General features: G+C 35.3%; 2 protein-coding genes across 2 annotated transcripts; one reads left to right on the top strand and one right to left on the bottom strand.

Annotated features, from left to right (window-relative positions):
* The first annotated feature begins 1,328 nt into the window (after positions 1-1,328).
* On the top strand, positions 1,329-20,405 carry LOC128553762 (uncharacterized). Its single transcript, XM_053534939.1, has 7 exons — positions 1,329-1,497; positions 3,386-3,628; positions 8,552-8,673; positions 12,414-12,574; positions 15,132-15,253; positions 15,731-16,328; positions 16,773-20,405. The coding sequence occupies exons 3-7, from the start codon at positions 8,651-8,653 to the stop codon at positions 17,039-17,041; spliced, it is 1,173 nt and encodes a 390-aa protein (XP_053390914.1). The 5' UTR covers positions 1,329-1,497; positions 3,386-3,628; positions 8,552-8,650; the 3' UTR covers positions 17,042-20,405.
* A 16,516-nt stretch (positions 20,406-36,921) lies between these two features.
* LOC128553763 (senecionine N-oxygenase-like) lies at positions 36,922-58,624 on the bottom strand. Its single transcript, XM_053534940.1, has 4 exons — positions 58,465-58,624; positions 42,461-42,625; positions 38,781-38,912; positions 36,922-37,559 (listed from the first exon to the last, which is right to left on the bottom strand). Exons 1-4 carry the CDS (start codon positions 58,622-58,624, stop codon positions 36,922-36,924), a joined length of 1,095 nt encoding a protein of 364 aa, XP_053390915.1.
* Between the last annotated feature and the right edge of the window lie 3,448 nt (positions 58,625-62,072).

The following is a 62,072-nucleotide window of genomic DNA, read 5'->3' as shown; positions in this document are numbered from 1 at the left end:
TTAAAACAAACTAAAAGCTTTACAAATAGTATACTTGAATATTAAATGAAAGGAAATTAATACATGTAACACCTACCGTCAGTCTGTGTAAAGAACTCTGAAAACCTGAATTGTCTGAAAACCGGACATTGACTTATTGTTGTTGGCAGGAGACAATTTTCCGACTGTTAACTGTGAAAGTAAGACAGCAGTCATCCTTATCAGTATAAACAACTTTTCGGCGCGGCCGTATTCAGCTCGGCTTATGCAAGCTCTTGACAGCAAATAAAAATGTTGTTTGAACGACAAGTTATTTATAGATTAGGAAATTAACTTTGTAAGGCATCTTTTGATTGGATGATATCGCATTAAAAAGGTCAGTGAAATACCATCATGTTTTTAGGCTTTCATAAGAAGTGCTATTTTTATATTACGTAAGCAGCCAGTCAACATCAACACAATTGCTTCTGACTGAGAGCTGGTATCGTTGGTGTGTAGAGTAGTTATCGCTTTTACATCGATGAAACACTGTTACTTTTTCTAGAGCCATTGCACACCATCATTAATTTAATTTGCCTAATGGTACACGGCACTACTGTTTTCGTAGGAATATTACTTTCTTCATATTCAAATTAAAATGAAATAACAATTGTATTTTTGGAAAATGAGGTTTATTAAACTAATCTCTTTGGAACTATAAGTTGTGCCAAATGTTGTAAATAATACACATGATTGTTTCTTACCTGACAGTGTCAAAAATGCAATTTTTACTACGGGGTACTTGGTTGATAAGTTTGAAAATGACGTTACTGATATTAAATCTCAGTTTAATGGGTAAATGAATAAAAATAGCTTTTTATCATTAAAGTATACACAGAACTCCGTGTTTTATGGATTGATCTTAAATATGCCGAGATAGTTCTTCTATGTATATATAATTCGGCCGAAAGTACTCCGTTTGACACATTACATAGTCCTTACAGAAGAAATAGCATTTTCAAGTTTAACTGAACTGCTATTACTGATATAAATTGAATTTTTAATTGTGTTATTTAAAGGTAGTTTGTTGGTGGTATTGTAAATTGAAACTAAATTTTCACTATTTCTTTTTTTAAGACTAGTCACAGCAACTTTTTTTTGAGAACATTTCAAAGTAATTTTAGATATCGCTATGTTTATTATTTGGTGGATTTAATTAATAAATGAATCGGCATGTTAATAGATAGTAAGGCGTAGTTAAGATATAGATGTATCTCAGTCTGTTTATTCAATGACCGATTCAAAAGTAACATATAATTTACACTTTAATTGCAGCATAGTTAACTAACTCATATGAATATATAACATTATGAACTCGTACTTATAGTTTCTTTTCGTTTTAAACCAAAAAAATATATACTTTGCATTTCAGAATACATTGACTACTGGTTGAATTCTAAACATGAGTTTTGTAGTTACGAAGGAGAAAGTGGACCTCCTATAATTTTGGTTGGCACTTTTGCAGATCAGTTAAAAGAGGTATGTTAAGTTGATAAAACCCATTGATTTATATGCACTGGGTCATCGTATTGTCCAGGATCGACGCATATTTTCGAATATACAACACACTCTTTTACAGCATTGCGTACACCATATAATTCCACTTGTTACAATTTTTATTTATACATGTACATAAAATGCGAATATTTTGGACAAACTATCCTACAAAAAGCTAGAATGTAAATGTTTGCCGCATACATAGGGAATACGTAAAAAAACATAATTATAATAAACATAGTTAATCGTGATGAACACCTCAGGTACTTAGTCACAGGAAAATGTTTTATAGGCTATATCTGAGTATATATACATTTTGTAAAGCAAATTTGTAACTAGAGTTATGTTTTAAACGTTTTAGATTTCCTAAAAACTGTATTATATTGAGGTAAATGTAGGTATTATTTCGTAAAAAAAATATGGACACAGCATTTAGAATTGATAAACCGTCTAATATTTTCACCATGCACGATTTTGTAGGGATCTCGTTGAGAGTCTATGCATCAACAGTTATAATAATTGTACGTAATTGCTTTTAAATGTACTGTTGTTAATTAAGTATACGCACCGTATATACGCATCATTTCAGTGTTTCGTTCCTGATACCGTGATTGTCTCATATGTTTCTGCTTTAAATAAAATAGCATGCTTTTAAACAATAGGTACCCACACTTTCTTCTAGTAATGTTAAAAATATGATATACTCCCCGAGCCAAATGAACAAGATCCCATGCAATTTATTAGAAATTGTCATGGAAACTTGGAACTTGCAAACAAAGCTTGTTCTAATATTTTCTCAACAAAAGTCGTAAAAGATAAAAGCGTATAATCTAACAAAGCCCATTTTATTTTCCTATTAAATAAAGAAGACTGAAACTGTGTGTTATTTTACAACAAATTCATTTTTGTACGTCACAATTATTACGTCATAACGACAAACGTTGTAGTTGCGCACTAGAAAAGAAAGTCAAACAAAACAAACAAGTAATGTTGGTGGATGTTGTCTAGGATGTATATTGTAATCCTTGTTTTCGTTTTAGAATCGAAAATAATATACCTGAAACTTATTTTATCTTGAATAAAATCATTGTTGTTCAGATGCGTATTATTCTGACACTCGAACTGCGCCCTTGTGATATAATCATTTTGCATCTGAACTCCAAACAATGATATTATGCAAATCACTGTTTAGAATATATTATTTTTTATTAACATGAGTAAATGTAACAGTTTTGTGGATGGGTTTACTTACATTTCTTTCATGTATAAATCTTCGGACTTTCATTATACGGTATTTGTAATGATGTAGAAAACGCATGGTTATTTTAGAAAATGTTAAAGATAGGGAAGATGTTTGTTTCAGGCTATGTAAATTTGAACTCTGTTACCAAGTGAACAGCATGTGCATCATTTTCACATGTATAAACGTAAATCTGATTTTCACGAGTGAAAATTAATTAGATCTTAAATGTGAAAAAAAGCAAGTCTTCTGCATCTTAAATTGTTTTAGCAGTATTGAACCAGTTTGGTACGCTTACTCTCAAAATTATCATGTTAGTGCATCATTATGACGTCATAGTGTTATATTTCTATTAAATTATAATATAACAGTCCGTAGATTTATATGTTCATGTATTAATTAGATTAAACACGGGTAATAATAACAATGATAGTATGAATAATATTAATAACGACGTTTTTTTTATAAAATTAACTAAGCATGGCAAAAACAATTGTATTTGATGCCTTTTCTATTCTTTCTGTATTATTTTCATTTCAGTCATATATGGTCGCAACTGGAAATCATTGATATTGCATCGGTATCATTTTCCCAAATGCGAAAGTAAAGAAATGTCTTTGTCTATTTAAGGACATCTCTCCAGATGATGCTTGGAGTTCGTTGAGAGAATTCCTGGTTGACAAGGCAGCAAGTTGTCATTTGACCACAGAGAACTTTTTAATAGACAACTCTGTTGAAGATGAGAATATTCAGTCCCTAAAGAAACATATATTCAATGAAGCTTCCAAACAGGCCTACTGGGGAGAGGATATCCCAGCGAAATGGGTCACATTAGAAGACGTTCTGATAGGAATCAAGGAGGAAAACCTAAAGGTTGTTCATTATATTATTGTAAAATCGTAAAACTATTTTAGTTATCAGTCCCCTACCTGTCGAAAACCAGTTTTGCAGACTATATGATACTGTGCTATTCCGTCCGTCTGTCCGTCCGTCCAATCTGGTTAAAAATCACCTCCAATTAACGCTACGCGGCTATTGGGACTAACGTTGACCAATCAGAGCCTTGCTTTCAACATTTTGAAAGTGAAAGTAGAAGTTTAAAACAATCTGTGTTTAACTTGAGATTTCAGTTTTCGATATGTGATTATCACGTACGGGTTTATAAATTCTAATAAGAAAGCTTATAGAAACACACGAGAATTAGTTGTTTTTCTTTTTCTTTTCCATTCAAAATTGAAAAGCGTTTGTAAGGGGTACCGGAGGTAAACTGCCTTAATTATGAAGCTTTATATTTAACCATCGGTAACTACGTGTTCTTATGTGGTGTATTGGTCAAGAAGGCAGGAAAATATTTATTGCCGCGGCGGCCCGTGTTCGATTCCGGCCTCGGGCTTGATTTTTTCTTGATTTCACATTTTTTTTAAAGATACTTTAGAAACAAAATCCCATGTTCTTATGTTCATAATATAATGAAACTTTTATTCTACAGAATAATTATTTTAGCTAAAGTCTGAGTCTAGTCCCTTTTAGCCAAACGCTTGTTGAAAAGAGTCGTCTGATTGGTTCAAATAAAAATAGATTGGTGGAAATAAAAATAGCGATATTGGAAATCAAATTTTAAAGAAAGATCTGTCATCAGATCTGTCTTTTAGGAAGATCGAGAACTTTAGTCAGATTGTCCGTCTGTCCGTTTGTCCGTCAGTCATTCCGTCCGTCCGTCAACAACTTGTCCGGTCCATAACTCTGCCATTCATCAACGGATTTAAATTTAACTTGGCACAAAATGTTCTCCATGATAAGACGACATGTCACGCACAATACCAGGACCCTTAGCTCAAAGGTCAATGTCAAACTTGGAGGTCAATTGGCAACAGCACTTTTTTCCTGTCCAGTCTGTAACTTAACAATCCATGAATGGATTTTACTATTACTTAGTACAAATGTACCCTATAATAAGCCGATGTGTCATGCACAACTTTCAGACCCTAGCTTAAAGGTCACACTTGGCAGTCAAATGTTAACATGACATGAACAGGGTGTGTTGCGTGTCCGGTCCAGAATTCTTTCATCTGTCAAGGGATTACAATACTACTTGCCGTAAATGTTTTCCATAATGGGACGACGTGTCATGCGCAAACCCAGAACCCTAGCTCAAAGGTAAAGGTCACACTTGGAGATCAAAGGTCGATAGATTTTTAGCTCGACTATACGAAGTATAAGGAGAGCTATCCTATTCGCCCCGGCGTCGGCGTCGGCGTCTTTCCGCGTCCCCACCTTGGTTAAAATTTTGGTGCACTTTCTCTTTTTTCAACTTATCTCTGTAATTACTTGATGGATTTGATTCAAACTTGAAATACTTATTCCTCATCATCATCCACATCATCTGACACAAGGGTCACAACTCTGGCACCAATATTGCATGAATTATCCCCCCTTTTCACTTAGATTTTCAGGTTAAAGTTTTGATGCACTTTCACTCTATCTCTGTTATTACTGAATGGATTTGATTCAAACTTAAAATAGTTGTTCAACATCATCACCCACATCATATGACACAAGGTGCATAACTCTGGCCTCATTTTTTCATGAATTATTCCCCCTTTTTACTTAGAATTTCAGGTTAAAGTTTTGGTGCACTTTCACTCTACCTCTGTTATTACCGAATGGATTTGATTCAAACTTAAAATAGTTTTTCAGCATCTTCACCCACATCATATGACACAAGATGCATAACTCTTGCACAATTTTTCATGAATTATTCCCCTTTTTACTTGGAATTTCAGGTTAAAGTTTTATGCACTTTCACTCTATCTCTGTTATTACTGAATGGATCTGATTCAAACTTAAACAATTGTTCAGCATCATTACCCTTATCATATGACACAAGGTGCATATCTCTGGGACCAATTTTTCATGAATTATTTCCCCTTTTTACTTAGAATTTTAGGTTAAAGTTTTGATGCACTTTTACTCCGTCTCTGTTATTACTGAATGGATTTGATTCAAACTTAAAATAGTTGTTCAGCATTATCACCCACACCATATGATGCAAGGTGCATAACTAGGCACTAATTTTTCATTAATTATTCCCCCTTTTTACTTAGAATTTTAGGTTAAAGTTTTGATGCACTTTCGCTCTGTCTCTGTTATTACTGAATGGATTTGATTCAAACTTAAAATAGTTGTTCAACATCATCACCCACACTATATGACACAAGCTGCATAACTCTGGCACCAATATTTAATGAATTATGCCCCTTTTTGCTTAGGATATACTTATATAGTGTTTTGATACATTTTATCTTTACCTCTCTTATTACTTTAAGTTGATATTTTTGACATAGACTCAGGCTATTGTGCAATATCTTCATCCACAATTGGAGTCATTAAACACTCCAGTGACAGCTCTAGTTTCCTCAGATGTGCCCAGTTTCACTATCCAGCATCGAAATAGTCGAGCACGCTGTCTCCTGTGACAGCTCTTGTTTTCTGTCCAGTCCGTAACTTTGTCATTAAAAGCAGAATTCAAATATTAGCTGGCACAGATATTTTCCTGGATGAGACGACATGTCATGCGCAAAACCCGGACCCTTAGCTAAAAGGTCAAGGTCACACTTGGAGCTTAAACGCCAACAGGGTTTTTTTCTGTCTGGTCTGTAACTCAACAATCCGAAAAGAGATTTTAATATTACTTGGCGCCAATGTACCCCGTAATAAGACAACATTTCATGCGCAATTCCCAGACCCCTAGCTCTATTAAGGGATTTTACTCGGCACAAAAGCTTGCCTTGATCTTTTCCTTCCAGTCTGTAAAATATTTTAATATAAGCTCATGTGACATAAAACTATGGACCAAGTTAAATTTTCTTCAGAATTACTTCCCTTCAATATGATGATTCTTTATTTTTTTCTCAGTTTTACCTCAAATTTCAATATAAAATGTTATCAACGTTGAAATTAAGACTTTTTTATTATGTCCCCGAAGGTGGGCATATTAAAATCGCACTGTCCGTCCGTCCGTGCGTCCAGATTCTTGTCCGGGCTGTAACTCTGCCATCCATAAAGGGATTTTGAAATAACTTGGCATAAATGTTCACCATAATGAGTCGACGTGTCATGCGCAAGACCCAGACCCCTAGCTCCAAGGTCAGTGTCACACTTTGAGGTCAAAGGTTAGCAGGTTCTGTTTCGTGTCCGGTCCATAACTCTGCCATCCATGAAGGGATTTTGAAATAACTTGGCATAAATGTGACGATGTGTTGTGGAGCAAGATCCAGACCCCTTGCTCCAAGGTCACGGTCACACTTAGAAGTCAAAGGTTAACAGGTGTCCGGTTCATAACTCTGCCATTCATCAAGGGATTTTGAAATTACTTGGCATAAATGTTCCCCATAATAAGATGATATGTCATGCGCAAGATCCAGACCCCCTAGCTCTAAGGTCAAGGTCACACTTAGAGGTTAAAGGTTAACATGGTTTGTTTCTTGTCCGATCCATAACTCTGCCATCAATGAAGGGATTTTAAAATTACTTGGCATAAATGTTCTCTATAATCAGATGACTTGTCATGCGTAAGACCCAGAACCCTAGCTCTAAGGTCAATGTCACACTTAGAAGTTAAAGGTTAACATGGTTTTCTTCTTGTCTGGTCCATAACTCTGCCATTTATCAAGGGATTTGAAAATAATTTGACACAACTTTTAACCATATTGAGAAGGTGTGTTGCGCTTATGACCCGGGTCTCTCAGGTCAAGGTCACAAAATGATTCATACCTAAACTATTCTGGCATATTTTGCGCAGACAACTGTAGCATTCTTGAGCCCGCCTCGGGGGCACTAATAGTGACAGCTCTTGTATTTATAGATGTTTGAAGCAATCAACAACTGTACATTTTTGTACATGCAAATTTTAATCCAAATGTTGTGTTATAACATATCGTTTATATAGTACAATATTGTTTATACATCAGTGCCAGATATCAGATCATTATGTTATACTGCAGTAGAGAAAATAAGTTGTCTTCCTGTAGAGGACTTTGTATTGCATGACAATACTTCATTCACTTGTTTGTCATCCGCTTCAAATTATTTGGTAAAACAGGACAACGTTATTCACTTTGTTACCACAATGGTATATATTTTAAACGTCACATGCTGTTAAAGGAAGATAAAAGCACTAGATCTTAGAGTAAACATACATTTGTAAATGTATTAGTCACCTTCCTGTCCCAAGACTTGTTACGGGGACTGTATTTTGAAACGCGTTGTAAATGCATACTTTTTTTTGAGATTCTGTCAAAACTTACTGATAATAATTTTAGACCTGTTTATACTATGTCATACATTTCATTTTAATCTTAAAATTTTCATGCAGGTAAATGAAAAAGATTTATCGATCTGCTTTACAGACAAAATTGGATGAACTTCCCTAATGAGCTTCCGGTCTAGAGGACACGGCCATGTACACATGTAAAGCGAAATGTAAACAAAACCAGAATGCAAAATTTTCACAGTTAAACAATAAAACTCGAAATGATGAATGAAAGTCATCTTAGAAATGGTCATTCAGCGGTACACATTTGTATGGTTTATTTAATTCACATTGCACATTTATGCTGCATGTACACATTCTAGCTAAGACATGTAGTTAAACGACGATTGACACACATTTTCATATCGGCCAATCAGAATAATTTTGTTATCTAGACTGGAACATTATTAGGAAAACTTCTAAAGTCGTATTCAATCGTAATAACCTATGAAAACTTTCCAATTCAAATTACAACTACGTTTCAGGTATTACACAAAGACAGACTGAAAGAACTGAATAAGACATTGCCTGCACCTATTGAAACTGACGAGGAACTAGAATTATACTTGCAGTTTCATCATGAAATGGGGAACATCCTATATTTCAGGTTGCCAGTTATGTACATGAGTTTGTTTTATTAAGTGTTCGTAATGAGACTGGAATATGCATCTATTGATACTTGATATAATTGAGAGATCGCACAGGATATAATGTTTCCCTTTCCCCAAAACAGTGTTGTTCATGTTATAGGTAGTGTTTGATTTCCCGCATGATTCGTGTATTTTCAATTCATAGATAAAATTTGAATGTATTGTTGTAATTTCTATTTATCTAATTTATGTTATCCGAAGAATGTGCCGCTTTTCTGTCTCCTGGCAAATGTCTGGGCCTGTTTGATGACTAAATGATATCTGAAATAAGTGGTTGATATTATTAGAAAGCAATGCATTAGCGTTTTTTAACTAGCTCTATGGTGTTCTGAGTAGGCACATACCAGGTAACAGGAACTGTGGCTGGGAAGTAAAGTACTGGTTTAATGAAGATAAATGTTACGATTATGTGCGTTTGGTAACGGTTGGAAAGAACTTCTTGATGTTGTTGCTTTTCTTAGCATTCAAAATCATTTATTTATAGCTTGATGAATTATGTTTTATTTTCTTTATTTCCAAGATTTAGTACCTTTTTATCTTGTCAAAGGTTATCAAAATCAATTCTATATAAGCAGAAATGGTAATTAAATTGCCGAAGTCTAAATGACAGTACTTTTAACTTCTTACATGAATTCCAGTGTAGTCAGCTAGAAGTCGTTAATCTGATAACGTTTTTGAACACATGAGAACATTATTTGACGATATTTAGTGTTTAATGAGCATATTTAAATTTTAATGTGTCACGGTTGTATATCGAGAATTAACAGTTTTGATGTCGTTTTGTATCACAGTTCCTTTGAACACATAGAACGCAGCCAATCAAAATTGGTTTGAGTCCCATCGTGATAGGTCATAAAATAGTCAACACCTCTCATACCATCTTAGTCTATTAGAAAAGGCACGACTCTTATTGGACTTATTACACAAGTTATAACCCGACTGTTCTGAGACACACAGCATGTTTGGTTTTCAACCATTCCCGCTTTCCTCTTTAAATGTGCCTGACGGAAAGTTATTTGCATATTACATTTTGCTTTTATACACATTTTTTTGTTTTAATGCCATGCATTCTATTGCTATTTCGTGTGCTATGGATTCAATGCACGATGATAACTTTTATTTACATTGTCCTGTGACTTAAGAGTAATGAGTGAGGCTTGGTACGCACCATAAACGCGACTATGCAACACATTTCATTGTGTCGTCCTGTTCGCGCCAACAAGAGACTGTCAAACATTTTACTTCGTCTTTGCATTACTGACGAGCACACTAACTTGAAACAACAAAACATTAAATTTTCATTTCATCTTGGTGCATGCAAGTTGTTACTGGTGCCAGCATGAAATATAATAATTTTATGCCGTTCTATTGCGCCCTATATTTCGTTATGTAGCGTTGTTAGTTTCGTTTTTTATCGCGTTGGCGTGCGCGCCACAACGACACACAACACTTTAATATTTCGTTATTGCGCGATGACTCGCACGTCAAAACGACACAAAGGAGTGTGCTACATAACCCGCGGACAAGCCAACACGACATTACGAAAGTCACCATAGTCAAAATGACGCGAAACTGAAATGTATTACAGATCAAAATTTGAAAATTTTAAGGCAGCTTTATATAAGCCATCAATTCTCATGGGACGACATTTTCTGTGGCCAGTAGTCCCCTGAGGTCTGGAAGTAACATACATGTATAACATTCTAGAATCCTAAGCCCGCCCGCTTAGCTCAGTAGGTAAGAGCGTTGGTCTACGGATCGCGGGGTCGTGAGTTCGATCCTCGGGCGGGGCGTATGTTCTCCGTGACTATTTGATAAACGACATTGTGTCTGAAATCATTTGTCCTCCACCTCTGATTCATGTGGGGAAGTTGGCAGTTACTTGCGGAGAACAGGTTTGTACTGGTACAGAATCCAGGAACACTGGTTAGGTTAACTGCCTGCCGTTACATGACTGAAATACTGTTGAAAAACGGCGTTAAACTCAAAACAAACAAACAAATAAACAAGTTCCCAGTCAGTAACTCGAAGGCGATTGAACCTACGACCATCAGACTTACACAGAGTGATTGTATTTGGTCAGTTGACATTTATTGATATTTTGGTCAGCAGGTCGAAGGCCATTGAATCGATGGCTGAAAACCGTTTCTAAACTATAACTCAAAATTTTGGGACCATTTGGACCAACGACCATTTAGCCAATAGAATGATTGCATACGGTTATTTATGTAATAAGTCCCATACTGTCTTGTATGTTAATAGGCCGTAAGCTAATGTCAATGTGACATTTTGGCTTAAATATGTTACCGATAGATAACTTCAGAAAGCTTCATGTTACGAGTTCCTGTTTTAAGTCAAGGGCACGCTGACCTTATTTTTGATACGTTTTTTCCAGTCAGTGGCAGGAGAAATGCATGTGGTCAGTAGATTAACCCTATTCTTGAAGTATTTTTATGCTCCCCGAGTGGGGAAGAATAAAGCCGCCGCTTCGTCCGTCCGTCCATCCCTCTTGTCCGGGGTATTTCTTGGCAACCACTGTCTGGAGTTTAGCGCAAGATCACAGGAAATTTTAACACCCAAGAGGAGATGGCATGTTGTCTTCATATTCCGTTCGAATGATTTGTCACTGAGTTATTGCCCTTTGAGTATTCAACATTAGTGTACTCTAGCACCATTTCTTGTCCGGAGTATTCCTCAGCAACCACTGGCTGGAATTCAGCGAAACGTCATAGTAAGTCTTAAGAGGAGATGCGCATAGTATCTTCGTGTTCCGAACGGATGATTTTTCACTGATGTTTACCCTTTGATAATTCAACGTTAGTATATTACAGTACCATTTCTGGCCCGGAGTATTCCTCAGCAACTTCTTGCTGGAATTCGGTGAAACAGTGCATCGGAGGGTTCACTCTGAAGAGGAAATGTGCATATGGTTTTCATGTTCCGGTTGGATGATTTTTCAATAAGTTATTGCCCCAGGATTATTCAAAAGTAGTACACTTCTCCATCCTTCCTTGTCCGGAGTATTCCCAACAACCATTGGTTGGAATTCAACGAAACGTCATAGGAAGTTTCACTCCTAAGAGGAGATGCGCATATTATCTTCATGTTCCAGCCAGATGATTTTATTGCGTAACTGTCCTTCGATTATTTATAGGACAATTTTTGTCTGGAGTATTTCTCAGCAATTATTGGTTGGAATTCAGTAAAAATGCAAAGGAAGCGTTACTCCCAAACCCGATCGGATGACTTTTCACTGAGTTATTGCCCTTTGATTATTCAATATTAGTAAACTATAGCGCCACCTTTGTCCAGAGTTTACCTCAGCAACCACTGATTGATATTCAGTGAAACGTTATAGAAAGCTTTATCCCAAGAGGAGATGCGAGGTTTTGATTTGCAATAATCATACTTCGAGGAGGATCCATCGGTTTTACCGATATTTTCTAGTTGCCTTTATTTATGAAGATTGCCTGTTGTAAGCAGATTATCACTGGTGTTTTGTGGGCCATTTGATGAAAGAATGGATGTTAGGTATAAACTTCAATAGGCTATCACTTAAGGCCTACATGTTTATAATCAGCTTTAGTTAAATTTTCTGCCGTAGACAGGTTATCTTTAGATTGATATATACTTTCATACTACACACTTTGTATCAACTTTGACAGTACCAACATAGTGCCCTATGTTTATGTTGCAGCAAAGATGACTTGACAAATTACATCCTTCTAGATCCACAATGGTTAATTGATGCCTTTAAGAGTGTGATTACTGCAAAATTATTTTGCATAAGTCGGACAAATATACAGAAAGAATGGATGGAGTTCGAGCGAACAGCTATGTTAAAACCTGTATTGATTGGTACGATTTTAAATCTTACATATTATTGTTTGACCAACGTTTTCGAATCAGCCTTTTGGAAATTCATCAATATACATGTGTTGTTGGTATTGTTTTGATTCTCTCTTGTGTCATCGTTGGAGAGAAATGTTGATAGGAAAACCATTGAAATACAACTTTGGAACTTAAGTGTTTTTACTTACTTAAAAATCACTACTATGTTTTCATGATAGCTTGAATGTGCATCATCAGACAAGACTTTCAGGTGTAATAGGTTATCATCTACAAGGGTTTTAAAGACAGTTTACTTATTTGTATATAATTAAAGTAACTATTTTCTTATCGGACACGTGGTGCAATTCGTACAGAGGTAATTCTTTTAAACGTGATTTCATACATGAATATACGAGGTACAGTCAAAATGTTCCAGGACTGCTATCATAATATGAATATTTCACATAGCAGATTAATGAAAAGTGTATCATTTTAAAGAGAAAGCTCATAAAATTCAGAAAAATTAACATTATTACTGCATTTGTATTGAACTTTATATATGTCAAATTTAGAAAGATCGGACGTCAAGAATGCTTTTTATAGGGTCAGTGCGGGAACTCTTTGACTGTACCTCGTAGATGTGCTTCGTCATGGCTGGGATATTTTTTTCACTCATTTTAGCTTATTCAGTGTAGAACTTAATCCGTGTCAAAGTCATCCAAAACAACATTAGCGTATCACTGTTTCACCGCTTTTTCCATATTTCCTTTTGAAAAGGATTCGAATCCCAGTGTACAGTCTCAAATATATGCCTAGAATATGTTTGTTAATTCTAAACAAAAATAGTCTATAAATTGATTAAAAAGAAGTCACAATTTATATGGATAATACCATTTATATATAAGTTCACTTTCAGACGGCGAAATATGTTCTGCTATTTAATTGACATAACTGACACTATTATATTAATAAATATAAAAGAAACCTAAATGTTGAACACGGATAAACTTTTTGCACCTATGAATTCTTAATTTTAGTATTTTTGTTTTTAAGTAAAATATGTACCTGACCACTATCAATCATCGGCTGGATGCATATTCTTAGGAATGATCAGCGATGATTGTGCATCAAAAATCAAGCTTAGCTTTGTAAAAAAAAACTAGTATGCGGCCCGTTGTCGTCGATTTAATTTCGTGAAAATAGTTACTTTATCATGTTTTAAACTTTTTATTTTAGAACGTTCGTTCAAATGTAATTTTATGATATGAGGATTTGCTTGATTTTACCAGAAATATTTATCGACGCTCATTGATTACAACATGTCAGACGGTTCCTCCCCTCTTTACATGTATAATTAGCACGAAAATAGTATATCGGATCCTATAATATATCTGCTACAACATTACTATTTTTTACACTAATTAATTTAAGGTGAATCCTGAAACAAGTTCTACCAATTTAGACATCAGTCTCCACATCTCATTCATGCGAGATTACGAGTTTGAGAGAAGAGCCTGTTCTATCCGCATAATGCTGAACATATTAAGGGAGCAACTGGTACCATTTTTCATATCACTGGTACGCGACCGGGGATCGAATCCGCAACTTACCGCACCAGAGGCGGACGCTCTACCATTAAACAAAATTACTTCACTGAATGTGGAATCGTGTGTCAAGATAGCACAGTGGTAGAGCGTCCGCCTCCGGATCGAGAGCTGCGGAGTTTGATCCCCAAAGGAGACAAAGACAGAGAGACAGAGACAGAGAGGTCACAGTTAGGCAGAGTAGGTGGTCCAGCGAAGAAACTTTATTCCTGAAAGATAGATCTTCGGATGACGATAAAGCATTGCAGCTGTTCCGACGCAGATAACTTATTCTTGAGAGTACAATTAAGCACAGCTGCTGGTCCAACGCAAAGAATTTATTCCTTGGCGAGACCTTTTAATCACATTTCTTCACTCCACAACCGAATTTTCGGACTTTATCGTAGCTTTTCATATAAAATTCCTATCGTAATACCGTCCCGCCAAGGCGGGCCGAAATAATGTTTGTGTGTTCTTTAAGACGCAACAGCGGAGGAATTTCCGAAATCGTTTTGTCAGATAGGAACAAGTTTAGCATCAATATGAATTCGAAGTAAATAATGAAACAGGTGTAAAATGAAGATAAATATATTATCAATATAATAAAAAATAAGAAGAAAAGGAAACACAAAGGAAAACGGATAGGAATAACAAATAACATTTAATCTGTAAAAATCGTTTTGAGGACACAAACATAAAATTCGAGTTGATCATATGCTGTGGCTGCATTATCAACATTTTACCCAGCTGAGCAATTCTGACGTCAACATCTTGGTCTCTTAAAATAAATGAAAATACAACTGTTTAATACATGCCAAAATATTGTACAAGTAATATGAATCGTTGTTTGATCAGCTATCATGAAATGGACACGTCCTCGCGTTATTTAGCGCGGTTATCACGTTATCTATGGACTGTAGTTGCTGTACCAGTAACTTTCTATATAGACTCTAGTTAAGAAACCGTACTCTCAGTAATATGTTCCGTGTTTCTTACATCAGATGCAGTCTGGGAAAAGCTCGAAAACAGCGGTTACAAAAATTATAGAGACCTGTTACTGACTTACATGGAAATTCTAGGATTGGTGGCTAGACCAGTACAACAAGAGGACCATTCAGCGGAGGTAAATAAAAATAAATGAAAATCCATGTAAGACATGTTTTCAATTTTAAATGTGGTATAGAAAATTCTCTACATTCCTCTTTTTCCAGTATTGCAAATTGATATTTGTAACATGTTCATGTGTAGTGATGTTTACATCCGTTACCAGTATAAAATTGACAAAACAACAAAACATATGTTAGAATGAATCTACAACACTATACCCCTCTCCTCAAAAGAATTATTTATATACTCTCTCAGTTTCTTTTATCCTGTGATAGTGTTTTATAGTATCCTATCCACGTTTCCGCATATCCCGAGGTATTATGAATATTCACTTAGTTTTGAATTACTAACAAGTAACATATGATCGTTCAAAAGTGGGTGCATCAGTGTTCTGTGGATACACATCTAGTTATTCTTAGAAAAATGTTAATAATTTTCGGTGCAGTAATATACTACATAGCTCTGATCTATTTATGTTTCTCTTTTATCAAAGGTCGAAGACTGGTATTTTGTTCCATGCATGCTGAAAGAGCCTCCTCCAGAGAAAGAAACCTGTTATTGTGATTCTCCAGATTGCAAGTATACAAGTAAACTCTGCTATACGACGGCTGAAGAGCCTGGAAGAAGATTCTTGCCAGCTACAATGTTCAACAAACTGCTTGCTGCATGTCTACGAAAATGGCCATTATCAAAACAAAACGGAAAATCCATGATTTTCTGTGGAGGCGCTATTTTCAAGCTGAAAGCGAATCATTTCCTCTATATTTTCTTCTACGAGCATGTGATACAGATTTGGATAACACGGTGCAGTTCGGATGGACAGTTTCCAAATATTTCACTCTGTACTGAAACCAAAGAGAACATCGAAGATATATTGAAAACAAACATCAGAATGCACAGTAAGATTATAGCGTTTGTAAAATGTCCAAGAGCTGTTCTTTACTCAAACGAAAACATGCAACCACTTGAACCTACGGAAAATAATTCTACAGAGGAAATCGTTTGCTATTGCCAGAATAACAAACATGTTGTTCAGTATGGTGATCTGACGAAATTTTGGTCATGTGTTCAAGATTCAAATCACTCATCAGGTAAGTTCAGGTTTGATACACAAGATTGAGGCAAATAAAATGTACAAGTCGTGTTTAACCAACTATGAACACACATGTACCGTTTATGTGTCTGTATCCTCTTGTCGGTTAAGGATTGCCAAACTGTATGTTTTAGTCGGGACAACCGCTTAGAGGTCATATCTTCATAGAATACTTCCTTTCAAATCATTTTCATTGGGTTAGCGATATATAAATGATTATGCATAAATTATTATTCTCGCCTGGGGTAGTATTACATCACAAACAAATATAATTCTAGGGTAACACTGAATCGACACTAACTTTATAATGTATTTGATTTTTTAATTAATTCTTATTTTCAAGTAAAGTAAATAGATGCTAATACTATTTGTGTCTAGACTGTGATTTAGTTGTTCAGTTACATTTATTTCTGTGTTATACTTCTGCCATCTTAATTGTTAGAATTTGAAAGCGACCAGACCAGTCTCACTGAAAAGGACTTTAGTAAAATCGCAAGTAGGATTGGCAAGGAATACTTACAACTTGGACGGAAATTAGGCCTTGGAGAAGCCAAACTGGATCACATTCAATTAGATAAATTGACTACACAGGACAGAATAGTAGCAATGCTCTGCGAATGGAAGAAACAGATGGCAGACAAGGCATCAGCTTGTGAGTTGAGACGGGCGCTCGCAGCTATAGGTAAAGATGCTTCAGCAGTTCTTCGATGATTGACATGCATTTATGTTTCAGGGAATTAGACTAATCTAGGCAATTTGCGTCGATGGTTTTATGTAGATAGTACACAGTGTATTTCATGACTTACACCATCTATCTTTGTTGTTCCATTGTAATATGGATATATTAATGCGATGAAAATCCAAAATTCATCTGATATATGAAATATTTCACATTTGCCAAAATACAGTGTACAACAGCATTTATAATTATTGAATAATTTATTTGAATACATACTTCAAACGGAAGCGATTATTGTGCAGTGTAAAATGTAAAATGTAAATGCAATATATGTTGTCATTCTCATTTTAGGAAAATGGATATCAGTTGTAAATTATCAAAAAATAAAACTAGATGTAGAATACGTAGGGCTTAAATGTGATAGATGTTTGAAGCGTGACAAGCTTCAATAACGGCGGCTGTTAGAATTACATAACAGTGTAGTCTTGCCATGAGCAACTTTGGTAAAATGTCACTTATCTCTCATGACTGCCTATGTAAACAATCATTTTCAGTCTAGCGTTATGTCTTCTGTAAAATTGCACATTTAAGGTCAAAAGGCTGTATATAAAGCTCCATCAACGTAAACGTGACTTGTAAATGTTTTCATTTGTAGAAATTAAAAACACTTGTAATGTCTGCTTCAATACAATTTTTGTTTGTGTTTTATTTTTGTTTGATTTTTTTGCAGTATTTAAAAATGATTCATATGTAAAATGTGGGTAGCTGTACTTAGAATTAAAGAATTACATTGTATCTAATTTAGCATGTTCTCTGCTAACAAGAAAAGCGTTCCTATTTAAAGTATCGAGGAATTCTCAACAAAACTGCTTTACACTTTATATCTAAATAATTTATAAATTTTAAGCAAGATTACGTTTTATCATTTTATCCCGGCCGCATGGGATGAGGCTGTCATTTGTACAGTATCCTTGTATTTCTGTTTATCTTGTATGCTTTAATGCTATATGTAAGATTCGTTAATTTACGAAATGATAAATTATATTTTGAAAGTTTACGTTTTGGTCAATTTTCATTTGTTAATAGTTACGTATTCATGAATTTAAAGTCTTTGTGCAGAGTCATCATTCCAAGTTTCAGTTCTTATTATATAAAAAATGAGAGATAATCTGCGTTGTTTTCAGCTTTTCGTAGCCCAAAATATGTTATGCACGGTAGATTAGAAAATATTTCGAGTTATCTTTTTTCCATGTACTTTTTGCCATTTGAATATCGGAAGTATACGATTTGTTTTAGTATTATTCATTGGTTTAATTTAAATTTGTACAATAGCTAATAGTACTTATTTTGATCTGCAGTGTTGTTAAGTTCAACGTTTCAATTTATGTCATGCCATATAAAGTGAAAGTGAATTTTGTGTCCATACTTGATAATTACTCCTCAGAAATGTTATGATTATACAAATCCATTTCACTCTCTTCATCTTAAGAGTGTGACAACCAGTGTGATCTGATCTGCAATTACCATTTGACTATCATTGACAAGGTCAGAATTTGTTTCATATACGGAATGAAAGACAGTTATATACGTTGTTTAAGTACGATAGAGAGGTTTGAATTATTCAGTGCGGCGTATATCTGATAATTTTAAACACACTTCTATATATTATTTCAATTATAAGAATCAAATTCGATTGTGGCAGAAATATTCCTATAAGTATGTCGAATATTCGTACGAGTTAGCTTGTTTTGTCATACTAGGAAACAAATTAGAGTACATATTTTAAAAACATCATTAGGATTATGTTTCGTAGCATATTTTACAGTGTGCGAAAACCTGTATCACAAGATGTATACACATAGCGTGAACGACAAACCGACAAATAAGTTTTAACTAATATTCATTAGTTTTTTCTGATTTGATGCATTTAATATTTGACATTGTTAGTTTGTACAACTTGCATTTGATACGTTTTTCAGGGGACGTGAGGGGCGTTGCACGTTCCATAACCGCTTATGAACAGACTCAATCAAACCGATTGCCACTATCTTGCTGTGTTGCATTCTATGTTTCCAAGGGGTCTTCCTGTAGATTTTATTTATTATCACAACAGCAGTCTTTAAGAGCCCAGGCGGCCGTAAAAGGTCTCCCCATACTTCGATTTAATGTTAAATTTTCTGGTCCTTTTGGAAAATGGAGTCCCTTTAATATATATATACATGTATATTATAAAAAGGCCTCTTCTGGGAGAGGGGGAGGGGGGGGGGGCGCTGTTGCACTTTCCATTACCTCTCGTGAACAGACTCAATTAAACCGTGTATGCAATTATTTGCTTGGTTGCATTCAGTGCTTCAAAGGGATTTTCTTTTAGATTTTGATATCATTCTTTCATTTAATCAAGTATTTTTGAACACATAGCAATGTTACGTTCAGTAATAAAATCTGTGAAAATATCATTTGGAAGCTTAGAACGCAACCAAGTAAAATAATAGCACACTCTGGTTGAATGAGTCAGTCGGGAGGGATGATGAAATGTGCAACACCTTTCAAAACACCTAGCACCGGCTTAAGCGATTTTTATAATAAAATTTAATGTTCTCCATGAACCCAGTGGACCAGGAAATACAACAACACTGAGTTCAAGTACTGGGAGACTTTTTTAAAGCCGCCAAGTTTATATCATAAGCGATGCAAGGAGTCAAAAATATTCAAGGGAAATAGAAAATTAATCGACTTCTTTTCATGAACCACTTGGACAATCTTCGTCAAACTTATTTAAAGGTGTTTCTAATTTTAGCTGTAGTGGTCACTAAATGCGCCAAACTCCCCCATTTTTTGGAGAGGGCCTTATAGTAACATTACATGTCAAGATTGATGAAGAACCACCAGGCGGTTAATGACAAGAGGTCCTTTAATGGTATTTCTGTTTTTAGGAATAATGATCCCTAAAAGGGCAGGGTAGCCCGATTTGAATATAATTGGGAAAGACCTTATAATGATGTCACACATCAAGTTTGATGAAAAGCTATAAAACGTTTTATGAAATGAAATAATTTTAAGGTATTCCTATTTTCAGCTTCAGTTCCTACTTAAAGGGACCAATTGCCCCCTTTTTAACAAATTTTGGAGGACCTTATAATGATGTGATAAGGCCAAAAAAAAATGTGTGTTTCCAGTCTCCTTGAAAAAAAATTAAGGTAGGTAGGTAGGGATTTTTTTTTTTTTTTTTGGTATCGAAGGACAGAACACCGAACAAAATTCTCAATTTTTAACTAACGCAATATGATGTAGACACCGAGGGAGACTTTTTTTAAAGGAAAAGTAAACATGCTGTGTGTTTCTGCTTGCAAAATCCTATAGAATTATCTGGAAATAAAGACAATTTGAAACTTGGAACATGTTGTCTGGGACCTTTGCTGAATTCCATTTCAAATACAATATCCTGATATCAGGAGGTGTTTTGTAGGGGAAAGGGCCTCTTGATGTTGCTGTGGCACTATTAAAACTGAACTCGACAATTGGCAGCCAGAAAAATATTGATCACTAGGTGGCGTTTGACATTTGCATGTACCATGGTGTCAGATGAACAGACTGAATAAAACCTGGTCCGCAATATTTTAATGTGACTACATTCTTTGGTTCCAGACGATTGTCTTTGTGTCCTGACTATATTTAAGCAATTATTAATACTTAACAGCCAAAATACTATAAAATAAACCAGATACCAAAAATGATTTCAAAATATAATGCCAGAAAACTATAATTTCAAATGTTATACATGTGTATTAAGAATTCATACACTATAAAGGCAATGCTTTATAAAAGAACAGCTGTTGCATATTATCTAACATTTTCATTAAAATGGTTATGTCTATATCTGTATGCTAGGTGGGTGAAAAATAAATACCAGACAGAAAATTAAAATCTGTTATATTCAAAATCTGTTTTATAGAAGGACTTGAATTGAAACATGTCTTGTCAAGTTTTAATACATGCATCTATAAGTGTTTGTATAATTTTCAGCTTGAAAAACCAGAATTTTGCTATATATATGGAATCAATTGACAACTGGTCTTTAACCAATATAAAAATGGTTATTTACTTTAAAAGTTCTAAACCGTTTAAAAATTTTACCCATCTAGAAGAAGAGATATAGGCATAGCCACTAATAAAATGAAGTAAAAATGCACATAATTCTCTTTATACAGTTACATACTCTTGTATAATATTATTACAGAGCAGATAAATCATGGTGTCTTGTTTAAAGTGGCATTATGCGCATCTTACTGTTTTTGGTGACTGTTTTTATAAAAGCAATTTTCAGTTGCTGTGCATTTAAATATTTTACATAAAGGATAATGGCGCATAAGTATTTAAGTTGATGCTTTAGAAACAAAGAAATGGGACCAATAAAATAATAGTTCCTTTCTTCGCAGTGATCTCCCTTATGTTGTTGCAGTTGGTGGTAGAGATTTCTGCAGTGAAAGGGAAGCAACTCTTGCATACAGTTTGTTTTCCTTAAAAACAGTGGCCCACTGAAAATAAGAAAAATAATATTTGGAAAGTTATTATTTTGTACTGGTAGCAGGAAGTGTTTGGTATATTGGGTTAAAAGCTATTATTTCCTCTACCCTGTTATACAGATAATCTATTTCAGCTGGATTTTTACTTGAAAAAATGCGCATAATTCCACTTTAATTGTATTACAAACACAAAACGTCCTAGCAACAATGTCACGAAACAAACTAAACTGTCTCTAGATCACAAACTTTAACTATATTGCCAAAACATTGGTATTATGCATTCAATCACTTTTTACTTTACCATACGGTCGCATGGTAATAGCAGTGCATGCATACTTATGCATGTTTCACAAACTGGCAAAACGTTCTTGAACCGCTTTTTTAAATCTTGACAAATCTTAGATTTTTCAACATTTCAGAAGTCTGCGGGATCAATTTTCACATGCGTCAGGCTTTTGGGGTGCAGTGATATACAAATCCTCTGGTGTATTATTAAAGACAACAATATTTTACACCAAGATTTACAACGAAATTTGTACCTTCAACAAGGGTCTTTCAACATTTTGAGTGACCCTGCTTCAATTTTGTAACCTCTTGTTTCTTGACCACTTCTGCCTGGCGTGGGGAGGTCTTGGGACACTTCGACCACGAAATCATGTGACATGATATTGTTTGAATATGTAAGACAGGACAGTGCTCGAAAATGTTCTTAAAACTTTTAGTTCTTTCACCGAACCTTTCTTGCATGGCTTAAAATCTAGAGCCAAAATATGACCGTGCAGGGGCGCTGCCATTTTGATACCTGTATAATAACCATTACAGTATTGTACCGTACCTGATCCGTGTACAATAACCGTTACCGTACCGTACTTTTCTCTACGACTGCTGTAGCGCCTCTCGGCGTGTGCGACCATAGAAACAAATTTTGATTCTTTTTTCTCAAAACCAATAAAAAAGTTTCAGGTCGGGGGAAAATGGTTCAGGTCGGTCGGGAGACTGGAAACACACCTATTTTTTTTTTTTTTGCCTAAAGATACGTCAAAGGAATCATGACAAGAAGTTTCTTGTTATATCCTCCCTCGCTACGCTCGTCCGAAAATAAAACATTTCTTGATTATACAGTGAATAAGAAAAGAAAACAACACTGATGACGGTTTCAAAGAATGAGGTTCGTGACTTGTCTTTATTTTATGACAACAGTGGTAGGAATTCATACAACTATATTAATATAGAATAAATATTTAGTATAAAACAACTATTGGAATGCGTGTATGAAATGTCATCATATATAGATATTATAGAATACTAAGAACAAGTGAATGAAGTATTGCCATGAAATACAAAGTTCCCTGCTGAAAGGCACCGAATTTTCTGTACTACAGTATAACATAATGATCTGATATCTGTCAATGATGTATAGACAATATTGTACTAGATATATCTATGTATACAATATGTTATAACACAACACTTGGATTAAAATTTGCATAATTATACAAAAATCTACAATTGTTGATTGTTTCATAACATCTATAAATGTAAAAAAGTATTTAATTTCAAAATATGAGAAAAAATGTAAGAAAACATATAAAAGGGAAGTAATTCTGAAGAAAATAGACCAACATTTTTTTTAATTGGTTCCATATGACACATGAGCTTATATAAAACTATTTTATAGACTGGACAGGAAAAGATCAATGTTGACCCCGGACCTTCGGGTGTGACCTTGACCTTTGACCAAGGGATCTGGGTATTGCAAATGACACATTGTCTCATTATGGTGAACATTTGTGTCAAGTAATTTTAAAATCCCTTAACTGATGACAGAGTTATGGACCAGAAAATTGGCCTCTAATAGTGACCTTGACTTTTGAGTTAGGGATAAGGGTTGCGTAAGACAAGTTGTCACATTATGGAAAACATTTGTGCTAAGTAATATTAAAATCCCTTCATGGATGAAAGATAATTGATCATACCTTTGAATTAGGGCCCGGGTGTTGCGCATGACACATATTGTCTTATCATGGTGTACATTTGTGCCAAGTAATATTAAAATCCCTTTAAGGATTGTTGAGTTATAGACCGGACACGAAAAAAGCTCTGTTGACCTTTGATCTCCAAGTGTGACCTTGACCTTTAAACTAGGGTTCTGGGTGTTGCGCATGACACGTCGTCTCATCATGGGGAACATTTATGCCGAGTGATATGGTAAACCCTTGATGGATGATAGAGTTATTGACTGGACACGAAACAGACCTTGTTCATGCCATGTTAACATATGGGGTACATTTTTGCCAAGTAATATTAAAATCCCTTCATGGATGGCAGAGTTATGGACCGGTCAGGAAAAAGCTCTGTTGATCTTTGACCTCCAATTTGAGATCTTGACCTTTGAGCTAGGGATACGGGTTTTGCGCATGACACATCGTTTCATCATTGGGAACATTTGTGCCAAGTAATGTTACAATCCCTTGTTGAATGACAGAGTTATGGACCGGACACGGAATAGACCCTTCATGGATCGCAGAGGTATGGACCGGACAGGAAAAAAGCCCTGTAGATCTTTGACCTCCAATTGTGACCTTGACCTTTGAGCCAGGGGTCCGGGTTTTGCGCATGGCACGTCGTCTCATCATGGGGTATATTTGTGCCAAGTAATATTAAAATCCCTTGATGAATGGCAGAGTTATGGACCGGACACGAAATTGCGGACGGACGGAATGACAGAAAGACGAAAAGCGCAATACTATAGTCCCCGAAACTGGTTTTCAACCAGTAGGGGACTAATAACCACATATATGAAATTCAGTGAAAAATTATGGTTCACAAGCTCTTTCGTTCGCCATTATATTTGAGAGGACCTTAAAATAATGCTTCAGATCAAGTTTGATAAAAATTCATTGAGTGGTTCATAAGAAAAAGGTATTTATTTCAGGTCTAGTGGCCCCTTAAAGGGATAAATTGTCCCATTATGAAGGAGAAAAGGTTATAATAATGATACAGACAAATTTGATGAAGATCTATCTAGCGTTTCATGAGAAGAAGTCGTTTAAAGTGTTTTGTTTTTTTCAATTTTTAGCTCTAGCGACCCCTGAAAAGGGGTCAAGCGGAACTGTTTGAATAAACTTTAGATAGGCCCTTGCAAGGATGCTACATACCAAGTTTGGTGTAATTCTGACTGGCACATTGAGAGAAGAAGATGCTTATGTAAATTGTGGATGACGGGCTATGGACGGTGTACGCCGGACCATCACCTATGTTAAAAACTCAAGCTGAACATTTGGTTCAGGTTAGCTGAAAAAAAAATTTTAACGATACCTTCTCATGAAGCACTTTATGGATTTTAAGTAATATCCTTGCATAGAGATTTCTCAGATTTGTTCAAGTGTTTCTTTTTGTTCAAATGGTTATCCTTGACCACTTTTAGGGGCCGCTTGAACTGAATGTAAGCACCTTTAAACAACTTCTCATGAACCATTACATGGATCTTCATCAAAATGTGACTTTAATATCCTTGTATAGACCTCTCTCAACTTTGTTCCAATGAGTTGCATTGTCCCCAGGTAGGGACAGCCGGCGCTAGAAATAGAATATATGTCTCCTATTTCAAGTTTATTCTGGTGATTCCGGTAATACCTTTTAGGTGCCGCCAGAAATTAAAATAGAAACAATATTTAAATAACTTTAGATTGTCAACCATTTGGTTGATATGCACCAAACTATATATGTAACATTCTTTTATAATCTTCTCTCAGATTCCTTCAAATCGTTCAGAGCTCAAAATTAAAGAAATAATCTCACACCAACTGCCTCGTCTGAAGCACTTGATTGACTAAACCTATCTGCAAACACCTTGGCTTGGACCTTTTCAAAGTTTGTTCAGTTGGTTATGCATTTTTGGGCCGTCACAGCAAAAAACAAACGGGAACATTAAAAAACTTGTAATGAAATGCGTGAGAAGCAAGGTCCAGATGTCAAGGTCCTCCCCAGCTGAGCGACTTTGGCTCATCTAGTCCGCTCATGGCCGAAAATAAGCTCCCACAGCCTGAAAATAAATTCATCGGCTGTAATGCGTCATCATTTTGAAAACAACAGGCGCCTGTGATTGGATGTTTACAGCTAGTGTACTGAGTTAACTTCCTCATAACTCTACATGAAAATAGATTGACTGTGTTGCAATAATGTATACATGTAATTTCATATTTTATCCACACGTAAACTGCAATATGTAGTTAAACTGTTGTTAAATTGTAGCTCTGATATAAACAGAAAATAAAATCATATCTGATTGAATAATGCATTTTCCGCACAATTCCGAGCTGACATGGGCATTATTATTTTGCAGAGCGAAAAAGTCCTTAAAAACCAACAAAACAACACTGAATCCTTGCTTTGATCTTTTTTTAAATACAAAAACAGCCACAAGAAAAAATATTCATACATTTATCTACATATAGATAGGTTACAGCACACTCGCTTCAAGGTCAATGTCACACTTAAGGGTCAAAGGTCATATGACTTTGTTTCGTGTATATATTGCTCTGCATTGCGGTGCTCTTATTACATAGTGACAGGGTGAGCTTTTGTGATCGCCCTTCGTCCGTAGTCTGTCCGTCTGTCCACAATATCCTTGTGAACACGATGGAGACCACATTTTGTAATTGATTTTAATCAAACTTGTACACAACTTGTATTGGCATAATATCTCGGTTCCTTTCGAAAACTTGCCGGATCCCTCATGGGTTCCAGAGTTATGGCCCCTTAAAGGGACAAAATTTGCTGTTTTTGGCTTGTGAACACGATAGGGACCACATTTTGCAATCGACTTTAATCAAACTTGCACACAACTTGTATTGGCATAATATCTGGGTTCCTTTCGAAAACTGGCCAGATCCCATCATGGGTTCTAGAGTTATGGCCCCTTATTTTGGCGTTTGCAGCCATACAGAGACTTCATTTATGGTTTGATTTGATACAAACTTGCAAATTATCTTCAACAACAATAAATCTTGGATTCCATGATGAATCTGTCAGATCCAATCATAGGTTCCGGAGTTACGGCCCCTGATTGATCCATGAAAGAGCACAAATTTGGTAATTTTTACCTTCTAAACACGATAGAAGTGACATTTTATATTTGATTTTATCCACACTTACATACAACTTAAGTCATAATAAGATCTCGGTTCCTTTCAAAAACCGGCTAGATTCGATCATGGGCTCTAGTGTTACTGCCCCTGAAAGGGGCAAAATTTTCTATTTTGGCCATTTCAGGCATTAAGAGGTTTCATTTATTCTTTGATTTGATACAAACTTGCACAGAATGATTATCTTGATGACCTCTAGGCCTGGATCGAAAACTGGGTCATGTCGGTTCAAAAACTAGGTCATCAGGTCAAATCAAAGGAAAAGCTTGTAAACAACCTAGAGGCCACATTTATGACCCTATCTTCATGAAACCTGGTCAGAATGTTTATCTTGATGATTTCTAGGCCAAGTTTGAAACTGGGTCATATGGGTTCAGAAACTAGGTCATCAGGTCAAATCAAAGGAAAAGCTTGTTAACACTCTTCAGGCCACATTTTATGACCCCATCTTCATGAAACTTGGTCAGAATATTTATCTTGATGAGTCCTAGGCCAAGTTTGAAACTGGGTCATATGGGGTCAAAAACTAGGTCACCCAGTCAAATCAAAGGAAAAGCTTGTTAACACTCTTGTTCATTTGATGTGCATGAAACGTGGTCAAAATGCTTGTCTGCATGAAATATCGTTTGAATTTTTATCTGGGTCATGTGGGATCAAAAACTAGGTCACCAGGTCAAATAAAAAATAAGTTTGTTTACATCCTAGGGGGCACATTTTTGATTCTATCTTCATAAAATTTGGTCAGAATGTTTGTTATCATGAAGTCTTGGACGATTTCAAATCTGGGTCACGTGGGGTCAAAAACTAGGTCACTAGATCAAATCATAGGAAAAGCCTGTATACACTGTAGAGGCTACTTTTTTGCTCCAATCTTCCTGAAACTTTGTCAGAGTGTTTGTTTTCATGACATTTTGGACAAGGTCGAATCTGGGTCATGTGGGATAAAAACTAGGTCACTAGGTCAAATCAAAGAAAATGCTTGTTTACACACAAGCGGCCACGTTTTTTTGGTCCAATCTTAATGAAAATTGGTCAGAATGTTTGTCTCCATGAAATCACTAGGTAAAACATGTTTACACTGTTATGGTGTGTTACACAGGTGAGCGACATAGGGCCATCTTGGCCCTCTTGTTTTTTTTGGCAGATCCCTTCAATATTTTTTTTGAATTACTTCCCTTTTATTTTACTATAAATAGCTTATTTTGTAACTTTTTTTATTATTGCCCGTAGGGAAAATCCGAGACCACTTTTCTGTGGTACAACATGGATGGTACCTCCAATTTTAGGTATATTTTGATATATTTGTACCTGGTAAGGATTTTTTGTGGACTTAGAATTTTTTTTTTAATTTCTTCACTTTGTTGTTCCTGTCCTTTGGGCTTCAACAGTCAAGTTCTTTAAATTTTGCTCCCATCCTCTGATATAACCCTTCGGGCGTATATTGCCCCGCTTGGCGGAGCTCTTGTTTTCTAAATGTACTAGGATTATCTCCTTAACATCATTTACTATGTCCAAAAAACTCTGTTATGTGGCTAGCCACATAACGGAATTTAGCCACTCGAGTATCTGAAATGCTCACCAGTAGCCACATAAGGACCTATTTGTGAGAACGTCCGGAGCCATATCTAGGAAGTGGTTTGGAACATTTAAATAAAACTTCATATACATGTTCACCACTATAGGGTAATGCAGCCCCTCAAGTTTCAGTCAGATCAGACTGCCCAAGTAACACCAGAGTTATGGCCCTTAGTAGTTTCTAGTGTTAACTATATAGGGTACTATAAATATGGCAATTTCCGCTTCATAACTTGTGACATATTTGACCTAGAACTATGAAACTTAAATTGAATTTAGATCACCACAATACGGTAGCGCACACACAAATTCATCAGGATCACTTCAGTAACTTCAGAGTTATTGTCCTTTAACCCTTACCCTGCTAAATTTCTATAATAAACTTGTCGACCTTTCAATTTGGACAGTACCATTAACTGTTAAAAGGGGTGCTTACCATAAAGATACTGACTGAATGGCAAACAGTGCAGATCATGATCAGTCTGCACATCTGTGCAGACTGATCATGATCTACACTGGTCGCTAAGGCAGACTCAGTTGTGTCCAGCATGATTAGGGTTAATTGTTTAAAAATCCACATATTTGTACATGACAAACTAACCAATTTGTTGTACCCTTCCCCCACCTCGCTCTTCTTTCATTGTTTTCCATGAACATTTATTATCAACATGTGAAGTTGTGCACCCACACCCGGTCACCCCCACCACCCTGGTCACACCCCCTCCCCATCCCCACTCCCTCACCCCACAATGTTTTTTTTCCATTTTTTTTTCTTTTTTTTTAAACCTTAAACCTTCCATGAATATTTATCAACATGCAAAATTGTACCCTTCCCCCACCTCGCTCTTCAACCCAGTCACCCCCACCACCCCGATCATGCACCCCCAACAGTTGTCTTTTTCATTTTTATTTTCCATCAATATTTATTATCAACATGTGAAGTATTGTACCCTCACATGGTCACCCCACCCCCCCCCCCACCCACCAGAAGGATTTTTTTTCATTCCTTTTTTTTCTTAATTTTTCAAACATTCCATGAATATTTATGAACATGTGATTTTGTAACTTCCCCTACCCCCACCTCACGCCACATTCCAGATTTCTTACTTTATCTGCTCCCTTAAGGACATCTGTCCTTTTAAGTTCAAATGTTAAACAGCGACACTTGGTGCCTCCGAAGGGAAACACGTATACTTTTACAGTTTTCCATCTCTACTTAACTTTTTGCCGGACATATTTCTTTGCCATTCCTCACCACAAGCCCATTCGGCGGGGGATACCAATTCATCGAATTTGCTAGTTTTTTTCTTTCATTGACAAGGCTTTTTGCGTTTCTAAGAGGTTTCTTTTATAGGACATATGATTAGATCAGTAATTATTTTTTGTATTAAATAAAACATTATGAACATTCAGTATAATGTTTCGTTTCGATAAATGTGTCAGGGTTATGGTTGTTGGTCACTATGCACAGGATAAAACATCACTTACAAGAAGGCTTTTCGGACATACTATCAAAGGAGTTAAAAGCACAAATGGGATTTCTTCTCATGAACCGCTTGCTGGATCTTTGTCAAACTTTTATATGTAGCATCATTACAAGGTCCTCTCCCAAATTTGTTTAAATGGGGTGGTTGGCCCCTTTATGGGGCTGCTAGAGCGAAAATTAGACATACCTTTAAATAACTTCTCATGAACGGCTTGATGGATTTCCATTAAACTTATTCTGTAGCATCATTGTTAGGTCCGTTACAAGATTTTTTCAAATTGGGGCACCTGATCCATTTTAGGGGCTACTAGACTACAGATAGAAATCCCTTTAAACAACTTCATCTCATGAACGGCAAGGTTGATGTTCGCCAAACTTGATCTGTAGCAACATTGTTAGGTCCTCTTCCAAGCTTATTCAGATTTGGGCAAAGGGATCCTTTTAGGGACTACTAGAGGTAAAAATGTAAATACCTTTAAACAACTTCACTCGAACCGCTGGATTCAGTTATCCAGGGTCATTATGATCCTGTTCTTTTTTTTGGTGCTATTTTGGAATTTTTGGTGCTATTTTGGTGTTTTTTTACGAATCATTGATTTTGCCACTCACTGTTATATTTGTTAAGAAAATGAAAAGTTAACACAACGTGAGTCAACACTTAACTGTTTGCACATAATTTGTCTACCTTGAAGTTGCTGCTTTCCCCCAAAAGACAAGTTTAAAGTTATGCCAAGTAACAGTTTTAAGTAATTTTGTTTTAAATCATATTTCATAACTAAATCATATCTAATTTAGCTGGTCTATTACTGTAACAATGTCTTGGGATTTCTTACATTAACTTACAACAATAATGGTGTAAATTAATGTTGTATTTATCTCAAAACATTTCTTGAAACGGATGTTACTGTTTTTGTCTTATGACAGCCAAAACTTGCCAGTTTTGAAGAGTAAGGACATCCTTCGCTTTAGCAAACTCTCGCCACCAGCAAACTCTCGCCACCAAAATCAAAATCTTCCGATGTTTTCAGATCTTATTATTCGGATTTAGAGAAGATATTGACGAATCGAGCTTCAAAGAAGTGACATATACTGATTGTTTATTTCTGTCGTTGGACACTTTGGTTGCGAATCAATTTGGTCTATGTAGTGGGCAGACTTCAAAGGATGGTTATTGTTCTGTTCGTGTGCAGTATTATTAACGCAACGCAAGGAATACTAAAACAAACGAGAGAATATATATCGCGAGTAAGTCGAGCTACGTCGAATGACATGCTATACGTCAGTTTAGCCTTCATAGATTACATGTTATAGAAGATGGCGATTAAATGAGAATTGTTTAAGGTGTCAGAAGGTCAAAGGTCAATGTCACAATGACAGACAAACATTGTGTAGGTTTTATATCAGGAGACAGCTCGGGCCTACAACCCTTCATGATTCTCAAAGGTCAGTTGATGACCCGTATTGTTTTTGGGATGATTAAGTCAAAGGTCAAGGTCACAGCATACTTGACATTGATAAAACCACCCATTTACCTCCGACAGGTCATCGTGGGCTTATATGTGTTTTACAAACGGCATTTGTTCGAGTTTATTAGCTTATGCAGTGGACCATATGTCACCGAGATTCAAATATATATGTAACACTGTTAAAATTCCAAGCATCAGCTGTTAGTACATATTCCAAATAATAGTACTATATTAATATTAGAACTGTTACATCACAATAAATTCATATTCGTATATTATGTATAGCGCGAGATGAATGAGGCTGGTGATCAATTAAAATAATTACAATAGTGATTTCTAATCTCAAAAGCTTTATGTACGTACATCGCTACGCTCTTCTGTTAACATTGTCGGAAGTCATTATTTCAGTAAATCTTGGTATATTTATGTAGCTTTCCGTATTAGTTTATAGCAATCACCTGTAATTTAGGAATGCATTTTAATCAGTTTCATAAAGCAATATTTCTTATTTCCCCCCCCCCCCCCCCCCCCCCCACCACACACACACACACACATACACGCCATGTCCTGTCCATGTAATAAACTGGAAAAAGGTCAGTGAAACCCAAAAAGAGGGTTATATAAATCGGTTAAAAGAAAATGAAACTCTCCTTTCGTTGTTAGACTCTGAAATAAAGTCGAAAAACGATATTGACTTATATTACAAAAGTGTTGTTGAAACTTTTAACGATATCAATAAAATTTGCTTTCCAAAAACTAAATTCAAACACTTTTTGAAGCCTTATTGGGACAATGACCTTAAGGAAGCTAACAAGCTCTGTAAACTAAAACGGTGGTCTTGGATTCTAGCTGGGGGTTATAGATACGGTAATGAGTTCACAGAGTATAAAGCCGCTAAAAGCATTTTCGATATTTGCATAGAATGAAAGTTAGCAATTTTATTGCAAAAACTCATGAAGAGATTGATAAATCTGCTGAAGTTGATAGTGCTTACTTTTGGAGATTAATAAAAAAAATAGGAAAACTGTCAAACACAACTTCCGGTAGCGAATTAATCTTTGACAGTTGTGTTTATAGGGACCCCAAAGATATAAATAAACAGTGGGCTAGTTATTATGAGAATTTATACTCACCTTCCGAATCCGATACATTTGTTCAGCAATATCGAGATTCTATAGAGGCTGATCTTGATGTGATTAATGACACGGTTGTTCGGCAGGATGTTGACATGTCAACATTAATACCCATAACGCAGTGTGAAGTAGCAACTGCATGTTGTCAAGCCAAAACAAATAAAGCGTGTGGCTTTGATATGTGTTACTATGAAAATTTCAAATATGGTGGCGAATTAGCTCACAAATTACTCACAACCCTTTTCAATGGTATGTTCAGGTTTGCGTATACTCCTGCTGACATGAAAAAAGGGAGTCATTACTGTTTTACATAAGGGAGGTAACAAATCTAAAAATAATCCAAACAATTACAGAGCTATAACAATATCCTCGGTAGTTCTTAAACTATATGAATCTGTACTTTTGGCCCGTATTGAGCAAGATAAGCAATATTCTGTTATAAACCCTTTGCAATTTGGCTTTCGAAAAGGTATAGGCTGTCTCATGACTTCATTGCTGTTCCGTGAATGTGTGAGCTATACTAATGAAAACAACAGCTCACTCTTTACCTGCTTTTTAGATGTAAAACAAGCGTTTGACAGAGTGTCTCATGAGATACTTATGGTCAAATTGTTCAAATTAGGTCTAGACATTAATTTGTACAAGTCCATATATAACTTGTAAGAAGGCTTGACTAGTTGTGTCCGCTCAGGTGGCTATATTTCTCGATGGTTCTCGGTTTTACAGGGCACCCGACAGGGTGGGGTCCTTAGTCCTTTTTTGTACTTGGTCTTTATCAATGACCTTCTAAATAAGATACAAAGTTGTCCATACGGCATGGTCATGTATAACATCAATTGTTCATGTCCAACATCCGCCGACGATATGGTATTACTTAGTTTCTCCAGACGTGGCTTGACACAGCTCATGAAAATATGCTACGAATATAGCATTAATAATAGATATTTTTTACAATGCCAGTAAATCTGCAGTTATTGAAACACAAAGTAAAAAGATGTATGACAATTGGTCAATTGGTTTAAGCACTGTAATACAAACGTCTCAATATTTACATTTATGCGTACTCTTTGATAAAATGTAAAGGACAACGTCAAAGAAAGCTGTCATAAGCTTAAAGGAACATTTTTAAACAGTTTACATTGTGGAGTTTACGAAGGTGGAATACACCCTACTTCCTCCAAACGCGTTTATTATAAAGTTGTTATTCCAAAAGCTCTGTACGGGTGTGAGCTGTGGTCATGTCTAACTAAGAATGACTTATATAAGTTAGAAGTTGCCCACAGATTTTGTGTAAAATTTATGCAAGGGCTTCCTAGAGCTACTAATACTCACGTGTCATTGCATTTGCTAGGGTTTTTAGGTTAAAGGTCAGTAAATCAAATCCTTCTTTGTTTCATATAAAAAACGACAACTTCAGGTCGTCTTTATGTATCTTTAGAAAACATCACTTTTTCCTACACCTATTTTTCATGAAAGTTCTATCAAAAATAAACGAAAAAAAAATGAAAAGAAAATAGGGGGTTGAATAGTTCCTAGTGAAATGCCAGTCAGTTGTGGTCTGCTTCCCAAAATTGGCGCATATTTGCTCTCGTCCGCGCAATAAACCCCTACTTCCGGTTTCGATCTGCAAAACTTGCCATGTGGGGTGTATGAACATGAAAACCGTCTCATTTCATGCAGAATGTATTCTAGCAGTGAAAAAGTGTGATTAAAGCACTCGTTCTACACGAATTTGCGCAAAAAATGGGAAAATTAGGATCTATTTATTATGGACTTCTTTCGACTACACCACGGAAGCACATTTTCGACCGAATTACTGACCTTATTCCTTTTACCTATAGAGGCTGAAATTAATAAGAGAAAATTAATTTTTCTAAGCCAGTTATGTCTTTTGTATCCAGATTCTACCATTAAAATCGTATTTGTAAGTCGACTGATAGCATTTTTTAATAATCCCTGTTCTATTGCAGGAAACATTCCCGATATTGTACGTATATGTAGAAAATACAACTTGTTGTCGGTACTGGAGAGATTTAAGTTAACGGGTTATTTCCCTTCAGTATATACTTGGAAAACAATGGTTAAAAGTAACATCAAAATTGTCTTCCAGACTCAATTTCTTCAGCATATCCAATCAAGGGATTCACTTAGAAACTTTATTATAGTGCATGACATTACAAAACGCAATATTTGCCTACAACGGAGTTTATCTTATAGTGACCGCTCTTTGTACAGATATATGCAAACGTCTGTCAGAATTATAGGTGCAATATTCTCAAATCCTTACAGTGTTAAGTGTCGTAAATGTAATAGAGTGACCGACAATTTGTCTCAGCATACAGTGTTATTTTGTTGTATGAACTCCATGAAAAGGGAAATATTGTGGACAAAAATATTGAATCAATATGGTATTACAACATTTAGTGCACTCATGCAAATGCAACCTAATGAGCAATTAGTTCATCTTATTTCTGGTATGCCACAGCATTTCGTTTCGGCAAGTTTTTGGGTCAGTGGTGTAAGTTTCCCCGACACATTTTGCAAACTTATGCAAGTTGATATTTGCCTACTGTCATTGAATTTGTTCTGTAATATGCTTATGTCATTGTATATATTGTAAATACTCAGAGTGCTTAATGTATTTATGGTATATTGATATATGTATAGCCTTAATTGTTGCATGTATTCTACTTTGAATAATAACTTTATGTTAACTGTATATAAACGCATGTACTCTTCCTGTGTGGAGGTAATAAAGAATTCTATCTATTCTATCTATCTTTTTGTTATTCGTATTTGTATGAATATTCTTGCGGAACTATGAGAAATATGGAAAATTGATGTGACCACTGAATCAGAAAGGAGAGATTGAAGAAGATGCACTTTTTACGTCATTGTATAAACATGTGCAAATATTTTGAAAACTTTCACGAATGCACATGGGCTCATAATGTCTTTATTTATAATGTGAATGAAACATTTTGCTGTGAACATGGAATATATCAATTTCTTGTTAGATCCTTTTTAGGTAATTGTTTTCTCAAATAGTTATTAAAGGTTTTTATCTTTAATTATCATAGTAGAAATTATTTTTGAATCCGTTGTTTATAATTACCTCCCTTTATGGCTTGAAAAAAATGTAATTATGTATAGCATTGCGTATATACATAAGATTTTGCTACGATTTTGCAAACTGAATGTCTTGCAATTAGTCGAATGTTACTCTCTTTACATCTTGTAACTTCATACTGTAGAATAATTAATAACCTTTTTGCCAATTTGAAATAAAAGTTAAACTTAATGGACTATTATTATCTTTTAAAACTGTGCTTAATATCCGAAATGAGAATTCCTTTTTTAGAATACTAGTAATCTTTGAATCCTGCAGAGACAAAGAAAGCTGTAGAAAAAACTTTTACATACAATGCGTACATTATATAAAGAAGTACCTCTACCTTACGTATTTAGCGATGCTTTTTATATTTTCGCCCTGGTCATTTAAACGTACGAGACACATATGATATTCCTAGAATGTATCCATTAAAGCCAAGCAGCAGCCAGGAAGGCAATTAGTAACCATTATTTAACTAGTTGGCGGCTCAACAACCAGTCACATCGGAACGGTTCACACGGGATTCGGACCTTCGGCCTCCCGTTTCCGAAGCAGATGTGTTAACCACTAAACCACGGTGTACGCATTTGTTTAAGGACATATGTGAGAAAAATCTGTACAAATTTGTCTCTATCTGTACTTCAGTATCCCCTCTTTCTGTGCTTAAAGTTTATCACAGAATTTCGCCTAGGCCGGTGCTAGGTGGAGTGGTTGTGTGTGAGCGATGTTACCTCTCATTAACCGACTCAATAAAAATCAAGTCTGCTATTATTTTGCTTGGTTGCGTTCTATGCTTCAAAAGGATCTTACAGATTTTATTATCTGTTTAGTGTTAACTTGTATCACATTTTCTGGTATCACTGGCTCTTTTCTATTAAGCTGTTGGACGTCTACCCAAACTTTCTAAATGATTATACAAAATAAAGATTAGGCTGGTAGTTTTATTTAATAAGAAAGTAATATTGAAATTCTCTTTGCTTAATTGCATAGCTTATCTTAACCAATATACAGGTGTAGCAATACATGTCCTTGTACAAGTACAAGATAAAATCGCTGAAGAACCTTAAAGATAACTGTCGACGCTCTCATCCATACATTTAATCCAGGGAGTATGATGGACAGGCGGGACTTTACCAGTACCCATTGCCGGATAACAAATATCTTTGTATGCGCAAACATCCTTTACTCGTTCTTCAAAATTCTTTGAGAGGATTGCATACGCTTTATCAATACATTCTGTCGGATACTCCTCAGCCACGTCATTAGCGATATGGTGGTAAAAATCCCTTTGAAATTTCAGAATATCAAGGCGCTCTTTGATGGCCTTCACCTTTTTCTGCCATTCTCTAACGTTTTCTTCCATCGCTTCCCTGGATGCTGGTTCTCCGGCGAGTTGTCCCAGGATGTACCTGATTATCCATATAGCTTGGGCATCCATTATACCAAAGTTGAAATAGACTTCATAAATTGTCATATGAAACATATGCCTCCATTTATCCAAGTAGTGCCTTTGTACATATTATCTGGGAAAAGATCAGATTTTCCTTGCATGTCGAAATGAAGGTCTCCTTTTAGGAAGGGATAATTATATCGATATCCCGTGCAGTATATAAACGTGTCAAAGTAGTGCTCTGTTTCGTCTTTAAAGACGACTGTGTGATCTTTGACTTCTTCGACTATTGGCTTTTCTTCTATTCCTTTTGGCCATTTTAGATTCATTAGATTCATCGGTTCGTTCCTGTAACTGCAAATTACGTGTTTTGCGTCGTACTTGATCAGTTGAAGAGCGATCTCACTGGCCGAAGACCTGCCACCAATAATTAAAACGGTCTGATTCTTGAATTCTTTTGCCTCCTTGAATTCATGAGAATGCAGAATCCGGTCTTGAAATGTTTCTATTCCAGGGAAATCTGGCATGTTTGGGTAACTAAAGGTACCAGTCGCGACGATCACATGTGAGAAACATTCTTTGAAATGTTTGTTTCCAGGAAGGTCTCTAACCCACACGACAAAATCGTCTGATTTCTCTTGGTATTCAACACTTGTAACAACATGTTCGTAATGAACGAAAGGAGAAAGATCCCCACACTTCCCATTTCTCATGCGACCTTTAACAGAAAGTAAGATATCTTAGTATTAATGTTACCTCTAATAATCAATTTTCGGAGTGTTAAAAGTACAAGTTTAATATTTTGAGGTGAAACTTAATTTCATCTGAAACAAGCACTTTGGAAGATATCATTTTTGATAGTTAATGTACAAATATCATTTAAGGTCACCTAAGCACAAAAGTGCTCAATAATAAGAGCTACCTTGTCAGTCGTCGTGTGCTGTATGTCTTTGTTAACACTCTAGCGGTCACAGTTTTCGTCAGAATAGTTACCTTTAATGAAGTTTTGATAAGTTTGTTACTGGGTTATCTGGGGTAAAATAAATTAGGTCACTAGGTCATATAATAGATCACTTTCTCAATACATATATTTTCTTCTTGATCTTCATAAAACTTTTGTCAGAATATTAGTCTCTATGAAATGGTTTTGAAATTGGTTTGTGTATTTAGAAATTAGGTCACTGAGTTAAGCTAGTTTAAATCTAGGAAGAAACTATGTTTCCTGAGGTCAAAACGTAGGCCATTCCGTCAAATAATAGAAAAAAACTATATAATAGAAACCATATTTTCTATCTACTCTTTTTAAAACTTTGTCAGAATGTGTGTCTGTATGAAATCTTTGTCAAGTGAGAAACTGGGTTTTTAGAGGTAAAACACTAGGTCACATGGTCAAATTATTGAAACACTTCGCAAACACCCAAGAGGTAACATTTTCTACCTGATCATCTCGAAACATGGTCAGAATAGTTGTCGGTATAAACTATGACATTTTCTGTAGCTGGTCATTTTTAGTCTAAAACTGGGTCACTAGGTTAAATCTTAGAAAAACCTTTACTCCAGATGCCACATCTTCATGAAACCTATTCTGATTTTTTGTTGTAGTAATAAAATCTGAAATATAAAACTGGATCATTCAACTTTTAAAAACTGGGTAGATTACTGAGGTCAATAACTAGGTCACTAGATAAAATCATTGGACATACTAAAGGCTACATTTTATACTCGATCTTCATGAAATCTTGTTTGTCTTGATAAAAGCTTGGTTAGGTTAGTAACTAGATGAAATGAGGTAAGAAACCAGATCACATGGTTAAATTTTTAAAACAAAACAAAAAACAACAAACAAAAAATTTTGTTTGTATTCAAACAATGGTCAGAATATTTGTTTTGGTGATATCTCGGTCAAATTTGGGATAAGAACTAGTCATGTAAGTGATACATGGTCTTCTCGACCCTCTTCTATGTCTATGTCTATGTTTATGTTTATGTCTATGTTTATGTCTATGTCTATGTTGTACTGCATAGCAATCGTTAACGATTATGACTAGCAGGCGCGTTGTTAGCAATAGCTCTTAAAAATAGTAAAAATACAGAAATTATATGCATCACAAAGATAGAGTTAAAGACCTATTTTACAGGCTAGGTTCTTCTTCTTTTAATATACTAGTAATCACAACAATACGAAACAAAATAATGCATCCGTGGACGTATGCTTAAGGTCGCTGACTTCAAATCACTTGCCCCTCACCGATGTGGGTTCGAGCCTCACTCGGGGCGTTTAATTCTTCATGTGAGGAAGCCATCCAGCTATTTATAAAATGTCGTTGGTTCTACCCAGGTACCCGCTCGTGATGAAATGATGCACGGAGGGGCACCTGGGGTCTTCCTGCACCATCAAAGCTGGAAAGTCGCCATATGACCTATAATTATGTCACTGCGGCGTTAAACCCAACAAAAAAGCAAAATAATGCACAATGCAATACAGTACAATACAATATAATACAATGCAATGTGTTTACATTGCAAAGCAATACAATGCGACATAATTCCATTTAGTTTAATGAGTTAAGATACGATACTACTAGGTTATTTAACATTGTTCTGTACAATACGGAGATATATTTGGACGAGTACCCAGCTGAGAAAACCATATTGGACGAGCCGCTAGGCGAGTTCAATATGGTTTTCTCAGCTGAGTACGAGTCCAAATATATCTCGTATTGTACAGTACAATGTTAAATAACCTTTTTATTCTATATCTATTTTATCTTACTATAATAATAGTTTAAATTAAAAATAATATTTCACTGAATATTGTATTCCTGCCTTTTCTAGTTTTTCCCAGCTTTGTATAAGTGCAAATATATATTATACAGAACTATGTTAGACCTTAGATAACCTTTTTATTCTATATTTATTTCACTTCATACATAATATAAGTAATTCATTGAATGTTTTTTTTTTTCTGCGTATCACCATTAAAAAAAGTATATGGTGCAACCTCCCTACAACAGCCATTAGGCGATTTGGGTGGTAATAATACTTGGCTGAGATATTATGCCCACAAACATTGTCAGCAAGTTTGGTGAAGATCGGATGAAAACTGTTCGACTTAAAAGAGCGGACAAGGCTAAATTTCCCGTTTTTCGAGTAATTCAAGCACTATAATCAAAGAGTGCCTGGTACAATTTGGCTGGTTATCGAAATTGGCCGAGATGTAATGCCCACAAACATTGTCAGCATGTTTGGTGAAGATCCGACGAAAACTGAATTATAGAGCAGACATGTTTTGGATGCTGACCGCCCATCCGCTGCCATTCATAATCTTCTCCATTGTGTTTCTTAACCGTTAAATAAAAACTGCTGAGGTAGCTATTCAGACAGTCAGGGCTGATACCAATTTCTAGGTTTCGTTCGGAACGGCTTCTTTTAGCGAATTTTCAAATATTCCAACATCTGATGATCCTTTTTACTGTATTTTTAAGTTTTTGATTATTAACGAACGTTTTAATATCTAAATCAGATAGCATTGTTATCCCTTGAATCGTTTTTGTGTGTTGTAAACAAAAAAAGCTCAAATTAAATCCAGATTTCAAGACGCATAATCAAACTCTGTACATAGAGCGCCTACTTCATCCGATTTACATTCGGAACATTTTCACGCTTTTCGGACTTTATCGTATGTTTAACATGGGACTGTTGGACCGTCCAAATACAGAAAATACAGGATTTTTTGTACGCGCGTGCGTCCAAATACAGAAAATACAGGATTTTTGTACACACGTGCATCCAAATACCGTAATATATTGTACGGTCACGTGTTGCAAATGAACGTTCGCGATTGGATAGATAAAATAGGTATAGAATAAGATGTAATTGTAGCATTATTAGTTATAAGTCACTCGGCTTGTTGGTGACCGGATACGGTGGCATACGCTGTCAAGGGAATCGCGACTAGGCGAGAATGAAGCTCGAGCCTGATATGGATTTTTTGAGACAGCGTATATCTCGTAAAACTATCCGGTCATCAACAAGCCGAGTAACGATTTTGTCTTGTCTACTACCCTTAACTTCTACATTTTCTGCACTTCGACATTACTAATGCTTTTTTGTTTTTGCCAGCTTCTCAGTTACTTAAGTATTTGCTGATTAAATCATAACTGGACAACTGATCACAAAATTATAAAGGCTACATTCGTGCAAATTGGTTGGAAATAATATAATCGAGGCGTTTTATTAACTGACAAAGCTACTTACAGTGCAGACTGGAATTTTGCAATTATAATTTGACTGATTAAGGACATCATGTTTTGTTTATAGTTGATTAACATCAGCCATAAAATGCATTTGACTGAATCACAAAACACAAAGGCTCATTTATACAGATTTTGAACTGGTTCTTTTAATTAAAACCTTAAAACTTTTTGTTCCGTACTTTTGTCATGAGATTTCAGGATGTCAGAAATGTCTAGAAACTTTCGCTTTTAGGTTATACAGTTGTAAATAAATTTGCTATCTGTATGATCTATATAAAATCAACAATCTTCTGAGAGCTGTAACACATAGCCAGGCCCATTCTAAAAAAAACTAGCCTTATGTTCTTAAATGACCTATAAACTATCAAAAAACACAAGAAATGTAGGGTTCATGTATCTTCTATGACAGATTTTTGTCTGACAGTTCAACACTATGAAATATCTTCCAAACTGACAGCTAAAATGTGGGTATGAACACATGAGTAATAAGGTTTGTTTACATGTCTGTTAATGCAAAGAATCTCATTGAAAATGCTACCAAAATGTCAAGTATAGGTCCACAATGAAATAAAAACAGGAACTGGCTTACATAAAACATAAAAATGCCACTTTAACATGGAAAAAAAATGGATTTTTTCTTTTCGCCTTTATCCGACTAGCCCGGGAGTGCTGCTTGATTACCTATTTAGTACTATTGGACCTTTATTTTGCTTAATTACCTTTCATGAATAGACTCGGCAATACCTTTGCTTGGTTGCGTTCTATGATTGGAAAGAATGTTACAGATTTCATTTTCATCATATTTCCCATAAAATCCTTAATTTTGCATGTAGATTAAATGATCCTTGTAAATAATATGATAGTTCCTTTGCTCTGCGATGATTGAACCCTTAGCAAGCTAAATTTCTAAAATGGACTGGTCCATCATTCAATTTAGGCAATACCATTTATTATCCGAAGGGGTGTTCACTGAAAGTTTACTGACTGAACAGCGAACAGTGCAGACCGTACTCAGCTAAAGGTTAACTTATAAACACGAATTCAACATAATCTCCGAATAATCTCCCAAACAGAGTAAGTGTTTTTATACTTGAACCTCCTATAGCTATTTTCAGGTACGAAATTTACATTACTGGACAAAAACGGTAATAAAACACTAAATTTACTTCCGGAATAGAAATCTTAGGCGCAGCTATAATACTATAGAGCAAAATAAAATACAAAACAATACAAATTTAAAATCGTATCGAATCTCCACTGAATTGCAATTATTGAAAAGATAAATAAACAATGACGGTAATATACAAGGTATATGCATTTTAAAACTTCATAAAATCTTTAGTAAAGAAATAAATATAGATACCGTCAATATAACGTCGGAAGAATTCCCTTGGTAAATATGACGGCAAGAGTTTTCCAAAATGTTCCTCAAAGGTGTAATCTTCATACTCAGCAGCTTCCTTAGGAGCAATGGACCACATGTTGCGATACATTGAGCCCGGAATGTGTTCGCCGTATTCATCAGTTCCTTGAGTAAAAGAAAACAAAAAGAAAACATTTTTCCTTGGTAAATATTGCATATGTTTTAGCTAGACTATAGAGTATTTGTACATCGATTGGGCACCAAAAATGTAATATATTGTGCCCACGAGCGACATATATTTCGATCTTGCATGTAAAACAAACAAACTTTCGTTTTATTTCACATTTTGACTAAATTTTACTCATTTATAGTTTCTTAACAGTAAAGGAATATATTTAATTTCTAAATACCAAATACATTTTACCGTGATATTCCAATAACTCATTGAACAAGTTAAAGCATAGCAAAAGTTCCTTCTAGGGCACATCTATATAAATATATAATGATCATCTTGTAAAATTTTGGTTGCAATGTCTTTTTTAAATATTGGTCATCAGTGTGTGGAACCCCAGGATTGGACGCAAGAACAAGACCATTCTATCTTATTGACATGTATTCGCTTTATTTTCTTCTGTTTAACATCATATTGTAGTGATTTGATGCGCTAACAGTCTACGTCCTCGCACACAACAAACTTAGTGGTCATTGATCAAGAAATTCATGGCTATAATTTAGTATCTGTCCTAAATCTCTCTCTGTGTGTGTGTGTGTGTGTGTGTGTGTGTGTGTGAGTGACATCCCGGCATTCGATGCGTGAATTTGTTGCGCACAATGAGAGGGTTGCAATGGGGCTTGTTTTCACATATTGACCATGCGTTCGAAGGTAACGACGTATGTTAACCTTTGTGACAAATGAGATGTTTGGCATGTTTCAACAACGCCTCTTTTCCATCCTCGGGTTTTGGTTTAGTAATATGTAATCCGCGGAGCGCGTTCACCCAGATAGTTGCCACAGTTAGGAAAGAATCAATTTAACGTCAGAGGTTATTTCTAAGGTCACGGTGTTTGATTGATCAGCTTGTAATGACAACAGTTTTCGAGGTCAGTTGCTCAGTCAAGTGTGACTTACCAATTGCAATTCTAAGTGTACCTTCTCAAGAGAAGGAACAAAAGCAAGTAATATATACTCATATTTGGTGAATTAAATTATATATTAAATATGTAAATGTTCTACACCTTAGGACTTATGTGTCGTATGACGGCCCACAGGCACCAGATCAGAAAGAAAAAGTCACTGTACATGGTCATGAACGGGAAAATACACTAACCCATTTCAGTCGCGCATTTCTCACCTAAAACGCACATTTTGGTAACTGGGTACTATGCATATTGAAGTGGTAATTTATCTTCCATAGTACACCAGTCACAGTCTGTCAATATTTCAAATTACATAGACACATCACATATTTAATGCTTTCGTCAACGTTACAGAAAAAAACTTGGATGAGCTTCCCTAATGAACTTCCGGTCCAAACGACACGACCGTGTGCACATGTTAGGCGCAATGTAAACAAACAAAAACAGAATGTAAAATATGTAATAGTTATTGTTCGACGAAAAGGTATGCATGGTTGTTATAGACCTGTGAGGAATTTCTGAACCGAGCGAGCGTAGCGAGCGAGGTTTTCAAATCTCCTCACAGGTCTATAACAACCATGCAGACCTATTACGAGAACGATAACTGACTTACCTACAAGCTCCTTTGTTTTAAACAGTCAAGATTGGTTTCTTGTTTGTTAAACGTTATGTGTAATTATTATCAACAAATAAATAAAAGGAGGAACAACACCATTTGTAAAAATTATAGGGTACTAGTAACATAACAAAATGTCCAACTTGCTACGCACCGGTAAATATGTTTGTCAGCAATTAGCGACACATGACATTTGTTTTGCATGAAAAACCCGAGCACAGTTGTATTTCATGAGAAATTTTATCCTCTTTCTGAGCCTGAGGTCAGCAATGTGACTAGCAAATTGTTAAAAATAACATGGATTTGTCGGGATTAGACACGAACGTTTGGAAATCTTTAAAGAAACTGTGAGTTTAGATTTTTTTTTATCATCTGCTACTTAAATATACATTGCCGTGTAACAAGATTACATCTCACTGTGTTTACTGATGATATATCAGTTAAGATGTAAATGTAAGCACTTTACCAGAAAAACTAAAACTTTTGTTTTCTGTTCGTGCACATTGTATTACCCCGATCGAAGTAAAATAGTCCAATCGATGCAATATACCTCGATCGGGAGATGTGCCCAGTCTGTATTTAAGTAGTCACACATCTGGGCTGGATCGGCGTATTTTAACTTGATCGGGATATAATAGTAACATTAGAAAAGAATTTTTTGAAAAAATTGGGTTCATATTTTCAGGTTCACTATCACCAGGTTGAAGACTTCATCTGGATTAAGAGACATTCTCTTGATCTAAACATTGTCTCTCAATCGAAAGACAAAATGTCTTTAGATCGAAAGACTCTAATTTGCTTAAGCAATGAATATCAATAAAAGAATAATTAAACTCTCATTTTAGAATGCGCAAATTTATTTCAAAGAAAGAAAATTATCTTTCTTTTATCAAATTTTCAAAATCTAAATTATTTGGGAATTTTGTTTAAGCGTCATTATGCTTAAGCAGACTTCTGTGAAAATGTGTTTCTTTTAAAGTTTACTTGAAACAACAAGTTGTTTAAATGAATGAATAATGTGACTGTAATGGAATGGTTGTTTTAATAATGATTTCATGTTTTTTCAACACTTAAGCTAAATACACTTTGTCTTTCGGTCGAGAGACAGTGTTTAGATCTAAAGAATGTCTCTCCTCCGACCTGATCATGACACGTTTTATGAATATATGGGTTGATAAGCCTTATGCTACATTATATTATTGTGTGACAGTCACCTTTAGAACAATTATTAAAAGTTTCGCTGAAGAAAGCTTTGCCAGGAAAACACTTCCTGAAATTCTGGACATATCTTCATTTTAAAATCAACTAACTTGATCAAGGTCAAAGATATGTGTCATGACACTTCTTTCGATACCCAGGAATCTGCAGAACAGAATGCAATGGCTTAAATATTCGGCATATTATCATGTCGGAGACTTCACCTGGATTGAGAGACATTCTCTCATTCGAAAGACAATCCCTTTCAATTGAAAGACTCAAATTACCTCAAGCAATGAAAATTAATGAAAGAATAATTAAAACAATCATGAATGCGCAAATTTATTTCAAAGGTAGAAAATTATATTTCTTTTATCAGATTTTCAAAATCCAAATTATTTGGGAATTTTGTTTAAGCATTATAGTTCTTAAGCAATCTTTTATGAAACGGTGTTTCTTGTAAAATTTATTTGAAATAACAAGTTGTTTAAATGAATGAAATATGTTACTGTAACGAAATGAATGTTTTAACAAAGATTTCACGGTTTTCCAACACTTAAGCTAAATCCAGTGCTTCGATCGAAAGACTTTGTAATGTAATACCTAGGTTTATAATTTTCTATTTTGGTATTTCTTTCGGATAATTAAGATTTTAACTGTACATTTCAAAAATCAGACGAAACTTGTCAACTTTGCAGTAGCTTCTGTGTGTAAAACATCCGTTAATATTCAAGTTTAATTACCAGGTGGACAGGAAGTGAAATAATGTGTCTGCTATGTTTTCCTGTATAATCCTTTATAAACTCAATATACTCTGTGATCAAGGAGAGAGGTGCCCAGGTGCGGGCTAAGGGACTTGTTCCCGCTGTCATGAGCTGACACTTTGTTAAGAGCTAGGCTGAAGTACAATTATAATTAAGAACTTATGTTTATAGAGTTGTTAACATAACTGTTTTACAAGTCTCATTGAACTTTGATTATATCTGTGAAATTCGTCTGAACATTTTTAACTAACTGTGCATCGCTGCCTTAAGAAATAAAACTGTTAGAACTGTCGTAATCGTGTTGTGTTCAAGACAAACTTCAGGTACACAGACCCAGTGCTACGTTTCAACATTTTGTCTTTTGAACGAGAGACAGTGTTTTAGATCGAGAGAATGTCTCTCAATCCAAACTTATTATATAGAGCTTCATATCTGCAAACTTTTAAGGTAATTATGCATAGTTTATAAGGAGCATGCCTCAAAATGAATGTACACCAAACAAAAAAGAAGAAGAGAGAAAGCGACGTCTATATATACATGACTTACCTAATTATTTCTCTGCCCTTCTAACTAATACAGCTTTCTAAAAACTAGACACTCAACGACTGTTTTACTATATCCAATACTTCCTGAAACTCATCAAAACACTTTTTCTTAATAATGCAGGTCTGGTAACTATTATAAACCTCTTAAGCGGTCTATATGTTATTTAAAGACCTCTTCCAAACAAAGGAGTCGGTAGGTAATCACAGTTATATGCTAAAAACTCGAAATGATGAATGGAAGTCATCTTAGAAATGATTTTGAATTTGAAATCATACAGTGGTACACATTTGTGTTCTTTATTTAAGTAACATATTGCACTTTTATGTTGCATATGCACATTCTAGCGTACACGTGTAGTTAAACGATTGACACACATTTTCATATCAGCCAATTATGTAGGCAGGAGCTGCATTACACGGCTACTAAACGCTAGCGCCACCACCAAATTGTGGTGATAAGGAAAAGAGCTATCGACATTTCCGTGGTGCAGCTATCGACCATTTCTACTTGTAAAACACCTGAGTAAAATATATATTTTATCTTATATTTTCATTGATAGAACTTTTTTCGAAAATCGGAGAATGTAGTTCCGTATAACAACACTTTTACTACAGGTTGGCTGTAATTTCATTAAAATATTATGCAAATTGTGGTGCCAGGAGCTTTTCTCCCAAATTTGAAAGTGGCATATTTTCATATCGGCCAGTATTCGAACACCATTCCGATGATTAGACACACTGTAAGAACATACTGCTCATGCAAATGGTGTAGAAATGAATTACACGTATTCCAATACACCAAAGAATTACAAAAACACAGTAAAAAGTTAAAACTCGACTACATGTACTTTTTGAAAGTGGTGGCGTTATCACTCAAGTGGTGGCGCTATACAGTAGTGGTGGCGCTGTTGTATGTGATTAGTAGCTCATATATTCAATTTTAATATATGAAAATGTCTGTATGCAAGCCACGGAAATTTTTACAATAATCGATGTTATCAACCTATTCCACACTACACCCAAATTACGTTACTCAACAAAATACATGTAGTAAACTCTACATGATCGCAAAATAATCTACATGTATATGGATTCAGATTGTACATCTAAGCTCTATTGATTAATAATATTTAATCGATTGGAATTGAAAATGCACTGTACTCACTTTTCAGAAAGAATTGTGAAAGTAAGGTCTTTTGTTTACAATGACATGCAAACGACGTATAAAAGCAAAGGGAAGTAACTTTCAGAATCTTAATATAACAAATAAATTCTACACTATCTTCAAATTATTTCCTGGACACAAATTTTTGTTTGAATTAAGAGTACTGCTACTATTTTTCTTCACCTGAATTTAAAGTACACTTACGTTTGTATTTAAGTAGAATATTTTAAGGTTAGAGATAATTCTACATTAACATTTTAAACAAAGGAAAATATTGACGTTGACTACAAGAGTCCCAAGGGTCTGTGAGTATTTTGTTCTTTTTTTTTTTCTTAGATAGAGAATGTTTCATAAAGGTAAATAACTATGATCGTGTTTTTCTTTCTTAAATAACATAATTCCTTACAGGAAAACTATCAGTTAGAGAATTTTGGTGTTTGTTTTGTTCCGGATGCGTCAGCAGTTAGTATTATTGGATGCTGTAATAGCGCCACCACTACTGTATAGCGCCATCACTAGAGTTATAGCGCCACCACTTTTAAAAATCCTGGTATATTTCTTCTAACCCGAGATTCTATTATTCATGGTGTGTGCGTATATAGTTATTTATCATTTCTACACCATTTGCATGCGCAAGTATGTTCTTACAGTGTGTCTATTCATCGGAATGGTGTTCGAATACTGGCCGATATGAAAATATGCCACTGTCAAATTCGGGAGAAAAGCTCCTGACACCACAATTTGCATAATATTTTAATGAAATCACAGCCAACCTGTAGTAAAAGTGTTGTTACACGGAACTACATTCTCCGATTTTCGAAAAAAGTTCTATCAATGAAAATATAAGATAAAATATAAATTTTACTCAAGTAGAAACGGGCGATAGCTGCACCACGGAAATGTCGATAGCTCTTTTCCTTATCACCACATTTTGGTGGTGGCGCTAGCGTTTAGTAGCCGTGCATTAGAGATGACGAAAGCACAAAATATGCGGAGTGTCTCTAAGATATGAAACATTGAGACAATGTGATTGGTGCACGATGAAAGATAAATTACAGCTTGTTCAAGATGCATAGTACCCATTTACCGAACTGCGCGTTGCGCGATTGAAATGGGTTAGTACATTTTCCTGTTCGTGACCGTGGCTCTTACAGTATATCTAGGGGTAGGGTTTCACATGTACAGTGGCATTTTCTTTCTGGTCTAGCGCCAGTGTGATGGTCATAAAATGTATCCCTGTTATGGTGTTCTCTTAGTGCAGTGGTTGTTTCGTCACTTCGCCGTGTAGTATGGTAAGGGCGACAGAGCGATATACGATGCAAAGACAAGATATCTATACCGCTCTTTCGCATCATGTTTTTTGCGTTTCCGCATCGTATTATCGCAATATCACAACCACGACCTATGAGAGAAATTACGATATTACGATGCGAACGTGCGATATTAACATCGCACTACCATACTTTGCAATATCGGCCATAGCTTGAAAGAGCAATGGCACGATAATACGGCACAAAAACACGATTTGATATTTAATTTTTAACAATAAATTCACTCTATCGTACTTTCATTTTATCGCCCTTATGTCGAATTGGCGATGACACGGTGCGATGACACGATGCGACAGTGCGATATAAACATCGCACTACTGGATTTTCGTAAAATCGATCTTAGGTCGAAGCAACGAAAGTGCAATGACACGATACAAAAACATGAAAACACGATGCAAAACTACGAAATTAATATCGATAATCGGGCCATCGCGTCATCATCGTTTCTTCACGTCTCCGCATCGTAATAATTATCATACTGTTGCGTTTACCAATTTACAGACCGAAGGGGTGAAATAACATTGGCACTAACTGCACACCGTATCCCGTACTTCATGAGTTTGAGTCTTTTATTAGGATGATTTTGGAGTCCAGTCATTTTTCCAATTAAGCCGATGCTATGGGGTTTAAGGAGTGTTGCACATTTCATTAGCTGTTCTAATCGAACATGTTCTGATATGAGCCGTGCCATGAGAAAACCAACATAGTGGGTTTGCGACCAGCATGGACCCAGACCAGCCTGCGCATCCGCGCAGTCTGGTCAGGATCCATGCTGTTCGCTTTCAAAGCCTATAGTAATTAGAGAAACTGTTAGCGAACAGCATGGATTCTGACCAGACTGCGCGGATGCGCAGGCTGGTCTGGATCCATGCTGGTTGCAAACCCACTATGTTGGTTTTCTCATGGCGCGGCTCATATTATTATTTTGCTTTGCTGCATACTATGCTTCTAAATTAAGTTCTTATATTTACAAATAGGTGCTCTACTCTAAAACTGAAGATATAGAGGGTATTTTCTGTTTCCGTGTTAGCCTAAAATATATTTTACTCTTGAATACCAGTTGTAATATTTTCGCAGCTGGCATAGCCAGATTGTCAGATATATTTTACTTTAATATTTTCAATATTTAACTAAAAAACAGTACGTTGCTTCGAAAGCTTGTCAGTGAAATGAATTTTCTATCTAAGAATAGGTGTATTGTCCAAATTCATGTAACAGATATGGGAATTGATGCTGTGATCTTTTTCAATTGCATCCAATGCCCTTGTGAAGTTTCAACCAAGTATCTGCTTTTAACAGTGTATTATTTCATTTCGGACTTATTATTAAATCTAGATTTCAGGTGTTTTTTAACAGACTATGAATATTATTTCTTATAAGATTCTATAAATAACTGTAAGAGAAATGTCCCTCATACAGTCCGTTTTAGTAAGGGTTTGAGATAATTTCCAGACAATTTTACAGGTCCCAAAAGGGCTGTCTGTTGACAGACAGCACGTTCGTCTATACTCGAAAGCTTGTCAGTGAAACGTATTTTCTATCTAAGAATAAGTATTTTGTACAAATTCATGTAAGAGATATGGGAGTTGATGCTGTTATTTTTTTGAGTTGCATCCAACACTCTTGTGAAGTTTCAACCGAGTATCTGCTTTAAACAGTGAATTATTTAATTTCGGACTTATTATCAAGTCTAGACTTATGTGTTTTGTATTTAAAGGACTATAAGTAGTATTTCTTACAAAATTCTGTAGATAACTGTAAGAGAAATGTCCCTCATACAGTCCGTTTTAGTTAGGATTTGAGATCATTTCCAGGCAATTTACAGGTCCAAAAAGGGCTGTCTGACGACAGACAGCACACTTGTCTATTCGAAAGATTGTCAGTGAAATGGATTTTCTATCTAAGAATAAGTATATTGTTCAAATTCATGTAAGAGATATGGGAGTTGATGCTGTGCTCTTTTTCAGTTGCATCCTACACCTTTGTGAAGTTTCAACCAAGTATCTGCTTTTAACAGTGAATTATTTAATTTTGGACTTATTATTAACTCTAGACTTCGGGCGTTTTGGTTTTTTTTAATGGACTATATGAAGTATTTCTTATAAAATTCTATAAATAATGTTACAGAAATGTCCCGCATATAGTTCGTTTTAGTTAGGTTTTGAGATAATTTCCAGGCAATTTTACAGGTCTAAAAAGGACAGTCTCATGACAGACAGCTCGCTCGTCTATTCGAAAATTTGTCAGTGAAACGGATTTTCTATCAAAAATAGGTACATTAGTTGCATCCAACACCCTTGTGAAGTTTCAACCAAGTATCTGCTTTAAACAATGAATATTTTAATTTTGGACTTATTATTAAATCTAGACTTCAGGTGTTTTGTTTTCTTAACGGACAATAAGTGGTATTTCTTACAAAATTCTATAGATAACTGTAAGAGAAATGTCCCTCATACAGTCCGTTTTAGTTAGGTTTTGAGATATTTTGCAGGTCCAAAAAGGGCTGTCTCATGACAGACAGCATGCTCGTCTATTCGAAAGCTTGTCAGTGAAATGAATTTTCTATCTAAGAATAGGTATATTGTCCAAATTCATGTAAAAGATATGGGAGTTGATGCTGTGATCTTTTTTAGTTGCATCCAATGCCCTTGTGAAGTTTCAACCAAGTATCTGCTTTTAACAGTGTATTATTTCATTTCGAACTTATTATTAAATCTAGATTTCAGGTGTTTTTTTAACAGACTATGAGGATTATTTCCTAAAAGATTCTATAAATAACTGTAAGAGAAATGTCCCTCATACAGTCCGTTTTAGTAAGGGTTTGAGATAATTTCCAGGCAAGTTTCAACCAAGTATCTGCTTTAAGCAGTGAATTATTTAACTTCTAGACTTCATGTGTTTTGTTTTTAACGGACTATAACTAGTATTTCTTTTAAAATTCAATAAATGACTGTAAGAGAATTGTGCCTCATATAGTCCGTTTTAGTAACTTGTATAAAGTTTAAATTTAATCTCTTCATTGACTTGGAGAGAGCAGTATGTACGCAAAACTTCAGCCTAGGTTTTTTAATCCAAGAAGGAAGATACTTTTGATAAAATTCAAGTAAGAGTTATTTGACTTGATGCACAGAAAACTCGTATTATTACCTAAAAGATGAGAGCGAAGTTTTAACGCAGTATCTGCAATTGTTAAAAACGCGGTATTGTACTCTAAAAAACTTTAACAAAAAATTCTAAGTTAAAAAGGGACATAACTCTGGAAATACAGGTAGAGTTACGCATCCTGTCACACTAATGTACAGGATCACTATGAGCAAGTACATCAGTTTTCAGTTGAATATCTTAAGTAATGAAGATGATATTGGACTTTATTAAAACTTTAACCAAAATTTGTTTAGTTTAAAAGGAGTATACTTCTGGAAATATTGCACGTAGAGTTAGGTATTTTGTCACACTAATGTACAGTGTCAGTATGAGCATGCACAGCAACTTTCAATTGATTATCCTAAGTAATGAGGAGAAATTGACTTTATAAAACCTTTAACAAAAAAAAATTAAAAGAGGCACAACTAAAGAAATACTGCAGGTTGAGTTACGCTTTTTGTCACACTAATATACACTCTGTTTCTTGAATATCTTACGTAATGAAGAAGATATTGGACTTTTAAAAGAATAAGTTAGAAATAGGCACAACTTTGAAAATACTGCAGGTAGATTTACACAACTTGTTGCACTTATGACCATTATCACTATGAGCAAGTACAGCAAAATATATTTAATATTTAAGTATGGAAAATATATTAGACTTCATAAAAAGACTTTAACCAACGCAGAAGCCGACGCCGAGGCGAGTGCAATGGCCCTCCTTCTCCTTCTAATAGACGGGTTTATTAAAATAAATATCCTCACTAGACTTCTATCAAGAGAATATATCGAGGGGTGAATGCGACAAAGTGCTAAGTGCATTTCATGAAATTTTACAAGAGAAGGAAAAAACATTCCTGTTGCTTTAAAATTCTGGCAGATGTTGTAATATTTTTAAATCTGATTGAAAACAACTTTATTCTTTTAGATCTAGTGGAATTTTTAAAGAAATGTCTGACAGAAAAGAAATTTTAATCAAAATGTCACTTAGAACATTTTCGCACTCTAAATAGATACAAATTTGCAAAAAGGTAAGCGCGAAAAAATTCTAAGTGATTTTATATTTTATTTTTAAAGAGACATAAAATTCATCATTTTGTACCCAGTTTTTTGTAGTGTTTGAAATCATTGAATAAAATGAACCTTACTAAAACCATGTCACTTAAAACGTTTTCGCAGTCATTTTTGTTTACTATTATAAAACTTTGTGACTTCGAAAAGAGTCTAAGTGACATTATAAGTAAGCCCTTAAAATGTATAGGTCATCCAAAGCTTTTGTTTTTGAGCTTATTTTCCTTTAGAAGGAAATATTTTTCATGAATCTAGTAAAACAACATGGTGTTTGATGGCTGGACACAAGAAGTGGGCCCTTTAATTTCTTTCACAGTAAATCAAAAGTAGTGTTCACTGTACAGAGCATAGCATAACGAATGCAACTGCTTTATCTGCTGATTATCTTTTCAATAATACCTGAAAATATTTATTACACTAAGAAACAACACATAATTGTTTTCCATTTTATTTATTTAAAGCTTTCAAACTTCAGTAATTTCTCAGATTCACAATTACACTGAACAAAAATGGCTAGCCAATCACAATGTATCTTTATAAATTATATTATTTGGCCTAGTTAGTGTTTCAGTTTTAAGAGAATCATAAAAACTGTATTTAAGACATGATATTTTCCTCTGAGTTAAAAATCCATTCTAATATGATTAGCAATACATTAATCATCACAACGTTATTATGTTAATGTCATGTCAACATGATATTTAGCACCATGTATGCATCCAGAAATAGTGCTTCAGTATTTTACTTAATAGTATTTTTAAAACGAAATGTAACACTGCACAACTGTCTAGATTAATTTACGCACATACTAATCTGGTATATTCCGCTTTACAGAATAATTTGCCATCATTTCCGCACAAATTGAACTCTTCCGCAAGATGTATTACCATTTCCAGTCCTGGTGTGTATAAACAAAGGAGCATGACACGCCATGCATACACGAGGAAACAGTTCCATAATATTGATCTAAATTTTACAACAAAGACATATTAGAAAGGAAATTTTCTATAGCAAAGTTATTTATACAATCTGGCAGTTATAATCATTCGAAATAATTTCACCCGAGCTGCGCCCTCGTGAAATTATAACACCTGATGTATAACCGCCCATCATGCATTAATAATGTTAAAACACTGCTTTGGCGTAAATTATTTCTTAATTACTGTATCACTAGAATTAAATATTTCTAGTAATATTTACAAATGTTGGACAGCTGGTATTGTTCAGTATAATGCTTTGATTCAGTAAATCAGTTCTCTTTCGATAGAAAAATGCTTTTTTTCCTGTAAAAAATACTGTTTACTATAAATAAAATTTAAATCATCATGCATTGTCCTATTCTGTACTTAGATTAATGTTGAGTACAGAAAACAGTGTTTCAATTTACTTTTTGCCCAATGAAGCTTCAATACTTCAATTATTGAGAAATATACATTTAAGTTGGAAAGCTTGTTTCAAGATCAAGCCTCTCAAAACAGTATAATTAAATAACTTAACCTGGCTAAATAATCTGTTATAAGAGTTAAAGTCTCAGTTATTCGACACCGTATAGCGTTAACGGACGTTTAACGTATAACAAAATTTTCAATCCGTTTGTGTCCATTCGCATGCGTTTCTTTTCCGTTCCTCATGCGGCACCTGCGCTCCTTGTTCTGCGAAATTCGTTCCATCAGGTGGAAGGTTTTGAGCATGTTCAAAATTTAGAACGTACACCACCGGACAAAGTTGTCCGTTAGATGTATGGTAGCAATGCCCTGATATGCGTTTTGTTTGTTACTCGTGCGTTCCCTATTCTGAACTTGACCAGTTCGCATCCGTTCTTGTCAGGTTCGCATTCGTTCTTGTCCGGTGGACCTAATTCATGGCAGGACTACTACCGGATGATGCAACGGATGTAACGTATGTTCAACGGACGATAACTGACAAGAACGTTTTGTCAGTTTCTCATGCGTTGCGCTTTTGTTTTACGCGGTACAAGTCTGTTACTAGTACACTGATATCCGTTAACTGAACGTTTTTCGTCCTGTATATATGCGTAAATCTTGCACTCATTGTGCATTTTATGCGCCCCATACACCGATCGCGAGAGCATTGAGCAGCAGCGGGGATGCCTTTCGTCACCGGATAACTTTCTGTCGCAGTTTTTATATACATTTGGCGTCCGTTAACGCTATACGGTGTAGTGTGACTTAAACATAAGGAGTTAATGTCAATCTTACACGTAACCCCATATTGCCATTTCTGTGCAGTGCAGGTCATGCAAACTAATAACATACACTACGAATCAGACTGTCATTGTATAACATAGATTCTACTTTATTATTATGTTTAGATGTTTCTTCAGGATATATTAATGATTTTGAGTTTTTATTTGGTTACAAATATGAAAGAGTTTCCAGAGATGTAGCTTTATTTTCAGTGTGGAATTGTCAATCGTATTCTCTGTGACATGCTGGCATTAATCAACAGTCACTTTAGATGACACTGAACTTTTTCACGACCATTAAACTTTGATTCCAAAGATTTCATTACATGTTCTATGAAATTCTCCAGATTCCACTATAATTATACACACAGTTAACCAACAATATGATAAGATACATGTATTCCTAATAATTTGCTGAAAGCCATGGTCATGCAGTCCTTTCAGTTTCATCATTATAGCAGTTACTGTAATGACTGTGTTAAATGTCATTGAACACTACTGATGTAAAAGTTATATTATACTGTACTGTTTGTAATCTAAAAGCTCATAACAAAATATGAGTAAATTTATGAAAACTTAAAAAGTACACAGACTTTCCTAAAAAAACCTATGTTTTTCTTATCCAGAGCAGTAATCACCAGAAGCTCCGATATATGCATTCATTCACTGTTACTGGAGACATACAGAAAATGTGGTTAAGATATTTAAAAAGACACCTGACAAGGTTTAAGTAAACTGTGAAATGACAAAAAGATGAGCAATGAATCTAAATTCCAGGCCAAGGTAAACTTATTCGTATATTCTTGTGATTCAGTCATATACTATGAAAATGCTACAGTACAACTGTATACTGTGATTCACATTAAACAAGAACTGTACAACTTTACAAAAACAGTCATAACTTGCCGATCGGTCACACATTAAACCGGAATCCACCTAAAAACCGGAATACACTTTCAATAACCGTAATACATCTGTATCTTTTTAATTATTAGGTATTTTTGAAGGTTTTTTGATATAATTCAATCATATATATCATAAATAATTAACATATGAAGGTAAATTAAAATACTTTCACTTAAAACGATTTTATAAGAGATTGAAATTCGGCATAAGCAGTTGATATATGAAAAAAAGTGATTTTTTTTTTAAAAAAAATGTCTTTTAGCACTGTGTCGCATTCACCCCTCGATATATGCGACGTAAAGGAGGCTTACATGTTTACACCGAGATCAGAAATAAACATCAAATTAAAGATTTATTAACCTTTTAATAAAACTGAAAACTTAACTTGCACTGAAATGGGGGCCTCCGTGGCCGAGTGGTTAGAGTCGTTGACTTCAAACCATTTGCCCCTCATCGATGTGGGTTCGAAACCTCATTTGGGGCGTAGAATTCTTCACGTGAGGAAGCCATCCAGCTGGCTTACGGAAGGTCGGTGGTTCTACCCAGGTGCCCGCTCGTGATGAAATAGTGCACGGAGGGGCACCTGGGGTCTTCCTCCACCATTAAAGCTGGAAAGTCGCCATATGACCTAAAATTGTGTCGGTGCGACGTTAAAACCCAACAAAATAAATAAATGCACTGAAATGACAAAAAGACAATTGCTTTAGCGGACGAAATAAATGTAATATATTTGTCTATAGATAATACTAGAAATAAGTTTCAGGGACTATGAGATGGCTCGATTCCGTCCGTGTCTCTCCTTCCACGTTTCCACTCTAGGTATCTAAGGCAAGGATAACTTGGCACAGATGCTGACAATATCAATATGACGTGTATCACACGGACCTGTTTCTCAAAGGTCAACATCCCACATAGAGACCAAAGGTTCACAGGGCATGTTCCCTCTCTGTTATCGACAAAGGGATTTTTATATTACTTGGCAAAAATATTCTCCATAACGAGAAGAGTGACATGCGCATCAAGATTTGGATCAGCGCTTTAAAGGTCAATGTCATACTAAGTGGTAAAAAGTGTTTTCTTTTCAAGTAAATAACTTTGCCATGCATGGATTAATTGCACAAGCATTTTCGCCATAGCAAGATATATGTGGCATTCATCATTCAGACCCTCAGTTCAAAGTTGTTCAAAGTGTAAGGTCACATTTGAGGTATTAAAAGGTTAGAATGGACTGTTTCGTGTTAGTCCAAATAATAGGACGTTTCGGGACAGCGTGCTACATTTTGACTGCCGCTGTCCCGTCAGGGATGACAACTATAAAATATCAGATCATAAAATAAGCCATCCCGATAAGCCTAATGAGTAAGGCTAATTTCATGGTAGTTCCATTACTCTGCATTTTGATATTACTTGGCATAAATGTTCCTCATAACAAGGCGACGTGACATGCCTAGGTCAGTTGAAAAGACTTCTGAACCATTTTCTTGTCTAGTCTGTAACTTTTTGTGCATGGATGGATATTCAAATAACTTGGTATAAACATTCATCTTAACAAGGCGTTGTGTCATGTGGACATAAGTATTTTTCTTATTTTTCTTTGTTGCTTTACTTTATCAGAATTACCTCCACTTGAACTAATAAAGTATTTCAATATATTGTGGTTTTCAATTTCTCACCAATTTAGGTAAGAAATTGTATCACAAATGATACGTTATATATCAGTAAAAAGCGATTGTAGTTTTCCAAAAGTTCAAACTCAGACATTTTAATGTACAAAATATGTTTATATAGCAAAATATTGTCTATACACCATTAACAAAATATTATCAGATAATTAGGTTATGCTGCACTTGAGATAAAGAGTCAACTATTTGTAAGGGGCGGCTCTAAATGGCATCGATATACTTCATTCACTTTTTACTTACCTGTTCTCCAATTGAAATTCCACTGTCCACCCCACGTTTTCTGCTTCTCATAACATTCAACATCAATCTCGTTTGCTGCACGAAGTTTGATTTGATACAATGCCGATATACCGCTAGGTCCTACCCCCACAATACACAATCTTGGCTTTTGTTTAGACATCTTGATTCTATTGGTTTATCTGTAAAATAATTAATTGCTATAGAGTATGTCTATATACACTTCACTATAACAAACATTACTACTTATTCGTTACACTTTAAAGCAATATAAAAGTAGGTAAATTATATTTCACTACGTTAAGTTTGCGAAACAATCCCGCCTAGCCATGAACGAGACGGTATTATGATAGCTAGCTAAACCTCCGGACAGGTATGCATGGCTTCAAGGTACTCCTGTCGTCAGCGACTACGCACGATGAAAGATAAAAAGCGATTGGCTGATAAAAAGTGACCAGTAGAAATTGGCTTTTGAAGCAGATACTTTCATCGTAATCCAATGCCATCATCTTGTAGATGGAAAACAAGCGACTCACAGGTCATCATTAACAGTTTTGTCCATATGTTTTAAGAAAATCGAACATAATCTAATCAACGAAAGAAAGAATTGTTCTACATGAAAACTGCCATCTCCGAAATCGTGAGTGAATCTTTATCTTCCTTAGAGCTAGGATCGCTGAACAGAGTCAAGATTATCCGGGTACATAGTGCGGTGCTTTGAAGCATTCTTTTATACCACATGGCTCTGTCTCATTAAGAAAAACTTTTCATACGTGAATATAAACTCAGTTTCATTTTAAACTGAGTACCTCTTTCCTTCCTAATCATGTTTTTTTTAGTTTCAGTTGATATACATAACGACTTATGTACCGCGCCGGTCGGAAACTTGACAACGTTTGCCATAGTATCTCGCGACTCTGCACTTGCCACAATTTTTGAATAATATTTCGGTCTTATTGCAGGTACAACATTGGAAGTAAACTGAATCTACATTAAATCCAAATTGTATCGTATGAAATAAGACATGTCTTTGTAATAACGTTTCATCTGTACTTTATTTTGAGCTAGCAATATATCCATGTTACATAGCATCCAACGAAAAGCTGAAATATCGTTTCGCAACACTGGTTTAAAACAATATTTACTAACCCGCAGGCGTTGGACAAGCCATATATTTTCTGTAAGTAGAAACTTTCCGGGAGTATAGAATTTATCATTTTACTGTTAGTCACATGGTCCGGTACTCCGAATGGAAAATAGCTGAAATCCATGCTGCAACGTCTTAAGTAAGTATTCTAATAATTGAGCAGTTTTTGATAACTTTCTTTTTAGTGAAATTATACACATATTATTTTTTTTTTAATTAGAAAAAAGTTTTTTATATTATGATTGAAAGAAAAGGGTAGAATTAAAGAATGAAATTTTATTCATTTGATTAAAATGTAGTATAATTATTGCTGACAATCATATAGTTTGTTTTATTATGATAAATAAAGTTGATTTTCAAACCATTAGCTTCTTTATTACTGGTAGCTGGTTATACATTGGATTGGTAGATATCAGAGCCAATACACTGAGACCTGGCTATCATACAGAAAAATGAAGTCCATACACTGTGACTGTACAATCATACATACATTGAAAAGGCTTGATGAAATGATTAAAGAATAGACTTTTCCTTAAATATATTATAATACATTCATGCATCCTTAAAGGTGTTTCAGGTAGCAGGAAAATGCATCTTTTCATGTGCCATATTAAAAATTTTCGACATCCGGAGGGAATACCACTCCCGATCCCACCCCAGGTTGCATCCCCCCCCCCCCCCTACCCACCCATGAATATCATAGAAATGAAATAATTTGTGTTTAGGCCTATTCATGGGCATGAAAGCGCGTGAAAGTGCTGGCGTTACTCTGACGTCATCAGCGATTCTGCTGCTTATTTCCAGTTTTCAATTATTTTTATTCTTTATGTCTGTTCACTATAACCGAGGTGTTTTCCATTGAATTTCGTACTTTGGGACTGGAAGAAGTGTTCCTTATAACCGAGTGTTCCTTATAACCGAATTCCCTATAACCGAGGATTTTTACATTGAATAAAGAAGAAATTAGATCGGGGAATTGAAAACTGTTCCTTATAACCGAGTGTTCCTTAAATCCGAGTTCCTTATAAGTGAGGTTTACTGTAATTGTACCACTACATATTTAAGTGCTTGAACACAAAATATAAGTTTTTGATATCCTGTATTTCCTAGGTTTCCAGTACAACTTACTCTTGTGTAAGTTATGACTATGGTTTATCGCTTATTTCTTGATGTTCATTACTCAAAAAAAAAAAATAAGGGGCCTCCGTGGTCGAGTTGTTAAGGTCACTGATATTTAATCACTTGCCCCTCACCGATGTGAGTTTGACCCTCACTTGGGCCGTTGAATTCTTTATGTGAGGAAGCCATCCAGCAGGATTGCGGAAGGTCGGTGGTTCTTCCCAGGTGCCCTCCCGTGATGAAATCGGGGGAGCAGTTGAGGTCTTCTTCCACAATGGAAATCTGGAAAGTCGCCATATTTACCTATAATGTGTCGGTGTGACGTTAAACCAAAATGAAAAAAAAATAATATGATATAATAGATTACTTACCTTCATTAAATATTCGGTCTCTTACAGATGTTAATTTTAACACAGTGAAGGCCTTGGGCAACTATCACAACATAGCCTATTTATGCGGTGTTTTATTCATTATCATAGATCTGCGAATATTAAGCTTGAAAGACATCCCACAAAAATGCACATCCATGATACTTACATCCTATAAAAAGAACAAAAATCAAATAACTAAATATTTACCTCGATTTAGTTGCACAAAAACAATCAATTTACGCTAAAGGTTAAAGGTATTTTAAAAACTGAAATACAGTTAACCTAGTACGCACAGAAAGGTTATCTGGGTGGTATTAAATCTGATGTTGAATTAATAGACCTTTATCACGGACACGGACATGGGACGTTCTCTGTACTTCGTTCAAATTTAGGGGGGGGGGGGGGGGGGGGGCATGTTTTAGAAACTTGTGAGAATATGTCTGGTTATAAATTAAAGCGCATTAAAAAAAATATGTAGAGATTACGGTTTAACCCAGTAAAGTTGCATGTTGTGTAAACTTACAGAAAACAGTCAATGAAAAGTAAGACATTAAAGGAACTGAGGGTCGATGTAGAATTGTATCTGGTATGTGTGTGGGGGAGGGAGGGGGGTGGGGGCTTGAGGGAGGGGAGAGGGGTTAAAGGTCTGGATGTTTGGGAGAATAAAATTCTATTTATTTTGTTGTCTTATGTTTTGGTGGTCAAGGTGTAAGTGTCACTGGGTTGGAGGAAAATGGATATTTAGAAACAAAATGAGCTATAACACGGCCTGTAAACACTGGCGCCATCTGCTTTTAGTAGCAAAGGGGGTGAGTGGAAGAAAGAGCTAATGATACTTCCGAGGTGGCACTAAGTTGAAAGAAAGGCTACTTTTTGTAACAATTTGTAAACGTATTTCAATTAAACGGGCAATACAAAGTTATAGTCATTAATGACTGTAACTTACATATTTGCGATTTGCATAGATTTACTGT

This window comes from Mercenaria mercenaria, unplaced genomic scaffold (genome assembly GCF_021730395.1).
Source record: "Mercenaria mercenaria strain notata unplaced genomic scaffold, MADL_Memer_1 contig_4286, whole genome shotgun sequence".
Taxonomy (NCBI): Eukaryota; Metazoa; Mollusca; class Bivalvia; order Venerida; family Veneridae; genus Mercenaria; species Mercenaria mercenaria.
Note: the sequence above shows the minus strand (reverse complement) of the source record. Positions and strands in the feature narration are given on the sequence as shown.

What these genes read in the sequence shown, in the direction of transcription:
- LOC128553762 (XM_053534939.1), top strand. Translation starts at nt 8,651, where the DNA reads ATGGGGAACATCCTATATTTCAG. An exon ending in GTTAAAACCTGTATTGATTG is followed by an intron (nt 12,575 to 15,131) that starts GTACGATTTTAA and finishes TTCTTACATCAG; the next exon opens with ATGCAGTCTGGGAAAAGCTC. An exon ending in AAGAGGACCATTCAGCGGAG is followed by an intron (nt 15,254 to 15,730) that starts GTAAATAAAAAT and finishes CTTTTATCAAAG; the next exon opens with GTCGAAGACTGGTATTTTGT.
- LOC128553763 (XM_053534940.1), bottom strand. Translation starts at nt 58,624, where the DNA reads ATGTCTAAACAAAAGCCAAGATTGTGTATTGTGGGGGTAGGACCTAGC. An exon ending in GAATTTCAATTGGAGAACAG is followed by an intron (nt 42,626 to 58,464) that starts GTAAGTAAAAAG and finishes CTTTTACTCAAG; the next exon opens with GAACTGATGAATACGGCGAA. An exon ending in CTTCCGACGTTATATTGACG is followed by an intron (nt 38,913 to 42,460) that starts GTATCTATATTT and finishes ACTATTTTTAAG; the next exon opens with AGCTATTGCTAACAACGCGC.